This window comes from Tyto alba, unplaced genomic scaffold (assembly GCF_018691265.1).
Source record: "Tyto alba isolate M040663 unplaced genomic scaffold, T.alba_DEE_v4.0 Super-Scaffold_2, whole genome shotgun sequence".
NCBI lineage: Eukaryota > Metazoa > Chordata > Aves > Strigiformes > Tytonidae > Tyto > Tyto alba.
Window position 1 is genome coordinate 26,743,658 of NW_024881282.1, and position 63,597 is coordinate 26,807,254.

Below are 63,597 nucleotides of genomic sequence, written 5' to 3' on the forward strand. Positions count from 1 at the left end.
GGGACTTCTCTGCAGGAATGAGGAAAATCCTGTGGCTGTGACCCAGGAGGAAGTAGGAAGAAAACCGAAGGTAGGCATGATAGTTTCATTACAAGTAATATTTTTTTCTTGGAATAAAAGCTAAGACTTTTGCAGAAGAAAGGACTGGATTGAGGAGTGAAACAATGGCTAAAATCACAGATGCTGCATTCATTTACATTGCAGAATAAAGATGCTTACTGGGGAATAATTATTTGTAATGGTACGGATTGGGTGAAGATGGTCTTAGCTGCTTGGGTGAACCTTGTAATAGGGAGTGTCCAAAGGGCCACGTAGAAGTGAGCCAACGGGAGGATCAATACCCAAATGAAGGGCGAGGAACAGTGAGCTGAAAGCTGCAAGGGCAATAGCAGGCTGAAGGCAATAAAAAAGCTAAGTGGAAGAAGAAGCCAAACCGCACCCCAGCGTCCCCACTTTCCAGCAGACAGTGGCTGGAGAGCAAAGACACCAGCACAGCTCGGGGAAGGTGCCTGTGTGCCGCGATTGGGAGACGGAGACCCAGCTCGATGCAAGTCAGGATCTACTTTATTGAACACAACAACCGATTTTATATTCCAAACAGACAAAGAGAGACACGTGTTTTAAGCTGATTGGCACAATGGTTAATCACCTAATACATATTACAAAAGTTGAGCTCATGATTGGCTAACGTCTAAGGTCAGCTTGACTTTTTCTGCAGTTAATTTTCTGCTAGCTCACAGCATTCTTCTCCTTAACGACTTCTACTCCTGTTTCTATAGCACATGCTTATCTCTAGTTAAGAAACCAGCCCTCCTGGAAGAAATCGTCCTTAGCCCCAGGGGTGTAACAGTTTGCTTACAGAGTATGCAAATTACGAGACGCCAAGTTGAGCACGTCCTTGCTGCTAGAAGGAGAGACCAGGCTGCCCCCGGCACCTGTGAAGATCAGTGGCGGCACAGTTTTAGTCTCGACAGCCATGAGGGGAAAGGCAGTATGACAGGGGGGCTGAGCAGGCCGAGGGGGGGGCCAAACCGCACCGCTAACTCCGACGCCGCCACAAGGAGGTTCCCTGCGCTTGGGAAGGCGTGAGGGCTTCCACCTCACAACCGCGGGCCCAGCCACCCGCGCCGCCAGGACGGGGTCCCGCCCCCTTCCCCTCCGCCGCCAAAATGGCGCGGGCGCGCGCGGGCCGCCACCCCTCCAGCGGGGGCGCTGGGGCGCGTGCGCGGCCCCGCGGGCACACGCGCGGTTGAGCGCGGGGCGGCGGCGGCGCCTGCGCGCGGCGGGCGGGGCGGGAGCACGGTGGGCCTGGTGACCGGCCTCAGCTCGGCCGCCGTTCCGCCTCCTCCTCCTCCTCCTCCTCCTCCTCCTCCTCCTCCTCCTCCTCCTCCTCCTCCTCCTCCTCCTCCTCCTCCTCCTCCTCCTCGCCGCCGCAGCTGGCGCTGCTCGTGATGCAGCCGTGCGGCGGCGGCGAAGAGGCGGCGGCGGCGGCGGCGGGGGGGGTGGTGCTGCCGCCGCTTCCGGGCTCCGACCCGCCGCTGCCGCCCTCCGGTAGCGGCGGGATCATGTTATTCTACGAGTTGGGGGGCGACGGCGAGGCCGAGGCGGGGGAGGAGGCCGAGGCCGAGGCGGCGGGCGGCGAGAGCACAGCTAGCTTGGAGGAGCTGGAGGAGGAGGAGGCGGCGGCGGCGGTTTCGAGCGGCGAAGCGGCGGCGGCGGCGGGCGGCGGCTGCAAGAGCTGCACCTACCAGGGCTGCAGCGAGACCACCACGCAGGTGGTGAAGCAGCGCAAGCCCTGGATGTGCAAGCGCCACCGCAACAAGATTTACAAAGACAAGTACAAGCGCAAGAAGAGCGACCAGGCCCTGGGGGGCGGCGGCGGGGCGGCGGCCGCGGCGGGGGGCGGCCCGCGGGCCGAGGTGAGGCACCGGGGGGGGCGGGGGGCGCCTCAGCCGGGGCCTCCTCCCGTGGTGGAGTCGGTGGGCAGCCCGGCTGCCGCGGGCACCCCCCGGAGCGGGGGCTTCCCCGGGAAAATCGGTGTCTGTCAGGCGGAGTGGGACCGTTCTCCCCAGAGGAAGAGGGAGAAAACTTCGGACAGCCCGAGAGCTCGCTCTTCCATGGTGCCAGAGCGAGCCCCCTTTATTTTTCTCTTCTCTGATATAAATTGTACCGACTTACGACTATACCAGAAGATTCCAGGAACAAAATTCTTGCTGACAGATGGCTCGTTCTGTCGCGTGTGCTTATTGCACAGGAGGAAAGATGAAAGTATAGATCTAAGGGAGGTGTCGGTTGTCTTGCCCAGCTGATTTCAAAGTCAGAAAGGCTGTTGGTTACCAGATTATATTGTATATAGAAAACAGTTGTGTAGATTCTTCAGTGTTCTTGTTGATTCCTTCTTTTGATACTAAATGGCAGTTAAATATTTAGACCACTGATGGTTCCTACTTCCTTTCCTAAAATTAAATGCATTGTTTTGGTGGGGAAATATTGTCATTGGGAGAACTGATGCTGACATTCAACTTCTTAGACTTTTTTTTTTCTACAGTTTCTGACTCAGCCAAGGTAATACAGTTCCTGGTGGCTGCTTGTCCTGAGGTAGTGTTTCAGATCTTGTATTTAGAAGATCTAGAAAGAGCGAAATGGTTTTACTTTTGAAGGTGCTGCCTAGTTTGTGCTTGAAGGGACAAGTATAAAATAGTGATTGGCAGAAGAAAAAAGTCTTCACCTGGCACTCCTACTAAAAGCAGTTGCTTTTATTTTGTCAGCACAGCTGTCTCTGGAGTTGTGTGACTGGGAACTGATCTTACTGCAAACTAACCATCAAAAACTTATCCTTTTTCTGTTTTTCTTCATATAAATATAATAGTAAACAAACTGGGTGTTGCACCAAAGGACCTTTTTTTGTCTAGCTGTAAAAGCTGCCGTGAAGCAGGTGCATAAGAAAAAGGCACGTGCATGTGATGCTGCTAGGGAATATTCTCCCAGCTTCTTTCTCCCTCAACTCAGAGAACTTGCTGAGATAGGTGTGGGTTTTCTGATATATTTTGTAACTCTTAAGTGATACATGTTCTATCTACTTTTTTTGATTCTTGTTGGACGGTTGTAAACTCTCAGCATCCCTTGCATTGTGATAGTTTCTTCTGGCCTGCTACTTTGTTTGAATTATCTCCTTGTTTTCAAACTTGGCTGCTGTTAACTTAGTTTGCCAGTTAGTGTTTACATTAGAAGATACAGTGAACAACTAATTCCTGTTCAGTTTGGAGACAAGCCTACCAAGTTACTGTCAAAAGTTGTTTCCTTCCCACTGTGAAAAGGAGTAGTGTGCTTGTTTCAGAGTAAAAAGTTACCTACTTTTATCCTTGTTGCCATTCTGTGACCCTTCTCTAGTTCTAGTAGCTACTTCTCTTTTGGATGAAAGAACAGTAACTGCACACAGTATTCAAGATGTGGGTGAATTCTAGATTTATATACTGGCATGGTTTCCCCTCTCTTCCTTTTATAATAATTCATCATGCTCAGTTCAGGATGTGTCTACACAAATACTTGTGCTAGTTCAGAAAAGGGGACAGTATGGCAGAAGGGCAAAATTGCTGCATTTCATGTAGGGGTGGGTTAAAACTTTTTGAACTGTAACATGAAAAAGTGGTTATTGCGTGTTGGAAGAGAGTAGGCTTGCTTCTCCCATTTTTTTTTGCAAGTGCAGGTTGCTTTGAATGTTATGAAATTAAGGCCTGAATTTGCAGAAGAAAGCAGGATGTTTAGTGCTAAACTTAATGTGGGTTTTTTTTGCAGTGGTATCTATTGAGGCCCCTCAAGACACTGTTGTCACTGGGGTCAGAGTTAGATTTCTATTGGAAGTTTCATTTTTCACTCCTGTGGACAGGATTGAAGCAAAAGATACTGGGATACTTTGTTGTTGTTTCTTAAACCCTTTCAGGTAAATGGAAGTGTCAGTAAGTTGTGAATTTAATACATATAAGATTCAACATTAGTTGAAATTTTCCAAACCACGTATATTTTCTCTACAGCAGACTGTAGAGCCACATTGTTTAGAAGACAGTCTAATTCATATGACTGGTGATTGTACAAGGAACAGGATAAACTTACAAAGAAAAAAATAATGTAGATTTTACTGTCTCCTGCTTGTGGCTTTGACAAGTTCATAATAGTATTCTGATGTATGTTCTGTCTTGCTATTAAAAGTATTACTGTCATTCCTACTAAACTGCAAGTGTTAAATATCATTCACTTCCACAAGCTGGAGATTGAGCTGTTGTGAATGACTTGATTTTTAAGAAATGTGATCAAATAAATTCAAGCCATTGACTAACAAGAGTAACTGGGTGAGTTTTGCAATTTAGAAGACTAAGTCAGCTGCATTGTTTCACTGTAACTGATGAAAGAGTGAAAATAATGTGGAAAGGGGCCAATTCTTGAATAAATACGTTTCCATTTTTGTGCTGTTATTTTCCTTTGCAGATTAATGAGGCAAATATTCTTTACTCTTGGGACTTTCTGTGCTGAAAAGTAAATATCATTATATCAGGGTTTATAGTCTCACTTCTTAGTTATTTTTTACTTTCTTTCATGTGCAGGATAGTGTTGAAGGTTCAGTTTCAGTTACAAAACAGAGAACAGGATCCATTGGAGATCGCCCAGCAAGACCTACTCTTTTAGAACAAGTATTGAATAAAAAGAGGCTGGTAAGTTTTGTTTTCTTAGAGGTTTTGAACTCAAATAAATAAAGGCAGTGGAACAATCTTCAACTATCACCCTTGAGAAAGATGAAGATCAGTTTAATGATCATATACTACATGTGCATATATTCACAACTGAAATACGTGGCAGAGCAGATGTGTGTTTCAGACTCTGTGTGAAGCACATTAAGATGGCTGAATTTAATAATCGCTGCCACATTAACTGAAGTTGAGTATTTTGGTAGTACTAAATAGACCTGGTTATTTCTTTAGGGTAAATAGTGCTTGTAGTATAACTGAGATGTTTTTAATTTGTTGGACCAACTTTTCTGTAAAGCTTTAGATGCGTGGACTTTAGGCTTGATGTAAGCTTTAATTACTGTAGTCTTTTAAAAGTTGCAGACCTATCATATCACACTTAAAATTTCATATGTATTTGTTGATGAAGCAAACTGTAAGCGAACAGTATGACTTGTAATATTTGTAGACTGTGTGAATGGCATGTGTTGTAAGTTTTTAAACACTTCTGTTTCTCCTTTAAGTATATTTAAAGAATTAAGCCAAATGAAGGGAAATACTTCAGTACTTACTGTTCCTTCAGCTTCTTCATTACAGCTTTCTGTGTTACTGGTTTTTACAGTCTCCTTTCTCCAGAAGCTGATGGGATTGTTTGCCAGTTCTCTCTGTTAGCTGTGCAAAGCAATTCAACAGTCCTCATTAAAGTGGTGTTGTGCTTGTTCAGAAATTTGAAAAGACTTCAAAGAAATATTGTATCAATCTTAAGTATACAGCTATATAGATCTATTTAATTGAATTATTTTTCATTAGTATCACCTATTTAATGATTATGTCTAAAACTCAAAGGAGTATCTGCAGGTCTTCAGTTTTTACAAGAAAAAGTAATGAACTATGGAGTTTGTTTTTTACATTATCTGTTCTTCATGCCCCATTTACTGAATTGTTGTCCCCTTTTCTAGCTGTTGCTATTTATTTGGCTTTTAATTAAGTTTGAAAGGTATCTTATTGATGAAACATTATTTTTTTTTCTGGAAACACAGCAAACAGAAACTGTTTAAGTAGATGTTGAGAGCTTCTGCAGTGCTATGTCAAGCCTCTTGGAGAATTGACATTTCCTTGCAGTGTTCTGGCAAAGTGAGATTTAGAGTCTCCTTGATTTGGTTCTTGCTTTTCTCTTTCTCTCTGCTCTGACTCGGTTTCTCTCAGTCAGCATTATTTCTTCTAGAATTTCTTCTTTGTTTTTTGCCTATTTACACAACACAAGGACTGAGAGTTATGTGGTGAACCCAGAAAGATCTCTCATGGCCTGTTGCATCCGAGGTTGTTCCATACCTGACATTTCTGCACATGAAAGTGACTGCATGGCACTGGTAGCTGCCTGCAGGTTTATTGCTTAAAAGTGCCAAGTCATTTGTGCTTGCTCTTAAGTTTCTTGCATGTGGTTAGTCTCTGTGAGGAGAGGCTTTTGTGGTGGCCCCTGTGCGCCTGGATGTGCAGCTTCCACTAGATAAAGATGCAGAAAGCAGAGGTAAGGGCTGGGAAGCAGCAAGCTGTGTGTGGATGGAGAGCCTGAAGCACCTTTGTGTCATAAAACAGCAGGAGATAAAGAGCTACTTGCTGCAGAACTACCTTGTGCAGTGAAGTGACTTGATAAAGCTAATGTATGGTAAGGAAAAGGTGGCTGCACATCTGTTCAGTGAGCCTGTTTGTTATTAGTAACCGCTTCCAGTGGCTGATTAGCTAATTTTAGCTGTTCGGTGCTGCTGGAGGCGTGAGCTATATGCAGAATGGTTGTTTTTAAGTATAATCTCTGCAGAATTGCCCCTAATAGCATAAAGTTCTAGACCCTGCCCTGGAAGTTGCTGGACCTTTTGAATGTAAATCTGTATTAGGAGTTGCATTACCTCCTTGGTTGCATCGGTGAAGCGACCATGCATAATGAGCAAGCAGTCTAGGGAATTAATTCAGCTGAAAAAATAACCTTTTTCCTGCATTAATTTTTGGAAGGATCCATTCCTAGCCTGATTTGCCATTGGACTTTACAAACACTTTTGCTGCCATCATGCAAGAATGAGAGTGAACAACCAGGGTCGGATCACAGACTGCGACTGCTCAGGCCAGGAGCCAGATGCAGTTAGTTTTAGATACTTCTGTCTTTTGACTGGAGGCAGAGGGGTGTTTTTAACTCATTCCTTCTGTCTGGACTGCTGTTTTGAAATGTTGGGAAATTATTGAACACTCAGTGAGCATAGAATCATAGAGTATCTCGTGCTGGAAGGGACCCGTAAGGATCGTTGAGTCCAGCTCCCTGATCACAGGGCTTCCTAAAACTAAACCGTGTGACTAAGAGCATTGTCCAGATGTTTGAACTCTGTAGAGTAATTTTTGTAGAATTACAGTATTTTATTTATTTATTATAGTATTTTTGAGCTATCTGCAGTGGGAAATGTAAAAATTGGCTCAAAACTGAAGCACAGTTGAAAAGTGTTTGTTTTCAATACGTTGGTAGATTATTCCTGTTTGCTATCTTTATGTTTTTTTTTGCAATATTATATATTCTTTACATAATGAATCTGCTTTCAGGATATGTATTAATGCTGCTTCTGGTTACCTGCTGATGTCCTGAAACAGTTTCTATCTAGATGGTTTTTTGTAAGCACGTTTTGTACTTCTTCAGCATTTAGTTGAACTCTCATGTGGATGTACTGGTTTGTGCTGGTATACAGTTAATTTTCTTCACAGTAGCTTGTATGGGACTGCGTTTTGGGTTTATGATGGAAACAGTGGTGATAACGTAGCGATGTTTTAGTCATTGCTGCACAGTGCTTCATCCCACTGGTGGGGAAGTGATCAAGAGGCTGTGTGATGCTTAGTTGCCTGCTGGGGCTAAACCGCAAGAGTGGGTAATGTGCAAATTGATTTAATGGGAAAAATATTATAATATAATCAATCTGGTGGCTATTTAATGTATGTGAGCTCTTTAAAGTCTGCTTTCTCTTCTTGCAGTCCCTACTCCGAAGTCCAGAAGTAGTGCAGTTTCTACAGAAGCAACAGCAGCTGTTAAGTCAGCAGGCTTTGGAGCAAAGGCAGCAACAGTTTCAAGGAGCACCTGGGTAATCAGAACACATCAGTGACCTGCAGATGAATCTGGTGCTGGAGGAGGAATGGGATGTGTGTTTTATATAAATACAAAGAATCTCGATGTTTAAAGGAAAAGTAAAGTTGCTGCTGTTACGCGTTTTACTTGTTTGCACTTTTGAGGTTTTGAGCTGCTCGGGTGTCTGCAAACTTGTGAGCAAATCTGGAGGAGTCTATTTTTTTTATTATTTTAAAAATTTCATTTTAATGTTTAATTTTTTAATAGAAATGTGTTTATATTAGTATTGTTTAGCTGTACACCCTTTTCCTACCAAAGTCTTCCACTAAATTAACATTTTTCTATATAAGGATTTACTGTTAAACAAGTCACTCTTTGATGACAATCATTGAAGTCAGTCAGTTACTTTCTATGGAAGTTGTGAAATAAAGTCCTGAATTTGAGCCAGTCCAGTGTCATGACCTAATAGCAGTTGCTCAGGGATGTGAGAAACTTATGCGCAGTAGAATCTTGCACTAAAGGCAAAGACAACATGCTATCAAAAAGTTGGATCTAGTGGCTCAGAAAAAATGAAAATCAGGTGATTCTCCAGCTATATATTCATTATCTGCAAGTTGAGTAGGTTTGAAGTGCTTCATTGTGTGTGCAAACATGTAAAAGAATTTCTGTTTAAAAGTTCCAAAAGAGAAATGGCAGAAAGCTTTAGAGAAGAATTAGGTGAAACGTATGCAACTGAGAGTTGGACTTTGTTTTGTGAAGTTATTTGTAAGGACCAACGTCTTTTACATTAAATATAACTTAATTACAGATGACAATATCACTCATTTTTTAAGTGACTATATTAAATTTTAAAGCTTTTAACTCATAATAGCAAATACATCCAAAAACTAAGATGTAATTGTGCATTTTTTTTCCTTTGTGTAGTATTTTTCTTACAAAAAAAAAGGTATAGTTAGAATTCTTCTATTAAGACAACTGATATGTAATCAGCTCGAGTGCTAGACTTCTTAGGTTTTCAGCCAGTTCAGATGAGCTTGCAGTTGATTGGGTTAAGAATCCAAACACTGTATTATGTAGTGTTAAATCCCACGTATTGTTGTTAAAACAAAGTTTTGTATTAAAACATACTTCTGAATAGAGTTTATCTGAATGGCGTAGGTGCTTACCAAAAATACTACTTTGATATTGCAACAGTTTGATTTGCTAAATAGTCTCTCTTCGGAAGTATTTGTTAGTCTGGTGAATTTTTACAAGCTGTGCTTTGTGTATGTATAGAACTTGTTTGGTAAGAATTTATTGTATTTAGCATTGTCCAGGTTGTTCTTTCAAAAAGTAAATGAAAAGCTTTGTATCAACTGTTCTGGACCAGTGTTTGAGTAAAATCTTTTTATTTAAAAAACAAACCCAAAGCCTCTTCATTTTTGTTCTGTTGAATTTGTGTGTTTGTTTTTTTTTCTTTACTAAATTGGCTAGCTCTGACTAGGTGGCATTCAAACTCTTGTGTTCCAAGGCTCTTATTATAAGAAGCTATTTTAGCTTTAAGTACAATCGGACTACTCTTTTCAGTGTGTCAGAATATATGTGAAAGCATCATGCGCTGAAATTGTAGAATAAGGTATTTGCTTTTGTTTAAAACCGTCATCTTAGGAAAGCATTTAGGTGAGATGAGCTGATCAAACTTTTTTTAAAACCAAACCCTCATGGTAGAAAAAGGGCACAGGAAATGTTGAAGGCAGTGCTGGATGAGTCAGCTACCTCAAAACGAGCGATGCTTGCTGAGGACGTGCCCGGGGTGCAGCTCGCCTGCCCTCCGGTTGTGGTGGGCCGCGGTGCCGGTGCCCGGCAGGCTGGCGGGGAGCAGGAGGTGGCCCGGGGCCGGGGCGGGGTTCCCCGGCCACCCGTGCACACAGCGGGGTCTGCGTGACCCACCCCAAGGTGAGGATGTTCTCTCTTGCTTCTGTTCTTGCAGAACAAAATCTGAATTTTAAGAACATTAAAACCCGATTCTTGTAACGGCACCTTCTTACTGTATCTTTTTTCCTCGGGCAGCCTGAAACCTGCACAGTGGCAAATTTGTCTTCTCACTAATGTCAGTGTGGCCCACAGCGAGGGCTGCTGTCCTAGGGCAGCATCACTGCTCGTACACTGTCCGTCAGCTCAGGGCTGCCTCCTTCCAAAGAAAGCAGAACCATCTTCTCGAATCTTAAAATTGCCACAGGACGAAAAGGGTTGCATGTACTTTATAACATGCAGATTTTATGCCGGATTAATTTTCAATCCATTTTATAGTGTCTAGCATCCCATTCTGCTGGAAGTGTTGGTTCATCCCATTACCCAGTGAATTCACAGATTCCTCTTGCCTAAGACTGACTTCTGTAAATAAAGGCTTTCTAAATGCCCTGGTTCCCAAAGTTGCTGGTGATCAGACTGGGACCTTACAGCTTTCCAGGGCCAATCCCTTTCAAAGGGAAAAAGGGGAGATGACAAGGGCAAGAGCTCTTAAATCAGAAATATCTTTATTAACAGTAAAACACAAGACGTGAATAATCCCTTTTACAATAGAATAATTCCAGCCAAAGAAAATGGAGTGTGTTAAAAAGTGTATTGTTCAAACATCAGACTAAATATGTCGACTTCAGAATGCCTCAAATCAAATGCAGCAGGAGGAACACTTGTGAAAATGTCCACTTGATTAGCAGTTGTTACCTCTTTCTTGAGATGACAGGGCGTGGGATAGAATACTGGGGCTGATCAGAAGACCGAGCTGCCCTGATCTCAGGCTCCTGAAACCAAGCATGTCTGAGAGTTTTCATTCCTCAAGAGGCAAGAGTCCAAGTAATGCTCTTTATAGAGCGATCTGCACCGTTTTACAGAATAACACTGTGAATAATACTTTATTTTGGATAGTGCAGACGTTTTGCTTTGATTCTGATGGAAAACAGAGGGCAGAACTGTTCACAGACTGAAGTGACACTATTAAATCTGTGTATGACTCCTGGTGCTTTTCTGCACAAGACATAGCTTGTACTTAACACAAAAAACCCACCTTGCTTGAATCCACCATTTTGGCCCCTTGACTGCATAGAACTTTGCAACCTTATGGCTTCGTTGATCCACACAAAAAGGCTTGTTTTTTCACTTTCCTGTCTCACTTCTCAGCCCCGTTTATATCGCAAAGGTGATACTGAAATGAGGGATTAAATTGCTAACACTGATTCATCTGCAGAAAGTATGCTGTGGTACATTTTAACTTAAGAAGTAGTATAAATAATTAAACACTCCAATTGCTTCGGTAAGTGAAGAGATTTTATCTGAATGTGCATTATCTCTGCTCATCATTATGTTTGTTCCCTTGCTCTCTTGTTTGCAAAGCTTCTCATGGACATAACTGAATTAATAAGATTTAACACACACTTTAGCATCAAAAAAACACTTGGAAACATGATGTGCTCACTACGGTGAAAGTGCAAGGGGTCAGACTTCACCAAGTTTTTTCTAGCTTTTCTTTGCTGATGAGGTCTGTATTTAAAATTATTAACTGGTTGGTCTATTTCTTCCTATGCTATTCATATGCAATATTATTTGAATACTAACACGGAATATAAAATAGCAGCATCCATGGATAATAAAAACACTACGACTGAAGATCTAAAAACCGTTCACAATTAGCTGCAAATGTTCACATTGGCTATAATGGAAGAGTAGCTGACTGGAGGACGTAGTGGTTACGTTTATCTTGCATAAGAGACATGGCCTGCAAATGAGATTTGCTGTCTGTACAGGCACCACGTTTGCAAGCATGGCCCAGGTGCAAGTGGCAGCATCCTCTTGCTTGGACTCTCACACGCCTCACCTCCCTGGCAGGAAAGCGGGGCATCGGCACGGCAATACACCACAAGGCACGCCTGGGTGAGCTGCCTGGAGAGCCCGAGGGCGAGCAGGTGATTCTGGCTGCTCCTGGCCACTCCGGAGCTTCCTACGAGCAGGTGATCAGTACAAACCAGAGGCTGTGCTTTGTGCTGGTGCACAGCATGCAGAAGTGTCCGTCTGCACTACAGACACAAAGCAATTTCCCTCTGCTGAACAAACACTAAACGCCCCCTCGGGCTTTCTGTACCGGCAGAAAGGTACTCCCAGAGCTGTCATTAGGAAGAAGCCCTGTTCCAGTAACTGCAATGAAGCCTCCAGGTCGAGAAGCTTTTTATTCACGCATCTAAAGTCTCACATGATCTCTCTCCCCATTGCAAGATGGGACCAACTCTATCAGGCTTCTTTTTGATGGTGACCTGACCTACTCACTCTCAGGTAAGCACACTTGTCTATTACTGGCTCTTGTTAAAAATGTGATTTCATAGTCAGAAGTCCCTGTGAAGGCTCCTGCTGATTCCATCTTCCTTTGGGCACCGCAATTTCCCACCTACGCATGTAGTGAGTTGCTTTATTGCAATTCCCAGGTAGTCGCTCTATATAATCTGAGTCTTGCAGTTGTGCAGTTCCTGTTTCAGACTGTGTTTTTCTTCAAGGAGCACATACTGAGTGTGCTTATACTGTCCTTGAATAGTTGCCCCAAAGCTGAACTCCCCATTAGTCCTGCAGCAAGGCAGAGCATCATCTTGCAAGTGCAGTACCCCGGTGCAACCAGAGCCTACCCCCTGATCCCACAGGACACCACTTGCCCCAACATACCTAATGGATTAATCAGGAGGCCGGCACGCTCAGCCAGGCTGTGTGTATAGGAAGCACCGGATCAAGGACTGTGGTACTCCAAGCTGCTTCTGAAAGAGGTTTTGATGATTAGTTTAGATGTGAGTATAAAAAACTCTAGTGAACACCAGTGGCTGCCCAAGCACATACTGCCTTGATACCTCCAGCAATGCCCACTGAGCATGTCTGGTCATATGCTCCCTCCTCCCCAGTCCCTTCAACCTCTCAGTTCTTCAAAGCCAACCATAAACTGTAAGTCCTCTGCAAAAACCTTCTCAGCCCCTTCAGTGGGGTTTCCACCCACCTGGAAGGGCTTGAGTTCAGATGTTCAAGTTACATCCTGCTCCCCAGGCTTCTCCAGAGCCAGGAGCTCTTGCCTTTGGCTTGAAGAGCGCATGAGACATGTTATGGTTGGTACATTTCTGATTATATAAATCTACACTCTCAACTTTAAAAAATGGTATTTAATTACTCTACCCTATGACTCATTAATCTCTTTTTATTGTGTTTGGTTTGGTTTTACTAAGTTAGGTTATGGGGAGCCAAGGGAAGAGGTGAATAGTACAGAGGATGTAACGTTTCTTTCTTGTGCTGAGCACTGTTTAGTGCTCAAATGCTCCTGAAAGCTGCAGGTGCACCAGAGAAGCCTCTACTGAGCCACAAAAATTGGATTTATATTCGAGACCCCTTCCTAGTTATTAAATTCAATCAAGCTTCTTTATAAATTGTTTCCAGCCATCCAAGAAGCAAACAGGCTCTGCCTGAGCTGCCTCTGTAAATCCAGCTGCTTGTGCAACTCCTTGGCCACTGGTGAGACTTTCTGATTCTTAGAGCTTAAAGGCAAAGGTGAGTGTTAGCCAGGAAGAAAAGGGCAGAATAGATTAAGTTACAGTCAAAAATGCTTGATTTTCTCCATTTTAAGGGTTGTGCAGTGGAGATGATGTTTACAGCGAGAGATGTTTGCAGTGTTGATTTTATGCTGTGGGAACATTCATACCTTGTAACTGTGGTCTGCAGTGAACTCTTGCAGAACTAGCTGAGGATAAACATGCTTCATCCTGAAACTCTCTGCTAACAGAGAGGTCCTGCTTGTGGCAAGCAGTTACCACTGAATCTCTGCCCAGACCCACAGAATAACATAAATTGGAATGGTTCTCTGCAGGGCATCAAGCCTGCCACCCTGCTCAAGGCAGGGACCACTTGGAGAAGGCTGCTCAGGGTGGTAAATGTCTTGACAGAGTACCTGCTGGAGACACATGAGGAATTTCCTCAACTCCAGTTGACATTACCTGGAGCCCCAGTTCCCCTTCATGTTGTTGATACATTATCCTTCAGCCTGAGCACAGCAACACATGAAAGTCTCAAGAGGAGTAAACAGATGCTCGTGGCGTAGCCTCTGACGGGGAGGCAAAGCTACTGAACACTGCAGCCACTGCTACACCGTACCCAACCAGCAGCTACAGTGCAAGGTTATGGGACTGAGCCATCAGAGCAGCAGTGCCACTGTCTCCACGCAGTCAGTGTGCTGAATTTGCTTCCGTCACCCCTGGATGCAGATGGCACATTTTTACTGGTGCTGCTGAAGAACTGGCAGCAAGGAAGCAGTTGTCTTCTCCCGACCCCTTAATAGGAACACAAGTGGTCTACATACCATGAGGAATGTGCTTTATGCTTCTGCCTGATCCTGCAGCTCCTGCAGCTGCTTGCTGATGCACGGTACTTCTCCACAGAAAATTTCAAGAGGGTCTGAACTGCTGATGGCTCAAAAAACATTTTTAAAAGTCTGCCTTCAACTAAGTAGTCCCCCTGTAAGTGGTTTTAAATCTCTCAGGAAGCCCATCTCCAGAGCCTGAGTATTAATGAGTACATTTAAAGGCTTTAAATTGACTACAGGTTGATAGGTTCATGAAGACCTTTCAGCAGAAACTATCTCCTTCCAAAATGGGAAAACATTAGTGAGATACAAAGTTAATTGCTGTAAATTATGAGAAATCTGAATTTTTAACTGAGCTCAATTCACATAAACTAGGGAAGCCTATAAAAGAGGCCTTGTTCAAAAAGAAAGGAAAATAAATGGTTTATTAGCCTTACTTTTTATCATTGCATCTGGACAGGGGTCATCTTCCTATTTACTTGCTTGACTCGTCCACTGTTTCCACTTATACCTTATGATGTGAGCTCTCCCCTTCTCTTGGGAAGGAGCTTCTGTGCGTTTGCACAGCATCTACAGCCTGTAGAGGCCACCAAAATAGGAAATAGTTCACACAGTGATACCAGCCCTCCCAAAGGCTAACAACTCTGAGATGGCTGTTGGCTTTGATTGCCCAGATGCTTCAATCCAACTTTCAGAAAATAGTTACATTTGCTGAAATTCATCTCATGATAACAGCAGGCATTTTAAACGGGTCATAAGAATCATGCTCCAGAAATTCCTCTTTATTTACCAGTGAGGGAGTATTAAGGTGACTACCTTTAATAAGATGCACGTGTGGACTGCACTGAAGCCAAATCCTATTTGTATGAGGATTATTATAAAAGCAGACATATAGGGAAAGAAAAACTGCTCTGAGTTTACCAACTCCCATTTAAACAACACAGACACTTATTGAGCAAGACATCATTACTAGGCTGAGAAAGCCACCACATCTTCCCTAGGGCGCACCTCACCTCCTTTTGGGTACGTCCAATGTAGCAGTCCACATTTGATCTAGTGACCTCAAGTTTCCCTTTTACTCAATGTTCAGAGCACAGTGTATTTCACCTACTTGAAATACCTGCCTTATGGTGAAACAAATGATGCCCCAGAAGAACCTGCTTCTCTTCACTGGCCATCCAACTGTCCTCTGCAGCACTGGCAGGAAACTGGGTTCTGGAGCTGCCCAAGAGCAGATGCCCTTCAGAACGTCGCCCTTTGCTCTCTGCGAGGAAGGTGACAATGCTGGGGATGTCTAAAAGCAACCTCTAGCCTTCTCTGTACATTAGGAGGGAAGGAGGTTTCAGCCTAAAAGGTGAGGAAGAATCTAGGATAAAAGACAGAGCTAGATCCTGGGCAGGAGAGGTGATTTTCTCTGTTCTTAGCTGCTAAGAAAGCAAAGAGATGAGCAACATGAAAAGCACAGAGAAATTACAGAGAAAGGGTGCAATGAACATGCTAAAACCCACGTTACCAGTACCTTGATACAGTGACACTGATGACAGAGGGAGCTGAGGAAAATGTCTTTTTCCAAACTGATCTCTCCCAAATCTGCTAAACAGTAAATGGCACTCCTGGAATTTCTGTGTAGTATTACTATTGGATTTCATTGCTGCAGGAGACTGTAAAGCTTTTCCTATCTCACAGTGACACTGCCGACATCAAATGGTGACAAAATAGGGTTCTTTGCATTTACAAGTTTCCTATACAACTTGCTATTACTGCTGACAGTTATCAGTAATTTATCCTTCTGTGCCCTAAAAACTCTGCAGGCAGCTGAAGATGCATTCAAATGGAGTGACCCTGCTAGTTTACTGATTCTTCTGCTCTGTTCATAATTACCACCTGATAACAGGTATTACAAAGCTTCTAAAACACATGGAAAGGCTTTTCAGTGAATGTTATTTCCTTTGCACGTGTGATGTAGCTGAAGATTTCAGGCATCCTCTTCTAATTATGCAATTAAATGTGTAGCACCAGACACTGTGTGAGAAGAAAAAAGAAACTTTCTGTGAAACTTTTTTTTTTTTTCTCCCTCAGGATACTTCTGTTTTTTTCTAAGGAGGAATGAGATTGGAGAAATTATCACTCTTTCTGACCCTTAAAGCAGAACAATTTTCAGAGGACTGTTATGCCTGGAAAGAAACAATCCTCTACCCTTTCAGCAAGGTAATGGGGACAATCAAAATGCAGAAAGAGTTTCACCTGCCTGCTCAGAAAAAGCTACCAAGCGAACAGCATTTTGTGAGGCTGGGTCTGTGGTTAAGAGTACGGGCAGTACGTTTCCCTGCTTACAGAAGGACCGCGGACAAGGAGCTTTTAAAAAAGGTTCTGCACATATTCACTCTTTGCTTGTTCATGGGTTACTCTGCCTCACCATCCCACAGTGCCGGCAAGGCAAACGTGCTGCAAATGATGAAGCCTGTATCTAAGGTGAGAAACTACCCCCAGGGATGCACGAAGTGACTGGCAGGGAAGCTCTCACTGTCAGACCTGAGCGTTTCAGACAGGTCCTGAGGACAGGGGCTGGGCACGGCTGATTGCCCGCTCCCTCTCACTGGACCCTGTGAGCGTGGGGCTTCCTGTTGCCAGTACAGAGACTAGCCCAAGATAAAGCAGAAAGGAATTATTCAGTTCATCAATGCACACTTCATTTCCCTTTTCTGAATCACAGTTCAAGTCCCTTTTAGACGTACCCTCGATATCAGCACAGTAGTCTAACTACAGACAGTCCTAACTTTAAAACAAACTACATCAATACTGTATAATGGATAGGATTCAGTTTACATGCCGGATACATATGCAAGTATGTATGTACTTTGCAAAAAAGCACTGGAAGTTAATTAGTTTTTAAACTTATAGGCATATATTTCAAATTTTCTTTTTTTTTTTTTTTTTTTTTTTTGTCTTAGGAGCTTGTTGCATTTCAGTGCAGCAGTACCGTACACTACTGTGTTAACAGTATCAGACTACTCGGATGTGTCCCAGTCCCAAATGCTCTGACAGGGCTCCAGTGCTGAACGTGTCCTGAGGGCTCTTTCTTCCTGCCAAATCCTAGGGGAGACAGGGGTGCCTCAGCTCCTCAGAGGATCTGTTCTTCCATCGTGCTTTGCAGTAAGGAGACAGACTGGAATTGCAGTTTAGTCCTCCAGTTCACTGGATAAAAGTCACCTCTATGCATAAGTCCTGTGCACCACCTAAGGTCCTCTTTTAGACCTGAAATTAGGATGTGAAATGGATATAAATGGTGTAGAGATCTGACTTTGGTTGCCTGCAGAGGGGTGAATTTCACCTACTAGGAACAGCTACAGCCAGGTTTCTGAATCCACATGAAAGTGCTGAGAATTCGCACCATTTACTGGCTTGGCTGGGGAATGAAGATGCTCACAGGAAATGTTTGACACTTTTGCAGGAATTTGGCTTATTTTGTACTAGAGAACAGATACGCTATACCTGAATTTCTAAACTTATTGTACTGGCATCAGAGTAACTAGAAACCACAAAACGTAGCATGAAAAAAAAAAAAAAAGGCGAGTAGACCATGTATAGATATATTTACATCTACATACATCTACATATAGAAGCTTCTGTTCACTGGAAATCCTATAAGCCACTGCCTGCAATAGCATCCATCCTAAGGGAATTCTAGAGATGATTCTTAAGAGACTGAGGAGATGGGGTTATGAGGTGAACCCATCTGTGTCAGCACCTTATCCAGCCATTGCAATGGTCCATGCAGGTGGATCTCAATCCAGCAGGGTGTGCTTGTAACATCTTGGCGATGATACTCTGCTCCCCAGCCCTATAAAAGCATCAAAGGACCAAAAAGTGAGGGGTTTTTTTTTGAAAAAAAAAAAAAAAAACAAAACAAACATTAAATTACAACTCCAGTGCTGTCAGTCTAACACAACTACAGGTAGTCCATCACCCAAGTTCCCCAGATTTAATGCTTTATCCTAGGGATAATCTTGTCTAGAACCTTTGCTCCTTTTTAAGGTCATTGTTATCACAGTTCTCGGGGATTCTATGCTATTAAATTAAAAATGCTCAGTCACATTTCCAGGTGCTGAGACCAACTGGTATGGAAAGGTCTGTTTCCAAGCTTGGCTGCCTGCAAAAAGCCCATGGGGAACGGGCCCTGCTGTTCGCACCCCAGAGATGTGCCAAGGCAGGCCTGCCAGATTGCCGTCTGGCACGGAGGAAAAGCAGGCCAGGCCCTGTCATAACACTTTCACAGGAACTGGGAACGATCCTGGGCACTGCTTCATTAATTGGTAGAGATGCATCCTGTGAGTCTGAGACTCTAGAAGTTCTAGGTATTTATCTGATCCTCTGGAAACTTCCAGCAAGTTTCCTATGTACCACACCTAACCTACAGCTAGACATTTCTATAGGTTTTCTATCCTTGAACATGTCCTCGTTTCCCAAGGGAGTTCCCAGCTCTCTGCTGTGGGAAGTCCTGCAGTAACTTCTCCAGCTCTTCTGGGGACATAAGGGATATGGAACGTCTGACAAAAGATGGGGATGTGATGCTGGCAGGGAGAAAAGAGAAGCAGAAGTCCCCACGCCTCAAGCGGGCACAGTGTCTGCTTGTGAAGCAGGCAGCCTGATTTCACAGACACGCAAGACATCTAAGTCACAGCCCAAAGTCTCGCGGCTCACCGTCTGCCTTACTGCCAGAACTGAACTTGGATTTCCATAGGGCAATGTGCAAAATGCAGTCCCACGGCAGGATGAGGCGCTTCGCTTGCGGGCTGCTCGCCAGAGAAGCTGAGTCTCACCTATCACTATGCTAGTCGGGCGGGTTGGTATCCTCGTCATGAAAAAAGGACACAGAGGTGTATTAAGATTGATGCCTGCCAAAGGTACCTAAATTGTAGAGTGATGAAAAATTTGGACAACTGAGGCTGCTAGAACCTACCTCTGTAGACAATCAGCTGCAAAACTAGGATCAACACCAAAACTAGATGCCATAGTAAGCAGTCTGGATAAAATCCATTTCTACTTAATGAAGAAAGTGTGGAAGAGGGAAGAAGCCAAAGCCCAAGGAGTACTTGTTAAAAGGCAGCAGTTTTCTCACCTGCAGAGGATTTATCAGGCTAGAAAGGGCCTGTGTTCGCAGGCACCTCATCTACGTTCTGGAAATGTTCGCATAAAATGCCACTCTAAATCAGTGGTGTCAGACTTCTGAGCTTGTGAAGTCTTAAAGCACTCAGCTGCAGTGAAGATATACGGCCAGACGGGCGAGTGTCAGAGGAGTCGGTGCACCTCTGCTGACTGGCAGGACGGAAAATCCGGAGGAATAAGAATTACAGGTTGCAAGCACAGCGTGCCCGATGTGGAGGAGGCTGGCAGTGCGTGCCGGTGGCTGGCCATCTCCCTCTGCTGGCAACTGCCAAACGCTCAGAGCTGCTGTCTCGGGCTGCCAGCTGGAGATCCCAGCACGGGAAATCCCAGGAGGGCAGGACCCCCTGTGCCTCCCCTACATCACTCCCGGGCCACAAGTAGCCTCCTTCATCCCCGGGGCTTGAAGCGAACCCGGAGGTGGGGCTCTCTTAATGAAGGAATAAAATGAGCACAATTTGCAAAGCTGTGGTGGTGTTTGCACAGGCAGTGGGAAGAAGATACCGATACACTCACGGGGAGACCAGAAATAAGCCTTCTGGCATGGGGGAGATCAGCCAAGGGGTCCTGCTGCACCTGCCAGCCTTTCCCACCTCCTGTGGGCAAAAGCTCTCTCCAGCCCAGGCTCCAGCCACGTCCTGGAGCGCTGAGCTGCCTTGTGCAGTGGAGCGTGGCCAAGCCTGCTGGCTCACCCCCTTAGCCCCAAGACCTGGGGAAACGTGGGAGGAAGGGTGCTGGGTTCAGGCCTCACTTTGGAGAAACTCTCCATCTCCTCAGTTTGTGCTTCAGCCGTCTCATCTGTGGAGAGGGGACAACAGCCATCCTGCTTTGGTTACCAGCAGCGCTCAGTGGATGGTAACTGCGGTCTGCTCCCAGACGATACACTCACATTTGCCTGAGGTTTGAGCTCTGCTCAGCTGCTCCGTGGGCACATGAAGGGCATCAGGGGGGACAGCTCTTTCACCTCCCTTTGTCCCATGTCCTTCCTCCAGGAGATGACACAGTCCTGGCAAGTTTCTCATGTCTTGGTCCCTACCCATCCCTGCTTCCCAGCTCAAGCACTGGTGGGGTAGGAGACAGGGTCTCCAGATCTTTGGCTCTGCTTCCTCTATGGGCTGTAGGTGACCAGCAGCATCTGGACATGAACCAGGGGAGAAGCCACAGGACTGTCCTGCACCTGGGGACTCTTGGTGTGCTGCTCTGACAGACAGCATGCTCCGCTGTGCACTGCACACCCAACACCCTGGGGCATTCCTGTCCTCAAACCAAACACACCAGGGCTCACACCTTGGGAGAGAAATAATTTGAGAAGACTCGAGTACAGGAAAGGGTTCTTACAGGCCAGGATGGAAGAATCTACAAAGATTTGCATAGCTATTTTCTAAAGGTCACGGGAAAGGGTTCAAAATAACTCCTTGCACTGGTCTTGTGGTGCCTGAGGCACAATAGTAGCTGGTATTGTTTCAACAAAGCGAGGTGATAATATGGCAACAGCATTATTTAGTGCATCAACACCACCATTTCTGCTGCCATGCTGGGCATGGAGGCAGATAACACATCAAAGAGACTGCCCCTGAGTTATTGAGATAAAGAAAATATTGTGTAACTGGCTACAGTGCCTTTACAGACAACATGCCCATTCATGTCTTCCATTAAAGAAAATTCTGTTTGTTGGTTTTCTTGCTTTCTTTCTTTCCCCTAATGCTTGCGTGTGAACAAGGTGTCAGTTCCTTCCCAAGAACAAAGCAACAGCATGGTCACAGGCAGGGAGATTTGGCTCGGACTCCTGGGAGAAGTTACAGGGCACTCTTAATGCTCTCAGAGAGTTAAGGAGAGGGGTCCCCAAGGATGGCTGGAAAGAGTCAGACCAGAAAGTTGCGTGGGACTCAACTCATCTGCTTTGCAGAACACAGGGGAACTGGTCTTGAGCCTCAAGCAGTTTTGTAGTATCTTAGCTGTGAATTCAATCAGCTTGATTCAGCCATTTGTATAGAAACGAATCTGCAGGACAAAGGGACACACTCAAGACACTTCTTACGTTATCTAGCAGGACCAGCTGGCTTCTAATGGTGCGCCTTTCTGCAGGTTGAACACACTGCTGTCAGCTCTCCCCAGCAGCACTACAGGAAGTCATTCTAGCACATCTGTAAAGTCTTGAAATACTCACCATTCTCTGAGGTTTCAATGCTACAACAGGCACCTGAGTAAATCCTGTGCTAAAAGGAGTCAAGAGATCTAATTCTGGCGAGAAGGCCATTCAGAAGATTTAAGAAACTCCCACAAAGACTGATACATCACACAGAACTGTCAGACTGCAAAGTTCAGATACGGAAGATACGGAAACAATAATGGCTTTGGTGGCCCCCTGTCTCTTCCAAATAACAGGTGGAAGGTCAGATGTTCTTTTGGGTTTTGCATTCTGCTTGCAAGAAGCCCTTCAGGTTGTGTGGCTGGCCAGAGTGAATGTCATCAGAAATTAAGACAATCTCTTACCAGGGATCAGACAGGTGGCAAACAACAACAATGTCCAGCAAGTTCGGTGGGACCAGAAGGAGGACCCAGTGTTTCTTGACTGAGACCACCTATACCAGTCTACAGTAATGGTGAAACGGTAAATTAGTCCAGAGACATAAGGATATTCTTTTCAGATTTATGGCTCTACCGAGCTCTATTGCAAACCAGTAACGATAGGCAAGATCACAACTGCCTAAGATATGTGCTACGACATTTACATGTTGCTAAGCCCCGCTAAGTTGAGCTCTTCATGCAATCAATGGGGGAACATCTCCATGCAATCTCTGGTTATTTTCCACAGAAAGACTATGGAATACCTAAATTTTAGAACCTAAGTAATTTCTAGGTTGACTACAAAAGCTACCAATTTTAAGCACCTGTAGGTTTAAGGCAATACTGGACAACAGGTAGTCTGAATTTCTATTTGCAAGTTGGGTGTCTAAATCCCCACTTGGGAAGGATTTGATGGGGTCTAGTTTTGCACCAAAGCTAGCAAGGGATGGGATCTACCTTTTCAGAAATGCAAGAAAAACCCAAGAATCCTTACTTTAACAAAGCTCATTCGAATAGTACACATCTTGGTCAGCTCATACACCACTTCAAAACCATGATTGACTGACTGGGCAAGCAGCTGGGCGAAGAGTTGGTTGTTGAAGATCTTGAGGCTGCAGCCACTGGGGATCTTGCAGACAGTGGCTGGGTGGAAACCATGCTGGTAGTTACAGTTGCGGCTTTGCACAAAAATACTGCTGTCACTGACACATTCGGCATAAACCTCCCCACCGACGTAGTAAAGATGAACACCTTGAAAAAGGAAAAATAATGTGTATTATTTCTCCATTGTTCACAAGACACTTTATATCAGTAATTTTTTAACTATTTTACTGGTGTGGGCATAGAAGCCCAGGATCATTCCAGGCACCCAGTGCCTATACTGCCTTTTAAAAGAGAGTAAACTGTATGATGGACCCACCAACATTAAGAGGAAATTGTCATAAACACTGTTTTGAGGTCCTGGTCTAGGAGAAAAAAGGCTTGGTGCATGATGTTTTTCTTTGTTTCTCCGTGAAGGCTGGTTCACTTCTCTAACCCAACAGCATAGTACGTTATGACAAGACACACATACACATACATATACACAGACATTAATATCAAACATATGTCAACCATACACAAAGCATGGATCAAAACTGCCAGAGAACTGGCAAATCTGTTACTCATTACACATCTAAATGTATTTTCACTGCTGAGCACATTCACGCTGACCAAGACCCACTTCCCTGCACGCTATTTCTTTACTACAGGATCCTATCTCACGCAGTTCAAACACAGCATGGTGTGTGCTTAAAATAGCTTTTCTGTATTTTGCTTCATCCAACACATCAGTATCATGTATTTGCATTTACATGACAGGACTTACTCATCAGATCCTGTTCAAAGTGACCTTTAGCAAGAAAAGGACTGATCTCCTTCTGGACTTTTCAGTGACCAAGTGACATACCAACACTAACTCTCAAATTTTGACCGTGCCTCAGGGAAATGAAGATGGAAGCATTCCTATCCATTCAAAGACTTAGGTCCCCCCAGGAGGTCTGCTTGCATGAAAATATACCTAATTGGTGGGATAATTTATCTCAGCCCAATTCAGGAACCTTAAAGTTCGGGATCTTGTATAAACTAATTGTGTGGATGTCTCCTCTGGTTGACAGATGATGAGAGGCACTGTGACCAGATGATTCACTCCATCCACGACAGAGTACAGGCTCACAGCCAGCTTAAACTGATGGAAGTCTGTGCAGGTGCTGAAAAGGCTCTCTGGTTCCCTGCCTCTGCTGGTTCTTCCCACACCTGCTTCCATGCTGGCAGCAATGGCTGGGGATTGGGCTGCCATCCAGATTGGGGAACTGAACCAGCTAATAAACTTCAAAACAAACAAAACAAAGCAGAAGATTTATTTGCAGTGAGATCTTCATCAGTGCAAGCGTGGCAATGGGGACCCAGGCTGCTTAAACGTGAGCATGAAACCACACCCTGAAGGGGGCCAAGTCATCCTGTGAAGATGCCTAGACATTCACCCTTCCCATGGCTAGGTGAAATGAGCCCCTCCCATGGCCAAGAGAGATGGAGGAACTCAGTTCTTTGTTCTCATAAAAACCACCACTAAATAAAAATAAAATCCTCCTCTCTATTCCCAGGTACAGCATTCAGACTCTCAAATACAAATGCACATGTTCACAGAGTCTCAGTGGACTGTCTGAAAAGCTAGTGATAACTATGCTTTAATAATTCAGCTGTAATTAGTTTTATTCCTGTTGTCTTTCATACAAAATGACTGGTTACATATTCCCAGTCTGTTCGTCATTCTGTGGTCGTGACAGCAAGGGGCAGCAGCACATCCTTAGGACAAAAACAGCCTCTAAACAAAAGTGGGAAAGGCTCGGGGAAAAGCAGGTTGAGTGGGAAAGGAATCTGGGAAAAATACACTCTCCCATAGACTTCCAGGGTGACTCAGACGGGAACCTTAAAGTCTGTCTTCAAGCCATCACTTGACTTTTACTTCTATGCACCCACGAGATCTCAAATTAGATGTGAGTGGTGGGGGGTGTGGCTCAGAGCACACACTAGTATTGCACTGGGAACATGGGTGAGATGACAGCTTCATTAGACCAGTTGTCAGCTCCAGTCCAACTGCACCAGACATTATGAGGTGTTGCACATCGTGACTGCTATTACTTGACCTATGTCTCCTCTCCCTTCTGTGGAAGATGGATAAAAGGGAAGGACTGAAAACATAAAGGTCCTAGCTGAGCTTGATGGAGTCCATGTAACTTACTGAAATAGTTAAGAGTGAGAACACAGGGTAGGGAGAGAAGAATAAGGACATAAATGTTCACCACATTTCAAATCATCAGGTGTGGCTACTGATTTAGGGTGACCACACTTCTGGGTGCTAAGGTGAAAAATTTTAAAGGCTGGATTTTCGGAGTATACTGAGTGACCCAACTTCTGAAAAAAATGAATGCTTTCAAAGGCACTGCCCAAACTGTGTACTGTAACAACAAAACCACCAAAGTCACTTCTGAAAGCAAAGGCTACAGTTTTCTTTTTCCCTGTGGACTTTTTAAAAGCAATAAATACAGCAGTAGTGAAATGTCAGTGTGTATTTCCAGTCTGCTGGTATTCAATCACCAGAGACAAGCACCCTCAAGGTAGCCAAGCAGATAAACACATATTTGTAGAAGACCAAATCAAGGTCCATATGTTTTAGTGGTATTTCATTGCTCTCTGCAGACACTGGAAATTCAGCAGTCTCTAAGCGTCCACATCTTTCTGGCACTGACCAGAAGGGCCCTTTTTGTCCTTGAAGTCTGACTGCTGAAACAGGTCCAATTGCTAGTAGATGTCGCATTGTGTTCTGGATTGTTTTTAGCTTTGATGTGGTATTTCCAGGAAACCGTTTCACGCTGATACACTAGATGACAATTCAATCACATATCCTTATCCTACTGAGCTAATCTTGTTTACTCACTCTTTTTTCTCCTCTCTTAACATGTGACAATTGTATCCATTTCAGTAGCTTTCATCTGTCCAGCATGCCTTTGAACTACACACTTTTGGAGCTGCTCTGTGCTCTTCTGCAGGCCTGTACTGGTGCCACTTCTACTCCACTTGAATATGGTTTTTTAAGATTTGCATAAACAGGGAAGAGCAGTAAAATTAAGGATCTCTGATATATTAAGATCCTCTCTGGGCAACCTGCTCCCTTCCCTTGGGCAGATTCCTAGTGTAAGACTTTAAAGGACTTTTAATCAATGAAGACAGATCTTCAGATTTAAATGGATGAAGACCATTAGCATTTACCTCATTTTCTTTCTGTTCTGTCTCTTCCTCTTTTTGGGCAGAAAGTCACAGGATGTAACATCCTGAAACGACAGGTTTGACTGGGATCTTTTGTCATTCTTCTTTTAGAGCTGGGCTCTGCTTTGATCTACACCCCTCTGACAGCTTATGCTTATAGAGAAGCTCTGCTTTTTTTTTTTTTTTTAAGTTAGAACTAGATATACAACTCGTTTCCAGCCCTCACAACAAACTACTATGACAGACACTTGTAGCATCACCCTGGCTTCATACGGTGCATCTGCAGCACACGTGCTTTCCCTTCTGGAGGAAAGTGCAAGAGGTAAGTACAACATCTCCTGTGCCAGCCTTCAGATTCAGGGTTGTTTGTAAAAACGATGTCACGTTTTATCTCAGAGTTTCCTCATATTCAATCATTCAACACTAGACTATCAAGAGCCAATTAAAATACTGCTCTAGGCCTGGGAAATGAGGTGAGGTTGACAAGATAATAGGAGTGGAACAATTAGAGTTAATTAGCTCAGTGGGAAATCCATTCCCAGGCAGCTACAGGTGAGAGGCTGGGTTTGGCAAGATAATGAGTCTAGACTGGATATACCAGAATAGGTACGGGGCCTCTGACTCACTGCCACAAACGACAGTACGTTCCAGGAGAATATCAGGGGATATCACACAGCCCTAGTGAGCTGGGATGGAGTGTGTGTGGCCGTGCATGTCCAGGTGTGGTCCCCTCAGACTTGTCACCAGCAGCATATGATCCTGCATGCACAGGATAGACGTACACCAGAAGTGGAGCATACAAGGAGGACTGCTGGAGGGAGAATTCAAGAGTTCATTCGATTGGTGAGAAGTTGACAAGGCAGGGAATCAGACCCCAGACCCGTAGCTGCTGGAAAAAGCTACAAAGGCAACTCCGGTAAACTAACTCAACTGCTAAGTGTTGCATCCATCTCCCTTTGTTATTTGGTGGGAGGAGAACCAGCCCTGAGGCACCAGCAATTATCCTTTTAGTGGCATTTCAGTGGCAATATTCCCAGTTGCCAGAAGCTCTAATAAATAAAATGAAAATACATACTGCTAAATTAGAACACACAACTATAAACAACATTTTTCTCTTTGCTGGCCAAGTAAATAGCTTTTGTAAGGAGCTACTCTGCTGATTGTTATCCAGTCAGAAAAGAATCAGCTGCTTTTCTTCTATTTCAGAAGTAATCTCAGAGCTTTGGTTTTAAGACAAGCACATCTCACAAATCAAGTAGGTTTGTTAATGCAATGCATGGTTCTTTCAAGCTCTGAATATTGCTGAGGAGAAGGGATTTCCTCTTACCTTTTCCTATGTGTCTCCTAGTGTTTTCTATAGTAGAGTTGCGGTTTACATTTGAGAGCAGTCCCAGGCAGAATCTGTTTTTGTTATTTGAGGGATCTGTAAATCCATCTATAAGGATACTTCGAGAGGAAGCCTGGAAAGTCTCCCCTACTCGGTTGTTGAGTTCGTAGTAGGCAACTGAGCACCAATGTTGGGGTTCCTCATAGCAGACAGGCCGAAAGTCTATAGGAAATAAAATTAATCAGCTGCTCAGGTCTCAGGAACATTTTTTAAACAACCATTCTCTGTTTTCTTTCCTCCCTCCCACTCCCACTCCCCTCAGCTCTTCATCTAAACAGTCACTTAGGTCACACTTGATCTCAACAGCAGCTTCTGTTTCTTCTTAATTTTATGACTGAAGCCCCAAACACGCAAAGGGCTGGTACACCAGCCTAACTCTAAGCCTCTGAGGAGTCCCACTTGTTCTTAAAAGTGATAACTCCACTGCATTAAATTAAGCACATGCTGACATTCCTTGCTGAACCAGGGCCCAACCTCTACACTGAAAATAGTAAGGGATACATCTGCTCTGCATACCAGCAGGAGCTAGGGATGACAGATGGGCTCAAAGCAAGTCAAAACCGAGCCAAACCTTCAGCCTAATATCAAACTCGGAGGCTCAGAAGTAATCGATCACTGCCCCCAATTTTTTGCATGCTTTGGGGCTTTGCGCTTCCATGTGGAACCATAAGCAGAAATGTCAGCAAGGTCATTTCTTTTGGATTCACCCCTCCCCAGGTTTTCTAACTCAGAGACAGACTCAAAAATGTAACAGAATCTCTGATCCTCATTTGTCCTACAGGAATTAGTGGGAAACCTTATCCTGCCTGCCCACCACATGCATGTGACCCTCCCTGCCCCCAGAGCACCTCTGTGCATAATGTCTAATAAACTTCCTACTAATATTCAATAGGACAGTGATCAGGATATGGTGAAGAAATTAAAGTATCCTGACCATTTATTTAAAGGTATTCCTGTCTGATAACTAGTCATTATCTGGCCATTCTGTGTACTCATCTGTAATTAGCACTATCACCCTCCTCTTCCTTCTGCTCCAGTGCTGTGATACATACATGTACCTCACTGTTTCAGAAAGGTGTCATTATTTTATTAATGTGCATATGTGTGCACAGGGTTCAGACCTCATGCCATAAAGGACATTTGTTTAGGACTACAATATGCTGGACTGAAAGAACAATGGTGATTATTTCCTTTGCCATAGCAGGAAGCCAAAGGAAAACCAAGCAGAGGAACTTCATTTCCCCTTGCTGCTCTTCAGCAATGGACTCTGAATGGTGGAGGCATCTCCTGCCACTACTGGTCTGGAGGTAGCGGAGGCAATGCTGGAAAGGTCATGAAGTTGCTTTGAGGGGAGCAAGGAAGATCCCAGACCCTTCTGCTCCGACCACCCATGCCCTCTCCCACTAAAGCATTCTTACATGAGGACAAAGAGTTTGGTCTTCTGTAAAAATCTCTTTTTACTTCACTGGAATACATCCTTTTCTTTTCTAGCCAGCCAGTAATGTAACATTAATACAAAAATGGCAGTAAGAAAGGTCCCAACCACAAGTCTTTAAAGTACTTGAAACCCAGAACTGAAGGTGATAAAGAAATCAGTTCTGATAGTGTGTTATATTGCCTCACCATCCTTGATTTGATATCTTTGTCTTTACAACACAGATAATAGTGTTTGCTTCCATTAACAGCTTTCTAATTCTAATAGTCCATGGATGCAAATAAGGTTTAAACTCTGTAACTTCGCATATAACTGACCGAATTCTTAAGTCAACCTGTTCAGCTAGCTAATGGATGACTGTAGGACACAGTCCTACTGCAACTGTCCAAAACCTACTATTAAAGATCACTAAACCTTCTTGTTCAAATAACACTTTTTTTTTTTTTGCTTAACATTTTTTCTTTGAAGAATAGTACAAATGGTTATTTACTTTCAGCTTCTCCATCGGCAGATTTACCTCCATTGGGCAAAGACAGCACTAGTTGACTTTCAGCTATGGCATCCATTGACCGCCCATTGTGGGTCCCTGGAGGTTCTCTTGCATGGTAAGGCGGGGGTGGAGTTTCCACTATTAGAGAGAAGAAAAGAAAGAAAAGACACCTAAATCAATATATTGGTAATTTCCCCTTGGCGTTTCCTGGTGAATACTTAACTTCTTCATTGTTTAGCAAGAGAAGGGCTGGAAACAGAGCACAAATATGAACCTGACTGTCCTTCAGTCTCCAGATTAAGACCGTTACATGTTCAGGGAGGACACGAAGGAAGGGCTGCACTTGAAAGAGAGAGGGACAGTCATAACAGTGCCTCAAGCCTCGACCGGTGACCAGTCAAGCTCTCTGTTAACACCAGTTGTTATCCTAAGAAAGTAACACAGTTTGATCCTTCAGTTCTATACTTCTCTTGCAAATTTAAAACTTGAAGAGGATGATTTAAGAGCAGAAGCTAACTTTAACTGATCCTCTGGGAGAAAGCTCTATTTCTTCACAGGCTATAAAAAAAGCCTATGGGAAGCCTTTACACTCTAAAACCAGAGCTGGCAAAACCCCCTCTAGAACTGTCCTTTTTACCTCTGTGCTACAAGGGAAGGCTGACCCTCTTCTGGTTTGTTCAGTCTCCCATCAAAGAGCAATGGATGTGATGAAAAAATATGAAGAAAAAGTATTAACTCACAACCTGCCCAGCTCCTGATTTGTTTCATTTATGGTACAGTAAGCTAGAAAACAGAAGGTGACTCTATAGTGGGGATTCTCAAGAAAGACAGGAGGCTTTAGAAAGCCAAAGAAAAAGGGACTTCATTTCCATGTTAGAAAATGTCAAAATTCACTACCTAAGCACTAAAAGCATGTAGTTTTATTCATCTGAACAGAAACTCTGTGGGCTTATATGTAAATTAGAGCCGTATACAAGCTTGCAGAAGTAAGGGTCTCTTTAAGGAGACCAGGGTTTAACTTGTTTCCAGGCCGAAATTTCCTCTTGTTTGGGGTCTGCTGTCTGGCCCTCAAAACAGAAAAACTTCACCCAGAGTGGATAAATGTGGACTGTCTCATAAGACAACCACTGAATCTTCCAAGTAAGTACTGCACATGAATGTTAATCTATTTAAGCGTTGTTCAGGATTTAGGGATTTCATACACTATATGAACATATGATATTTCTAACATATAGATGACATAACCCTCCCACTGAAAATGCAACAAGCTACAGTCAAACAGTCAGACAAAATCAGGAAAGAGTGGAAGAGAATACAAGTCACAGAAAGGACTATAATGTATAATCTGTATAATGTGGTTATACAGATATTTTTGATGTCTACACCTAAACTAGTCACCATAAGATCTCCCTAGAGCCACTAAAGAAAAGTAGGCATCTGCAGATGTGGTGCATCTCAGCCACTTTAGACATATACCTTAAGATGCAATGAATCTTGTTCTAGGAGTGTCTGTTCTTCTCCACTGATTACAGAGAGAGTATATACAACTGTATGAGATGTAGAAATTTGCATTGTTGACATCTATATTTGGTCACACCAATCCCACTCAAGGTTCTTGATGTAACTCCAGTTTGCTTTAGATAATCTTCCATCCCTGATTGTTACACAGGCAAATTATGCTTATCAGCATGCTGTGTGCTGTGATATACTGAAGCTCAGGTTGAGCCACTTCCATTTTTAAGTAGCTTTGCAAGGTCCCAAGTTCAGTTAAATGCACGAGTCAAGAGTCATTATGTAGTTGGAATGGGCCTGATTTACCTGTCAAGACCAGCTCCACTGAATCCAGCTTGGTTACACAGAGGTGAAAGAAAAAGATGGGAGAAGACAAACAAGTCCTACAACTTGCTGAAATGTTTCGATGTTGCTAAATATGATTTAATCTGAAGTACAGATCTAGAGAAGAAATGAATGAAGGTCCATTCAATGAATAGAGAGGGAAGGAAAAACATCACACTACATTGAAAGTGTCCAGCTTAAAGAAAGTTCAAATACTACAAATACTTTGTAAAAATAAACACCTTTCTTGCACTTAAAATCAAAATAGGCACATCATTAAGGACATGAATTTAAATGTTTTGTAGTTGAGACATTAAAACATTAAAGTGCAAGATTCTGACCTGAGTTCATCTTTGTGAAAAAGCTGAGATCACTGAATCTATTTTAGTTACAACAAAGTGCAGAAGTGAATCTGAACCATGTTTTGATACTAAAGCTAGATCTCAACTGTGTTGTATGACATGCTCTTGGTATATTTAACAGCAAAAGCATAGTTAAATTCTCAGGTAATTAGAGCAGTACTAAGTAAAGAGTTCACAATGCAAATCAGAGTGACATAACCCTGACGACCTCAGAACTGTGGAACTGATGAAACACATTCCAAAGTCATAGGAATTTGCCTGGTGGCTTCAACCAAGTGTCGGGCCAGGTTGTTAAACACCTTACTTTCCTGAAGTTTATACAGTCTGTGGGATACATTAAAAAAACATTTCTGTGTACCAATGCCCCCAATTTTATCCTGTCTCTCTTGATGCAGTTTCTAAAGGTCCCTGCCCTGACCATGTCCATTAGAGGCGCCTAACTTAGGTGTTGTAGGAAAAGTGCTCTTTCCCATGGATTGTATCAGAAGCTTGTATGTACTTTAGGCAGAAGGTAGTCTAGCACACCTGCTCCTCTCCTCAACTTTGCCCTTACAGTAATCATGAAATCCAGGTACTTCTAGGAGTGGGATGACTACAACTCTTAGGCCCTTAAGCACCCAGAAGGACTGGGAGACAATACTAGGACAGTCACAAGAAATCATGTTCCAAATCCATTCTGTCCAACAGTTCAATCTGTGGCTACATCCTGAGGGAGCACACCAAACTGGCACCTGACCCCAGGCCCTGGCAAGAACCATGACTGCCTCGGGTGGGATGTCTGAAAGCTCATTCTTACCTGTGAGCTGATAGGGACTTCCAGGTCCAGAAGAGCTTCCTGGTGAGTTGGGGTAGCTGATGCTGTTAGGCGACTGGGAGAACATGTGGCTGGGTGATGATGGAAAAGGGGTGCATGGAGGATGCTGGAAAGACTCAGGATAGGTGGCATTGTGCGGCATCAGCGGCTCGCTGTGCAGAGAAGTGTTTCGAAACTTGGCGAGAAGGCTGAGGTGAGGGTTAAACTCGCTGTGTCTTGGAACAAGTACAGGAGGTAGGACTGAAAATAAAAACAAGAACAGAAAAAATCTGGTTAAAACTGCACTCTTGAAAGTGTATCTCTTTGTAAGTTAAAAAGAGGCATATTCCATGCTGCCCCAATACTGCTGTCTATATACAAGTCATTGAAGAGCAACAAACCTGTCCAAAAACAAGAATCAAAAACTGATTCTTAGACCTTTTTTTTTCAGATATGCTGCCCCAATACTGCTGTCTATATACAGGTCATTGAAGAGCAACAAACCTGTCCAAAAACAAGAATCAAAAACTGATTCTTAGACCTTTTTTTTTTTCAGATATGCAGCCAGTCGCAGCAATTCCATATGCAAAATATGGACTTATTCCTGACTTGAGCAAGGTACCATAAAATTCACAGGTGTGGCATAAGCACACAGCCCTTACAGAAATGCGAGCGACACATTTCTCCCTCTCAAAATTGCCTATTTCTTCCTTCCTTCAAGACTGAGCATGTCGGGAGTTTGCTAAATATTATCACCAGGATTTGCCAAAACCACAGCCAAGTCTAGTAACAATTAATAGTGCTCCACAAAACACTGTGTATTTTACTACCAACGTTTACAGATGGGCAAAAGGAAGCACAGACCTGAAGCTAGACACCAGATTTAAAATGTTTTCAGGTACTTGAAAATGCTGCCAGCCAGACAGTGGGATCTTTAAAAGAAAATGTAAATGGCAATTCAAATATTGCAGCAATATTAATTTAGCTCTTGCAATATAGTTAGAAAAGATCTAGCATGAGGAAGCAAATGTCAGTGGTTGGTAGTTAAGACATGAAAAACGCAGGTCAGAAAACTGAAATCCAAATTCATCCATGTAAAAACTGATCTACTAGAAGATACTGCCTCTCTTCACAAACTGTCTTCACTTACCTCTCATATTTTTAGTGCTGGTAACAGCACAGCTGCATTAAGAAATCTAAAGTTGACCCAAGTTATTTTGGATTCTGGCATATAAGGAGCGAGAGTAGAACTCGAGTCGAAACACTTTAAAAAACCTGAGTTACCCATGAAGAGGCAGCTCCTAGGCTGAAACACAGAGGCTTGCTAAATAGTTCTGCATATGGGAGTTCAACTGGAGGCTCTAACTGGGTCCCCGTAGTCTTTGGGGGGAGAAGAGCACCTACAATGGGCAATTCATGTACCCCAAGACTTCTCTAACAGTTACTAGCTCACATAGTGCCTAATTATCTTAGTTAAGGCCTTAAACACTGCTAGGGAGAATGAATCCCCAGTTGCTATCGTGCAGAGCTAAAAGCCACCAGAGAAGATAAGGAGGCAATTTGAGTTGTTGTGACAAGGATGAATTGTCCCAACACCAGGAGCAATTCAGCAGGCTTGCATTGATTGACCTAGTGCCCAGAGTTCCTCTGGACTAAAACCCAGCAGCACGTAATCTTTTAGCCTATCCTTACAAGCTTACGGAAACAAATAGCAATGTGCACTCTTGGTTATAAATGCTGACAGGAATATATGGTTTGAACGTGTTTTAACATATTGTTTGGGCCCAAAAGCTCTGCCTAGGTAAGGCCAATTCTTTTTAGGTAGGTTAGCTAACACCTTTTAATTACAGTGAACTCTCATTTATCCAGCTTAATGAAAGAGTGGAATAATTGCTATAAAGTAAATAATACATAGATAATTCAAAACATGTGCATGAGAAGAGGCTGTAGGAACACCTTTCCTGGAGTGCACCCTCCGTGCACATCGATTGCTTGGAGAGCTGGGGCAGTTTAAGCAAGAGGAGGAGGACGAGTGCCTGGTACCAACATCAGGTTTACAGCTTCTTGCTTGATGTAGCACTATACTGCAGCTAGGCCAGGGCTAAACTGTGCTCCTGTCTACCCACTGGCATATACCATTTGGGATTTTGCCAGTCACCCATGAAATGAAGAACTGAGCCCTAAAAACATGTAAAAGATTGGACTGATGACAAGGGGTTCACTGCAGAAGTTATCTTCTTACCTGCCTGGAAACACAGGCACTGGGATACCTGTTAAGAGACTGTATGTAATCCCTTCTCTGGCCCAGTGCATTTCTAATTAGTTTCTGTCCAGCAAAAGGATGGTGCTCTGGAAACTACTTTCTTTCCTTCTGCTTCTGATATGCCCCTACTCGTGGGATGAAGATTTTGTTACCACCCGCTTAAGTTCTTTGGCAGAGAAAGGTATTTCTGCTTCTTTACTACTTCTTTAGCTTTTTGGATTTCCTAGACTCTCCAGGTAGGACTCATACAGGCAATACAGGTATTCACATCTGAGATGCATTGCCCAGTCCCCCAAAAATCTCTTCATAGCCAGTGGGGAGAAACAGACTCTTTTATTGCTCAGTTCATCTGCTCCATATTGAGACAAGACCAGTACCACCACTGCAGATGTGGTTTTGGTGATCCCTCCGAAGAGGGCTGCTTCTGGAGAAGAGCTGCTGCTTCTGGAGCTTTCCTCTGCTGCTCCATGAAACTGCCATGATGCTTGCCAGGTCTGCTGCTGCTCAGACAGCTCTGACCAAGCAGCCTTAGAAAACAGGGAACTAGTGATCCCTTTGCACCCAGCAGAGGTGCCGAGCAAGGGACAGCTGTGCAACAGCAACACCGTGCAGTGTAGGGAGGCTGGCACCTCGCTGCGGGTACCACCGCGAAGGAAGCGGCTTTCTTCAGCCCTGTGAGAACTCAGTGCAGCTCCTTCTCTAAATGAAAGCTGAGAATCTCAATGTGTGAACAGCACTTGCCAGAGAAAGCCTTTGACTCGCCCGGAATGAGTCAGCAAGAGGAATTTTCAAGCCTTGAACTCCTTCCCAGCTCTGACCAGGGTATTCTTAATTTCTGCTCTGCTGTACAGTTTTTGCCACCTCGCTCAATCTTTCCACTGACTGCTCTGTGGCTGCCTAGAGGATAAAGCCTCTGTGGTGGTGAGAAATTCAGAGATTTTCTTGTTTGTGGCTAAAAATTCCCCAGAGGGCCTTGTTCTCCTCATTCTTTTAGTAACAGATGTCACTCTCCAGGGCTCAACCACTCTGAAGGAAGTATGACCAGAGGCATGAAACTGAGTGACTGAGTGCACTGGGACCTGTCTGTCCTCACAATCTGCCTGTCTCCACTTAGTGGGGTCCTTTTCTTCTACTTGCTATTCTCCACTGAGCCAGCGGTGGACACTTTCTTCTATGCATGCCAAAATGTTGATGATCTTTGTTCAACTGAATACAAATATCATCATGTCCCAAGTTCTGCCACTTGCCTTTCCTGCACTAGGCTTTCTCCTGTTCCCTTTAGCTGCAACACTTCTTCCTGGAAGCCTCACGGTGCTCAGAGCCTATGACTTCAGATGCCAGCAAGCAAACTATCTGCCTCACAGTTTAGTTCCAAGTACAACATCTCCACTACAATTTCTCACACATCAGTCCACCTTTGCAGTTTACTATCTTTGGAGACCTCCTCTCCAGTGAGATTCATCTGTTCCCCATATCCATGACCATTCACAAACACCAAATACATGGCCAACAGTGAGATCATCAGGTGGTCTTCCAACTGGGAAGCTACCACATCTTAGTCCCACTTGGGCTTGACAAAAGCAATCCGCTAGTCCAAGTCAAAAGCTCATTTAGGCACCAGCTGTTTACACCAGTGGTGCACACTAGAATTTGCAATAGCTACACATGAATGATCTAATTTAAAAATAACAGGGTACATGTTTACGCAGCTTCTGTATTTTTGAGACTGCTGCTTCTCCTAACAACAAACCATTCAGACTTTTGACCAGCTCTTCAAGGCAAAACAATGAAGGGGGAGGCAGAGCCTAACCACCATACCTATCTCCTTTAGGCTGGGTGGCCTATCCCCTCAGGAAACATTTGCTGCTTTTTTCTAAATGGCACCTGCTGCTCAGCAGACCCGAGAAGAAATCTGCTGGCGACACTGGTAGCAGGAATAAAAGCCATGTGTCATCTGTGCAGTATTGGCCAGCATAGACTAGGATGTGGCTGGGAAGTCTGAGGACACGACAGAGGCAATGAAACCCCTGAATCTCAAATCAGAGCTTAAAGATGCTCCCTAAGTAACAGAGGTTTAAGGATCTGCCAGGCCATTACAGAAAGGGTGAGTCCCATCTTTGACAAAACTCATTCATTCTGAATAAAAGTTAACAGGTCTTGTCACAGAGTGGTTAACTCAGCAAGAGAGACTGCAGTTATAGAAAGTGAGCCCCAAAAGGATGGACATTCGTATGAAAATAATACTGGCTTGTGGATTACAAAAAAAGGCACTGCTGACTAATTTAATGGGCGGATTCTTTAGCTCCAGAGGATGAGACTCACAAAATCTCACATGAGCTTAAAATCATCAACAGCCAAGATGCAGAAGATTTCCTGTAGTTAAGAGAGGACTGCTGTTTAAACACACTAGCAACTATATCAATCGCTCCCAGCCTTTTCTGTGGTGATCTCACGGCTACCACTTTCTCCTGAAGCTCATTTCTTCTCTTGCCTCACCACCTTGCAGCACTGCTTGCTAACTGCTTCTGGCCTGGAGCTGCACTGCTGCCACTTGCAGTAGTGTAAGCTCTCTCTTGTCACTGCCCCAGCACACCTGAGTAGGTTGTACTCCTTGCTGCACCCCATCTTTAGTAGGGAGATAACTCGCTTGTGAGCTTCAGCTTCTAAGCTGTCCCCATAAGAAGGGCGGTAGGGGTGAATACAACAGCCCAAGAACAATTCCTGGGTCCTGTGAAGAATGGGCACAGCACAACTTGCATTGTTGCAGTTGCACTCTCTTCCACCTCAAAAACAAGGTGGTCACATCCAAACTTCCCCAAGTCCCTGCTGTGGGCTAACCCCTGCACCCTGAGAACTGCTAGTCCATGCAAGTCCACATGGGTCAAAGCTGTGCCTGGGAGCACGCTACCAATTCAGCTGTACTGACTCACTGACTAGCAGAGATGTAGCCAGTTTGGTGCACAGACAAACGACAGAGACGTGTTCGCAGCTGAAACCTTCTGAGTTTCAGGGTCAGAACAACAAGCTCTGGTAGCTGCTGGAATATCCCAGTACTAGTGTTTGCTAGCTGGTACTGCACAGATCAGAAGACTGGGGCTGAAAACAGCACTGTGCAGTGCTGTCAGTTACCACGCTGAGGAGACGCCATTAGCTACACCAGAGTTACACCAGAAGAAATGAGAAGATGCTAAAGACTGCAGCTTTCAAAGAGAAAGATACACAAATTTAGATATTTTATGATCATCTTGTCTTAGATTCTTGAAGAGTTTACTTTAGCAAGGCAGGAGATCAGCTCTTTCCACTAAAAACCGCTGACAACAAGCACCACTCACTGCAGCTGTAAAATTTTAGTTGTGACAATGTTTACAGCAGTTGAAATACAACTTCAAACTGACAGCTCTGCTGCAGTTGAAGGACTATCAGAAAAGGGAGCAGCCCCTGTTGTTTAACAAATGTTAACAAATGTCTTTCGCTTATTTCATCTGTGTGAAAAGAAACATCCCATAGTTCACTTATCTGATCCTAATGTCACCTCAGAGTAAAGTTCATGCCAGACAAAGAGCAATCACAGAATAATAAGTATATACTTACCAACCATATCCATTAGTAAATTAAATTACTGTGATTTTTGGCAGCAAGGGAGAGCTAGGTTAGACATTAGAAATCATTTTGAGCTGTAAGGATAGCAAAGGAATAGATTCACTTGCCTGGGGAGGTTGCGGAGCCTCTATCACATGGGATTTTTAGAGCTCATTAGAAAAAGATCTGTCAGGAATGTACCTGGTAATTTGTTTTGGTTTGGGAGTGGGGGCAGAGGAGAACAGGATGACTCCTCAACATCTCTGCCAGCCCTGCTTTCTAAGATCCCTATAGAAGTCAGTATTGAACACTATCATTTTTTAACAGCTGTTTCGTTGACAAAAGGCCCAATTAAACGACCCTTCAGTGAGATCATAAGTTTTCAGTGCTGACCAAATCCAGTCTAAAGAGGATCATCACTGGAAAAATTCAAAGTTTTATGGGAACTTGTGGGATTTATTTCACATAAACTATCCATTTAGTTATGTAAATCCCACCCAAGGCAGGCCACCAGGCACTTCAGGAAGAATCAGCTGCCTGGGTTTCATATCCACAGCAAAATAAACTTACTGCAACTCTAATCTTTAGACAGAGAGGTAGTGACACACACTGTTCCTGTGGATTAATGAGCCGATCGTTGGTTTTCAGACAATGAAACATAAATCTAGCCAGAGTGGTAAGTCTAGGATGGTGCTTTGACTTCATGCAAATGGACATGAGTTTGCACGGGGAGGGTTGGGAGGGTGGCCAGCACCCAGGCCCGTGGAGACCAGGCTCGCTTTCAGCACCCTGGACAAGACCCGGGTGCCCCTGGGGGTCCGATGGGTGCAGACCCCACGCAGGCCCCACGGGGCCTTACTCCCTTCTTACTGCTGGCTGCCGGAGCCGTGAAACCACCAGGCAGGGAAAGACCCAGGGTCCCCCCCGTCAAACAGAGCCTGCCTTTTCAGATTTCAGAGCACAACTCGGTAGGATGCACCAAGCCTAGACCTGCCGGTGGGAGAGCTAACAGAGAGATGTGAAACATTTGTAGATGATATAATTACCTGGGGTTTCCACCCGCCGGTAATGGTAGGGGTTAATGCACACTTCTTTCTGTTTTGAGCCAAACGGGAACTCACAGCATTCCAGTGGTTTCAACTCATGGTGAGACTGTAAATCAGGCCAGCGCCACACTCTGCAGTATATGACATGGGGAAGCCCCTTGCGGTGAGAGACCTGCAGCCTCCCATCCAAGGAACGTGGGATCGTGACACATTTACTGGGCTGACCCGGACAGCTCAGAGCCCTTTCCAGTTCTTCCATGGCACCTTTTTTCTTCTTTAACTTCTTCACCAAGGAATCAACAGCTTTTTCTGCCCACTTTTCCTCTTCATCTCCTTGTTTCCAGCCCAGCAGCCTTTTCACTGCAGGGCTGGTGAAGGAGAACAGAGAACTGATAGGGGTGCTGGAGTGCATAAGAAGCAGAGATTACACACGAGCGTCAACGGAAGCACAAACTGCTCTCCTGCCTTGCAAGGCTTCCACGGAATTTCCACAATATTGAGTCGGACACTTCCTTCAAGAAAAGGTTCTTCCACACATACGTTTTTGTAGTCTTAGGCACTGGTTACAAGTAGTCCAACAGGGTGGGCCTCAGAACTTTCCAAACATCAAGAAACTGCTGATGAAGCCTGGAATAACAACACAATACTTAGTTAGGCTTCACACACTCCCTTCATTGTTCCTTTAATAAAATCTTCTGAAAGATAAATGATTCAAAATGTGCATTTAATTTTCAATGGTTTTCTGTTTGTTTTTTGCTGTTTATTTTGGGTCCAAGCCTCTTCTCCCCACTACCCTCCACACATTTTAGATTTGGACCTCAGAAAGCATTAAGTGTCCAGTCACTTCAACTTGTGCTTAGAGTTTAATGCACTAGGCAAATAGTTTCAGGGTTGGGGTTATATTTACTACAAAAGAAAATGTACCTTTTTTTTTATGGTGATAGCTGTAGGGTCAGTTCAAGCATCTCCTACAAAATTAAATCTGTAATGTTAACTTTTATGGAAGCAATTAGTAGAATATTTCTCTGATTTCAACGCCCTCTCTGCCCCTCCAATCTCACTCTACTGTCAGGAGTTGTACAGTATTAACTGCAAAATTAATTTAAAATTCAACTTCTCCCAGACTTCATTTGGTATCTTTAAAAGATCTATCACTATTCTCTAAGCTTATTTACATTTTCTGACATGCAAGAAAAATACCTTGCTTGCCTAACCAGTCTGCTTTGCTCTAACAGTTCACAGTTCTTTGAACGAAAATCACAGACTTCTGCACACAGTTTATGCTGGATGGATCCTGAGTTATTTCTGCTAGGAGTTGCTACATCTGACAAAGTCCAACAGAGTTTAGTTCCTGAGGGTTTTTTTTTTTTGTTGTTGTTGTTGTTTTTTTTTTTTTTTTTTTTTTAATGTAGCTGAAGCCAGTCTAATTTTAGCTGAAAATGACGTATTTCCACAGACTACAACTCTGAGAAAAAAGGTCCCTGTACGTCAAGCTATTTACTGCTTTAAATATACGTCATGGCCCCCCTATGCATACCAAGTCCAAAGGTCTGGATTATACAGATGGCACATAAAGCAGGAGGTGGGGGCAGCTTCTAAACCGATGCCTCCAGAGAAGCCGCTCCATGACTGCCCTACTCCACCCCTGTGGGATGACTTGGGTCCTTCTTGCCCCCCACCAGTAAAGACCTGGACATAGTCCTCAGCACTGCTTATATGCAGCCACTGAGGAGGCAGACATATACCGCCTGGTGTCGGGAGCAGCAGGGCTTCATAAACCGTATTATTCTGCAGTTTCCTTAAATGTACAGCTCTTGTAAGAGTTCAAAGGGCATCTGGGGACACAGAGTACAGGCACAGGCACAACATACTGAGACAGGAGGCCAATCCTTAAGACTGGTTCCTCAGCATAGTCTGATACCACACAGCTCTGGAGCATGCTACAAGGTAAGCACACCTGGTCCAGGGCATCAGAGCCGCTTAGACAACGTTCAGTGTTTGCTGAGGACCAATGACCGCTTAGAGATGTTTTCCTCCTAGCCCTCTGTTTTGTTCTCGTGCCCATTCCTCTGCCCTACAGCATTACCCTTTAAGATGCCCAGCACCCTGAGAAGTGCAGATACATGTAAACATAAGGCACTTTTTCCCTTCTTCCATGAGAGCAGCAGTGATGAGGGCAGCGGCTCAAATTTCCAAAACGCATTCCACAGAGCTAGGGAGATGGAAGTACTTGGCCCCACAGAAGAGAATGTATAAAAGTGACTCTTTGGCATGTCACAAGCCCCAGCAGCAGCTGCTATTCCTCCATGAGATTCATATTCCAAGCACCAGTGAACAGGAGGCTGCATGAAAATATGAGCAGAGGGACTACAAAACTGGAAGGAAGGGCAGGCACACCTTGCTTCAGGCAGCCACCACAGCATTGGGCTCTGGCCTATGCCATTTCTACATTATCAATCTGTGTCTATGTCCAGTTGTCCTCAGCTGTCAAGCTCTTGACAGAGCATAGCAGAAATCCCCTCACTCGAGCCATTCAGTGATCAATGGATGATCGATTCCACAGAACGCTCGAACTTGTCCCACCAGGCCAAGAGAAACTTCAGATTCCAGATGTTTTCCCCACTCTTAGTAACAATCCAATGACCTGGAGCATTTAACTGGAGAGTTACTAATGCCTCCTAGTCAAAACCGAAGTCTATTCCAAACGCGTAGAGGGTACATGTGAGAATGAAGTAAGTTCAGAATGATTTATCACAGGAAAAAACCCTCAAGCTGCTTGTAAAACATAATGTGGATAACATTTAGCCAGGCAGTCTCCAGTCTTTGTGGGAGCAGGCTCAACCTACAGAGCCCAGCACCAGCCCCATCTAGGCATCCCGTGCAGTGGAGGTGTCTGTCCCTCACTATCCTGGTGAGAACATGTGGAGGATCCATCGCCACACTGCTGTTATTTCTTGGCAGCACCAAACCCCATCCTCGTGTGAGAAAATGAAACAATGCCAGGATCCCTGTGGATCAGCCCTGAAAGCAGCAACAGGAAGCGAGAAGAGCCTGGGATGAAAGCCCACAGGACCAGTAGCAGTGCAAACTTCTCTGCTCCAGGCTGAGAGGGAAAATGGCTCATGCTTCTTATCTGAGGGGGTCTCCCGGGTGTTAGCATGTGTAAACAACTGCTCCTGATAAGTTAATGCAACGTTACAATCATCAGATATGAAAACATACATGTTCACGTAAAAGTATTGTCCCGAGATTTTCTTTTCCATTTTGACCAAGGTTTTAAATAAACACATTAATCTCGTTCAGTCAAATTAAATAACTCAACAGTGACATCAGTATGAGTCTGAGCACTATTGTTGCTAGTGGGAGAGTCGCCAAGACTGTGTGTATAAAAGCAAAAGCCGTGCTTTGCAGACCATGTGATGTGGTCTCAGATAAGTACATTGCACAATTTCCTACCACGGTCTCCCCAGTTTCTTCTAAAATATTTTTTTCCCCAAATTCAACTGACATACAAAATATAAATGGTATTAAATAAACTAAACAGCTTTCAAATAATATTATTATCAGAACATCTTAGTTTAATGTTATTAAATCACATATTACTGCGTACTATTCAGCAGACTAAGCCTTGTGTTGCTAGGCTTAGATACTCCACTATGAAATACGTAGGCAGCCACTCTCCTCCATGGCTGCAGTGATAGAGATGGCAATTCACAATTTAATTTTAACAGCCTTTCAGGACAGCAGTTTCTTAAGCTGTATGCCTTTTGTAACAGGCAACTTGCCTACCCAGCTGGAAACTTCCAACATTGAAATGTTTCCAAACCCTGTTTGATGTATTTTCTGTGCTGATGATCCATCATGTTTCTCAATGCTTATTGCTTTAGAGTGGCAGTGGGGAGGGAAGCGTTAACAGTTTTGATCCATATGCAGATCACACGTATCAAGCACTGGGCCGTACCATAATAGAAGTTCTGGTCTGGTCACTTCTGTCTCCCTCAGCAACAGTATGATGTGCTATCGTGAGTATGAGTCAGGCATCATTCAGGATACATTCCTAACATGATTCCCTCCTCTGGGACTACAAGGAAAGCTTTGTCTATCTGTCAGGTAAGTGACTGGTCAACACCAAACACGGTCAGTCTCGCATGCTATAAACCTTTATTCCATCACTGAGTTTAGCCTAAGGTCTGAAGCTTGCTTTAAGGAAGAGGCAGAAGACATACGGCACATGAGCATGGACCCACCCTTCCATTTCTGTGGTCTGCAGGAGAAGGTGGGACTGGAAATGCTTCAGCCCAGTTCACTGGCTTCATTCTCCTTAAACATAGGGTGCCTACCTTAGCTATGGCTAAACTAGCACTGGGGAACATTTATCAGTACGAGAACTTGATTATCTACAGCATAAATTATTACCACTGTATCTGGAATGGCTTTGGTCTGTGCCAGTAGCACTCTCCCATATAACTCTAGTGCACAGTTCAAGAGTTAGCAGGGACCAGGAGTCACTCCCAATAAGAAGTCTGCACAGAGCCACCCTGTTTTGGAGGGTGAGATGGACATTGCATGGAAGTAAGCCTCTCCATCCCAGTTGGCCTCAAGGCCAAGAACAGTACCAGGCATGTTTATTATTAGTACAGAAGTAGCCTTTCAGTAGAGTTGGCCACATAAACATGCCCAAATTGCTGACACTCATATCTGACCTACTCACACTCAAGTCCCTAAATACCTACTTGAGAAAAACACATGTGTACATGGCATAGACCATTTCACCTCAAAGTAAACATCTAGAAGAAAATTAGCAAAATCAGGCACTGCATACAGCTAATGCTGAGTGAGATGAGTCTCACCTCAAGTCTAAATGACTGCTAGGCTAAAACCCAGCAACATGGACACAAAGTGTAAGGGACTAGGATACTTTCTCCTACTCCTAAACCCATTTTTCACCCTCCAGTGTAGAATTAGCCTGTGGGTCCTCAGGTCAGCAGGAGAAATGTGTTCCTCCAGGAACTTCAGTGCAGTAATTTCCACTGTGCTACTAAAGAGCCTGACACACCAAAAGCAGAGAAAAGCAGATGAAACACCAACATTGTGGGCTTACGGTTTCCTAACTGGAGACAGCTCCTGCTGAAGTCATTAAGAGAGGTTCCAGAGCTCATGGAAATTAAACGTGCCCTCTTCTGTGTCTCACATGGCAGCATGCTGACACCTCCATTATGGAAAGATTTTGGGAAATTTTCGTTTAATTTAATGCAAAAAGGATCCACTGTGTTGGGAAAGACTCGCATCACCCCTCAGCAGAATGTCTGTGCAGGCCAACACGGCAATGAAGTTCCCTCTAATTCCATTCCCACGGGCGCAGCAAGGGAACTGTACCAGTCCTCGTTACATTTCGCTCTAAGCTTTACGCAGAAGTCAAAAAGGAAAACTTTAGCATGGATTCTCATGGAGACAGGCTTAAAACACAACTGTGTAAAGAAACTGCGTCCAGCCTCCCTCAAAAGCACATGTGTGACGGTGGGTGTAAGCACAGGTGTATGCAAATGTGTGTATGTGTCTGGTCTCGGAATAAAGCCCCAAGACGCTGCCTCCCCTCAGAGCGCCTGCCTTGGGAACGGGGCCGTGAGAGGAGTGGCTATCTGTCTCAAAAACGGCTGACATCACCAGTCTCGGTGTCACTGCAGCAGCTAAGTAAGGCCACAGAGGGAGATTTCTCAGAGAGTCGTCTAGACATAAGCTGTGCAGTTCTTGGAGACGCATGCAGCGAGAAAATGGGAGTAGTGAGACAATTATAGCTGGAAGTCTGCCGCTTGGTGACTAAATCACAACAGAGTTGGAAAGGATAAAATTATTTCAGTCAAACAATGTAAAGAGGAACGCCGTGAACATGCACTTGGTTAGTTATTTTTATCTAGCGCTGATTCGGTTACTTCTACCTGCAACAGAAGGGAGAAGCACGTGAGTTTTCTCAGGGTAATCAAGTCTTGATTTGGTTTCAAATGGGCCGAGCTGGCAGCAGCCAGTGTGCACCCAGGGTGGGCAAAGAACTTCCCAGATTTCAGTCAGCACCGCCACTCACTATGGGGATCTTCCGCACTTTAGCAGGTGAAAGAATCTTAAAATACATAAATACCTAAACAAACAAAAGCGTGTTTACAAATTCTTGGGCCTCAAATGAGCAAGGAACCTCACCAACCTTGCCCTGAGCCTGCTCCCACACTCTAAGCCTGAAGCACCAATCCTGGCAGCAGGGTTTTGCAGGCAGAGCTGGGCAGGAGAGGTTTCACACACGCATTCACTTCGGAAGAGCGGCGTGGAAGCTCACACCTGAGCTGCACAGCTACTGCTGCTGCCGCTCCAGTAACCAGCTCACAGCTTGGGAACCGTTGCCACATGTTACTCTTGATGCATGTAAATCACTTGAAAAGACTCATGTTCCACTCGTGGCACCCACGATATCATTTGAGATCCCCCAAGGCTTCCTTTGCTCAGGACCTGCCAGACAAGGGTACTGTTATGAACCTATCTGAAACCACTGTCTTTTGCACCCAACAAAATACAGTGAATGAATTATTCATTACAATGTTACCAAGTTTTTTTCACAACCACAGAACCTGACACCCAAGGTTTTAATTAAATGGGATGTAAAGAAGGTTGTTCTTTTTTTTTTTTTTTTTTTTAATTAAGAAACTAAATTTCTTCCTGGTTTGACCCTGGACTGCTCCAATTGAAAACAGCTGCAATGATAGAAGGCAGAGTACTTGAGACTCAAATTTATCCATGTTTCACACAGCCCTGGCAACAGCTCATTGTTTATTCCTATAAGCTTAAATGAATAATGCAAACTTCTGAAACTCATCTTCTTCCTTTTTGTCCAAGTTTGTTCTGAAAGCCCTTCTACATTGAACTTTATGTGGAGCCATCAATATCAAAGAGCAAATCTCACAATGCTTCATGCCTCTCCAACCACTCGTCCACACTGTGGAGTCTTCACTGAACTCACTGCCTCCCAGATTAAATAAGGATAACATTTGATGCCAGTGCCTAAAAATCTATGACATTCAAATAGTTTCGCTGAGCTTGTGGAATCACTCAAATCTTACCTCATCTATTCAGCGTCATTCAGCTACTCTTGACAGGAATAACACCTCATTTGATATAAAGACAGAAAGGTTCAAGTATATAAATTGCATGCCTAAACACAGCTACACACATTTCCACAGGCCAAAAACTTGCGAATGTGTTTAAGGGGCATAAATTCCATCACAAAAGAAAATTAAGTACCCAGTTCACTTCTGGTATGCCCATGATGCCTGACTGGGAAGGGATGAACCAATTCCTACAGTGGGACTGCTCTGGGTAAGCACATAAATAGATGCTTCAGCAAAGCTTCATTAGTGTGACTTAAGATGGGGAGAACAGAGGGGCACGGACACGGTAACAGCACACTAAAGTGCAAAAGGCTGTTGCAAGTAGAATAGAGGCAATCTGTCTTTCATGTCCACTTGAAGAATCAGGGAGAACATATAAATAGGATAGCTGTGTGTTGGGATAGTTACTGCCCCTGGAGGTCTCTGAGCGCAGATTACAGAGCTTTCTGCAGCAGTAACTCTGCTGGCCTTGGGGAGGAAGGAAGGACTAGAAAACCCCTTGAGATGAGCCCTTCTGAGCCTATGTCCCCTACTATGACCAAACAAAACAGCCCCTCTCTTCAGGTGCAGCACTAGGCTAACACGGCTACGCTGGCTTTGGCTCCTGGGTTACTCACATCCTGCTGCTCAGGTTAAGCCCAAGCCAGAGGGTTAGATGTTCTCACCAATTTTTGCCTTTAAGAATCTCCCAAAATATCTGAAGGCACCCCACAAAATTACCGCAACCAAAGTTTGTGCAAAAATAAGAAAGCGGACCAATTTATAGCTATGATCTCTCTTTGACTGCACTTCCTTCCTCGGTATTAATTTTTAAAGGAAACCAGTGACTGTGATGTTTATACAGAGTGAACTGCACTGTGTTCCCTGGCTGGGCCACACCGAAGTTTCAGAGATGAAATCCCACAGGGACACATCCTCTCCTCCGCCCCACGCCCTGCTCCCTGCAGGCAGAAGGAAGAGCAATTCACCCAGCCCCTGCCTCATCCCTTCCTGCGGCTGCCTTGCTCAGGCTCAGACCAGCAGCTCTGAGGAAGAGCCCCTCTCTCAGCTGCCTTCCTCCCGCAGAGCCAGAGGCTGAGGAGCACACGTGCCATGGGGGAGCTCCAAAGACATTACTTGTGGTAGAAGGCAGGAGGCAGTGGGACATGACGGGGAGGCACATCAACCTGCCCCGGGGAGCCAAAATGTCTTCTCACGGCTCTGGTTATCCCCATTTTATAGACAGTCGGTCCTGCATTCCTCACATACCCACCATTCCCAGAGAAACTGTAGCAAAGCCCATCCGTGTTTCTAAAAATGGAACAGTTGGAAATACTCAAAAAATAGAATTCCTGATTTTAAAATAAACGCTGACTTGTCTCTAATACAAAGCATGCAGCCAAGTGCCTCCAGAACAAACTCTTTGCAAAGGAAGAAGGGGACTAGAAAAGAATTTCAGTTTCATTGCTGGCCTGAAGTTTATATCCACGCTAATCAGATCCTATAATCCTCGTTATCAATCACTGGCATTCTTGGAGCCATTCCCAAATACCCATTTTAGGAAAAGGATTTGCTTAGAGTTAGACATTAAGAATGTTGTGAATAAGGATACATCTGAAGAACAATTACTTCACCAAGGATGTGGCACTCAAGTCTGATGGGAACCTATCCTTAAAGTTCAGTGTCTTAAAGCTGTTTAGAAAGGTATGCACTTTCGGAGTGCTGGTTGTACATTTACAGTGTACACAGGGGAAAAGGATAAGGCAAATGTTCTCATGTTGTATGGCAGCACATCCCATCAACCTAACAGGAGACCTGAGGGCCAGCTGGGTGAGGTTCAGCACCTCCGTTTCCCGGGGGAACACACAGAACCCACGGGAGGCTGGCTCCCACGAGCAGATCTACGAGGCCTGATCCTGGCGATGGAAACTCTGCTGCCTGGTTCTCCCCATGCAAGGACTGCATCTCATGCTTTTGACATCTGCTGCCTAGTTGTGCCAGGTATCTAATGCCCCGAAGTCAGAGATAACCTGTGACAGAGGGCGTTTGCTGGGGAGTCTGTTGCCCCTAAGCACCCCAGTGCTGCCTGGGCACCCCCAGTCACGCTCCCAGCTGCAGCCTGGCACAGAGGCTCCCTGCTTAACACCCACGGTCCCAGACAGACAGAGACATCTGAGAGGTCTGCCTGAAGGGCTACTTACTCCGTTACGGTGTTAACACAGTAGGCATATTTTGCAGAAGATTTAGCATCACACAGCTTGGCAAGTGAAATATAGGTCAATAGACCATCGAGATCATCAATAAAATGCTCAAAAGGAAGAACTTCCAGAAGTGCTTCCTCTCTGACTGACAGCAGGCCTGGAGAGGCAGCAGCACTACTGCCCGCTACCTCTCCTTCCTCCCAGGTGAGAAAGCCTGGACAAGTGCATATGGGGGGGATACGTTTCACACACAAAAGGCTTTCCATATACATTATGTTAGCAGTTTTCCATGGAATCACATTAGCATTTCATTGTGTTCAAACCATATCACATTCAAATCTGTTTTTCCTAAAAGGCTTTCATTGTGCATCAATGTGGGAAATTGCTAATGCAATAAGATTGACATATAGGTTCTCCTGCATGAACATCCGCAGTAATCTGTGCTAATTGAGCCCTCGGTGGCTTGTGAAACCCTGCAGGGGGGAGGAAGGGTGGAACATCCAGAGGGCCTACGTCTTGGAGAACTGCAGAAAACAAGAGTGTGGAAGACAGGTAAGCACTAATATTAGTGTGTTTTATCCATTTAAAGATCTGATTCAGTGGCAGGAATTGTTTTGAACAATGGGCCAATGCTCCCAAGCAACACCACTGAGGCATTTTCCATCAAAAATACCTGGATATGTTTGGACTCCCTATGGAAGTTATTTCACAACAACAGGACTAAGAACAAAAGGAGTGAGAACTTGTCTATCTAGTTCTCTCCTGTGGGGGGGAAAGGAGGAGATGGCTGGCCATTCCCAGTGACTTCAGCTGAAGATGTGGGTGCTCAGCTTCTCTGTAAACCAGAACACTTGCTTACGAGATTAAACAGGCTTCCTATGCCTACATTTGAGCCTAGGAATATAAAACAAGGGCTGGATTCTCTTTAGCATGTAAGATGACATGCTATGCTAACAACCAGCTTCAGGAAACACTGAGCAAAAGGCAGAACTAGGGCCCTGAATCTTTAAAAGAAAGATATCTCTCTTCTGCAAAACCACCCTAGGAGTCCAAAGAATACAACATCTTTCCAGGGATGATTCTCCCCTTCCTCTCCCCTCCTAGCACTCGGCTCTGCCCCACGCAGCCCCTGCAGCCCAAGAGTCCCAAGCAGGTTACCACCAAGAAGCCTTGGTCCCAGCATCAGTCTCGTAGGACACGCAGCAGGGCAGGCATGGGAGCCGTGGGCTGCTGCCTCGCACAGGAATGAATTTTGGTTTCTCTACTCTAGATGTCCCTGTGGAGGCCTCATGCCCTTCATGAAGTAATTCAAGATCTGTTGATGAGAGAGAGATAAATTAGCTACCTCATATGTGCTGCAGGGTAAGAAACTGCACGTTGGCAGCTGGGTAAGAGTAATCTGACAGAGACAAGTAGGTTTGGATAGGCCAGGCCAGCAAGTAACCATAAGGGAGTCTTGAAAAGCGACATGAACTGCTTCTGCCTCCAGTCACTTCTGTACCTACTGGGCAGTGTGTGGGACCGCATGGTGCCACTGGCCTCTGGGTAAATGGCTTTCCCTCAGGTGCCTCGATTTCTGCATCTGTCATACAGGTACTGGGATGGGGATGACTTTGTAAAGCACTATGAATTCTCCTGATGAAAAACGCTGCACAGAAACGCTTAAAAAAAAAAAAAAAAAAAAAAAGGATTTTTTGTTAAGGAAAGGCAAGGCAAGAAAACACACCAGAAAAAAGATTAGGTATTGTTGAAATGTATTGACCTCAGTAGCAGGGTTGTTTGCATTATAAAGGATTCTTCATTACACAGAGCTTTGCGATTAGCAGACGCCACTTTCTGGAAAGGGTACTTCCACCGCCAGCTCCCTGCCTGCTGTTCTTCCCAGCATAGCTGCATGACCGAGTACACCACCAGACCAAACAAACACAGAATAACCGTTACCAAGAAATGGCCGATCCGGCTCCTACTGTAGCCAGGTAATGAGGGTAAAAGGAAGACTGAAGCAGAACAAACTGTAATGACCCAAGGGTCTGTTAATCTTCTTTCCTCCTTATTTCTCTTTTCAGTGAAGGACGAATTTGAGGCCAATAGTTCTGGGGAACTCTGTAAGTGGGGAACATTTTCAAAGCCTAAACAAAGACCAGGCGTACAGAGAGACTCCAGAACAGGAGTCTGCATGGAGACGTTCCAGAAAGAAAAGCAAAAGACGCAGGATTTTGGCAGGGGTCGTGCTGACTGGGAGCACAACGTAGGTGGGAGAAAAGAGCTTGTTGGGAAACGGGAGGTTGCAGTATGAAGCTGGAAGATTGCCACAATGTGGACTAATGCTTTGGCAGCTGCAAACAAAAGGAAGGAGGAATGTAAGACGTAACATGAAGAAAAAGTGTCAAGAGATATCTGGGAGTACCAAGACCTCTGAGGAAACAGAATAGGCAAAGATGATGCTAAGTTTGGCAGAGGGAAGGATGGTGATGCTACTGACAAGGAAAGAGGGGGAAGGAAACAAGTTCTGGAGAGAAGGATGTGGGAAAGATAAGGCATTCCTCCTCCCGGTCAGAAACACGCCTTGATCTTAATGCTGTCTCAGAAAAACATAAATCAATTATCAGATTTTCCTCTTCTGTTTTGTTTTGTGTTTCCATGTAGGGGCGACTGCATAAACTGGGAAATCGACTCCACTCCGCTCCACCGCGTCCTTGCTGTGCCCTTGTCCAGAGGACCTGAACCTCAAAACAAACTGCTCAACCTTACATCTGTCTAAGATGTTGCAATAGTTCTTGCAGAAACCTGCAAGTGGTCCTATGGAATGATCTGTCAAAAAATCACAGGTATCTGCACAAAACTTGGGCAGATAACGTTTCACCTGCTTCGATTTAAACACATACATGTATTAGTCAGGCTCTCAGTCTGGGCTCTGATCCCGCAGTCTATTAGATCCGCTCATCTGCAAAAGCACAGCAAGGTTTTCAGCTGCTGTAACAGAGGGCCCTTGACTATTTAATTCACCTCTTCATCTGTAAAATTCCCACAGTATTAACCATTCAAACATTATAGACAAAATATAAAATGGGAAATAATCTGGGATATTTTTCAAAAATTAATTTTATTATAATGTATTCAGAGTCTAATGCTGCCTTACAACAAATGTCCTCAAAGACAGTAATAGGACAGCAATGATTCTCTCAAATTGTCATTGTTATTGCTATCTTTTGCTGTTAATGTACAATAACACTAATGATTCTTTATACCTGCCTGCAGCAGGAAACCAGGCAGTCTACCAGAACAACCTTTCCTATGTATGTTTTTGCTGTGCTGTTTTCAGTTCAAATATTTATGATTTTTTTTTTTTTTTATTTCTTCCCCATCCCTGTACTTCATATTTGTAAGGGGTATATCGCACAGCAAACGGAATCTCTGCAACCTTTCACTATATTTTTTGCAGCAGACAAATTATATATATATTTTATATATATGCAGAGCATATATATTATTCCCTTCTGGCTCCTCTTATTCTGTTAAGTTTCTTTGAAACGGGGTGCCTGCTCCTGCTCATGCTGGAATTACTGTTAGCCAGTATCAGAACCCGTGATAAACTCTACCTAGTGTTTTGGTTAGAGGTCACTTGTAATTAGTAGTCATTGTCCTTTGAATTTAACAATGGAAAAATAAAACTTTATAGAGACAGATTAGCCTGGCCATCAAAATTACTGCACTTTAGCATTCAGGAGGGAGGATTACATGACACACTATCTCCCGGGCTGATAACAGCAGATAGCCAGGGATTCAAATGTGAGATGCAGAAAGTCTGTTAAAGAATAAAAGGAGAGAAAGGAGGATTAACTGTCCAGATGTTACGCAATACATTATACTGACACTTCTACGCTCCTGTTTTAGAAAGGCCTCATCTTGTACCCACTGAAAACAACATGGGGCACTACTACCAGTTTCTGTGAGAGCAGCTTCCAAACCTCAGGTGCTACCCAGTTCCTCTACACACCCCCCCACCTTTTACAGATATTTGGCACGTGTGTGCATGCCTCTTAGCCTTGGGCAAGTGTGTTAATAAAATATTAATACTCAACTTCTTCAGAAAGTTGTGCAGTTGACAGCTTTGTGCGTATTCATTTCAGTTGCTGCACACAAATAAAAGCTTCTATCTCAAACTCATATCAATTTACAAATCCTGACTACGATAAGGATTCATGATAAAATACACTTGACCCTTATTCCAGACATTTTTGCAGAATTACTGCTTATCAGCTTCTGTGCAAGTTAACAAAGTGAAAAAAAAATGTTTTTAACTCCATCACAAAGGACAGACAAGAATGGGAATTACTGCCAAACTCAGTAAATATAATACAAGATATTCTTGATACAACTCACTTCAAATATATTTTGGGGCACATTTATTTTAGCTATTATGTCAAATTAACTCAATATTAAAAAAAAAAAAAAAACAAACCACCAACAACAAAACCAAACCAAAACAAACAAACAAACAACCACCAAAAAAAAAACAAAAACAAAAACAAAAAAAACCCACAAACATCTCCAGCCTCTGCTTTAAAATCTAACAGGAAGCAAACACGATCCAGCCAGACACTGGTACTTATCAAATCCGAAAGAAGGGAGTTGTCTGGCTGGATTAAAACAGATGAGGTTGGTTTGAGTGATGACATTTGTCCTACCACTGCTGAGGGGAAGAATTTTGCAGCGATTTCTTCAGCTTATACTCCTGAAGATGAGATTACTCCTACTGCACAAATACATGCACATAGAAAGACACACATTTCCACACACTGGAGATACAAAGTACTGAAACTTGTGTTATCTGCAGGGTCTTTCCCAAACCACCACAAACTCGAATACATTCCCAAGCTATGCGTATCATTTCCCACTTCTGCCAAGGGACAGCTCATTCACCGAAAAGCTGACCATTCTGGGCTGAAAATTCTTTTCACTAATTTATAAATGCAAGTGATTAACAGTGCACGTGTGTGTGTGCATGTGCGCATGCAGCTCCATGTACGTGTCATTTATTCCCACTAATGCCTCTTTCAAGGCAGACCTGGCCAGCATCAAATAAATTTACCCATAAAATCAAAGTACAACAACACAAAGTTACTGCACAATATCTGAATTGTTACAGATGAGCTGAACTTTGAATTCCCTCCACTTAGAGCTGCCTGAGCATGGAGATAAAATTACAATAAACCATAATTTGCCATATCGAGGGCTATTGTTTTTGGAAATGTTGGTTACTTGCTAGCAAGTAACGTTTTAACTCCAGAACCAAAAAAAAAAAAAAGATAGTCCCCGTTTGTAGCTGGAATACAAACCCAAATGCCAGCGATTCTGCTCCGTTTTGCTAGGGAGCGTGTCCAGGAGTGAGATTTCTTGAACAGAAAATAAACTCTGAAAGAAAAAGCATTTCCAAACGTGTCATGTGGGGTTTTGTTGGGTGTTTTTTTTTTATTTTTTTTCTCCTACTTAAACGAGAAGGAAAGAAATCCTAACAGCGGGAAGACTTGTCAGCGTCTAGCCATCCATAAAAATGTTTTGGGTTTTGTTGGGTTTTTTTTTGTTTTTTTGTTTTTTCTTTTTCCCTCCCCGCGCTCCTCCTTTCGCTTGCAGTCCTGGCGTCGGTTTGTCTCATCTCGCTGCCGCCCCGGCCGCCGCCGCAGCCGCAGCCCCCCCCGCCCGCCCCCCGCCCCAGCGCAGCGGGGCCCGGGCCGGCAGCCGCGGGGACACCGGCCGAGGAGCGGGGGGGGGGGGGGGTGGGTCGCTGCCCGGCCCGGGGAGCGGGGGGGGGGGTGTCGCTGCGGCCCACCGCCGCCGCTCCGCGACGCGGGGAAGGATGCGGAGCAAACCCGGGCGGGAAGTTTCGAGGGGCGGTGGCGGGACTGTCCCTCCTGGCTCCCCCCCCCCCCCCCCCACCGCCGCCGCCACCCCTCCTTTTCCCGGGACGCGGCTCTTACCTGCCACCGGGTGCGGGGGTCTCCGCGCGCGTCGGGCGGGAGCGGGGCTGCAGCTGCGGGGCGGCGGCGAGGCCAGGGCGCAGCGGCAGCGGCGGCGGCGGCGGCGGCAGCAGCAGCAGCCCCGGCCGGCGTCAGTCAGGCGGGAGCCGCCAGGCTGTATTAGTGCGCCGGGCTGGACCGCGGCCAGCAGCACCGCTGCCGCTGGCCCGCCCCTGCGCCCCCCCCCCCCCCCCCCCCCCCCCCCCACCCCACGCCGCGCCGCCCCGCGCTCACACCCCCCCACCCCCACGCACCCACAGGGCGAGCACCGGCACCGCGCGCCCCGCCGCGCGCTGCCCGCCTCTCCCGAGCTCAGCCCCAGCGCAGGCGGCTGAGTTCAACACCACCACCCCCCCTCCGCCCCCAGCCGCTTCACCCCGCGGCACGGACACGCGCGCCCACGCACGGACAATCCACGCTTCGCGCGTCCCCGCCTCACGCACGCACACCTCTTCCCCCCCCCCCCGCCCCGTCACGCAGACACACGGCCGCGCTCGCCTCCCCCCCCCCCCCCCCCCCAGCCCCCGCGTCCCGCGGGAGAGCGGCCGCCTCAGGCGCCGCCATTTCCCCGCCCCGCGGCTCCCCGCTGAGGGGGCGCCCCGACCGCAGCCCCACGCGAGGCCGGCGGCAGAGGCCGGGGCTGGGGCCGCGTGGGGTGGACGAAGCTTTTTTGTGTGGGTCCTCCGGGGCAGAGCCCGTTGCCCGGCGCCTTCGCAGCCAGCCCTCCGCTTGTGGCCGCTCACACGAACACCCGCGGGTGCCCACAGTGGCCAAGCGGGGCGCGGGGGGCGGCTTCTCCTCCGTCCTGCACCGCTCCCGATGGTGCTGACCCGGCTTCTGGGACAAACTCCAGGTGTGAGGAGGGACTGAGAAGGTGTCCCTCAGGGGCGGCCGGATTTGGGGATTCGGGAGACGGGCTGTGCCTTCCTACAGCGGGCTGTGCTGAGGCCACCAGCTCTCCCCACTCGTGCCCTCGGTTTCTCCTCCTGGACCCCATACCAGAGCTGTCACCTGCGTGGGGTGTCCTACAGAAACCCCCTTCGCCTGGTGTTCGCTCTAGCGCCTGGGGCCATGGCAGCCAGCTGCTGGGCTCCCGCTGACTGCAGAGTCGGCGTCTTGAATTTGCTGTCCCGAAAATCTTCCTGGTGATTTCATGAGGCAGGCTTGTGGGACCTCCATTTAGCTTCTAACTGCAGTGCAAGAAAAAATAAATAAAAAATATATTAAAAAAAAAAAAGTAGGATTAATGATACCTGCACATAGTAATACCTGCACAGGATTTTTGAATGGTCCCATCAGTTCATGGGGACCATGAGAACAGCAAACTGCAGATGTTATTGGAGAGCAGATGTATTTTCTGTTCTAGGTATTACCTATTAAACCCTCATATTAGCTATGAGTAACCATTTCTAGCTACGTAGCATATTGTATTAGCTGTAATAAGGAGGGGCTGAAAGAGAAGTATCAGGGAAGTCAAGTGGTTTCAAGGACATGAGAAAAAAAAAGGTACTCTGAAACTGGGGCTCTGAGCAGTGCTAGGAATAGGTACTGACTGAACCTGACCCTGGTTGCATTGAGGGGTTCCAGTTAAATTGCACTGAGCCTTTTGAGGTCAATCAATAAATATGATTAAAGATACCATCCTGCTGACATTTTCGCCAAAATTTTTACATTGTAAAACATGACAGAAAAGCTAATGTTGTTTGAGTAGACATTAAAAAGTCACATTGGAACTATAGCTCCACAGCACAAATTTATCAAGCTATGTGCGTGTGAGGGTTGTGGTGGCACAGGGAGATGCAAAGTAACACCCCAAATACCTCTGTTACCCACTTTGGCCCGTCTTAAACTACCAGCAGCTTCCCTACTGCTGTGTCACCTCTCCTACAGGAGACTTCTCACCAGATAAGTGGCAGGAGAGATGCTATTATTTATAAGTCACTGTAGAGCTTTATAAAGTGCCAATCATGCATTCTAAATCAGCATGACTTGAGATTTTATATCCATAATGCTGTTTATTTTTAACTCAAGCACTTAAGACATAACACTGCAAATGCTATACACGTGGACAGTTGGGGTGGCTCGGCTGAGGTGTGGGGTGTAGCTTATGGAGGCACAGCTCTTGATCATGAATCAGGGCTCTCATACTCAAGTTCTGCTGGGTCTCACTGCATCTCTTTCAGGTGTTGAAACCTCCAGGTTCTCATGCCTCCGCTCAGAGTTGCTGCTGCCAGCGAAGAGGTGGTGGGACAAGGTGGGTCTGCACTCTCGCCTCCCTGGTGCACAGCCTGCTGTGCTACGGGCAGCCCATCTTCATTGGCAGGATGAATTAAAGTGCCAGTTCTGCTACTGGCGCATTCCCAACCAGTGGGGGACAGCAGCAGAACCACTGCCTAGATTTATCGGTCGTTTCCTAAATCTCTGATAGTAGCTTCAAGTTAAATAAGCAGAAACTATTTGTTAAATGACTAAATTACACTCATAGCTGTGTGGTGCCAATTTTAACCTCACCATTTTGAAAAAGTCTAGCTAAAAGAGATCACATGGGTATTATATATTACTAGAGTTTTGTATACTACAGATTATGTGGCAGGGAACACTTATTTTTGCACACAGTTGTATTTCAGATCATGTGGCACGTGCACGTAGCTGTTTTATTACAGTGGCTGAATATATGCAGGCATTACCTGTGATCTGCTAAACCTACTGAACGATATATCTTCTCAGGATCAGAGCTCATATATCCCACCTCTCCTTTCCCCTCTCTCCACCCACACTTTCAGACCCATCCCCGAGTCCGAATTCTCATCCGCACGGCTTTTGAAGCCCGTGTCCTCATTGTAAGGCTCTGCTCTCCGCTCCTCCTGCCGGTGTGACTCATCACCTGTCACTCTTCTGCACCGCCTGGGCTCTGCTAATTCCATTTCTCATTTGCCATTATCCCTCTCGAGTGCCTCAGTTCCCATCCTGACCCTTATAAGTGCAAATGCCCTCCTTTAACCCGCACACGGTGTAACTTTCCTTCTCGAAACCCATCCCATAAAACACAGACCAGCCTTCTTTCCTCATAAAATAAAACGTGATTTGAGAGTATTCTCCTTTTTTTTTTTTTTTTTGGTCTTTTTATGCTGGATAGCTCTGTAAAGAAAATCATCAGTAAAAGGATACATATAAAATAGTAAAGACTTGATGTAGCTGTAAAAGGGAAGGAAGGGTTCTAATTTCTTTCAGCATTGAAACCGTGTAAAACACACAGAATAACATGAATTTTCCACTTGCAGGGAACTGCGAGTTCCTAAGAGCTGTAAATACATCAACTCTGTATGTTCTGCTCCAGGGCCTCGTTGAAGTACTGGCACTGTCCACCGCTGAACAAGAAATAGCTGTTACAACAGCAGTGTCATGTGCTGTGAGATGGACATACCTCAGACGGCTCCAAGTGTGCTGGCACGGGCACTAGAAGACTTCTAGCCCCAGTATCATGGATTTACTGTGTGAGTTACATTTTCCTCGTGGGCTTTCTCTAGGCGAAAACACAGCAGGCACTTGCTTCTGGCAGCAGATTCTTGGGAACAGCAATATAGCTGTGGTTCCACTGCCCACTTTGCCAGTGACAGAGCCCCGGAAAGGAAGGGCTGTCCCTGTGTCACGGGTGCAGTCAGATGTGCAGGGCAGCACTGCCAAGAAGGAGATGCTGACTATTCAAGCAGCAGCAATCACCATCTCACTCCCTCAGTGAGTTTGTGAACAAGGAGCTCAAACCCTGCCAGGATGCCTAGCTCCTCACCTTTTGCTCCCCCTCCCAGGTGTGCTGGGTTTCTGTGGTGGGGTTTTTGGTGCTCCGTATCGGACCCACCTCTGGCCAGGGCTGAGCCCATCAGTGATGGTGGCTGCACCTCTGTGATAACGTATTTAAGAAGAGGAACCTGAGAGTGGGGTTGGGACTTGCGAGGAGGAGTTGGGACAAGGACGAACACCACAGTCAGCGGAAGGAAGGAGAAGGATGTGGGGGAGATGTGCCGGAGCAGAGATGCCTGTATCCCGTGGGGAGATGGCAGGGCGCCCCCCCTCCCCCCCCCCCCCCAGCTACCCATGGAGGTCCACGGTGAAGCAGAGGCCAATCTGAAACCTGTAGAGGAGCCCACTCTAGGACAGGCATCTGAGCTTAAAGTAGGCCGGGACTCTGAGGGAAGAAGCAGCCCCCACTGTTGCAGTTTGGCGCTGGGAGGACTGGAACACGCAGGGGGGACCCACGCCAGAGCCGCATGGGAATGGCTGTAGTCCATGGGGAGGACTCACCGTGGAGAAGGTTCCTGGAGGCCTGTCTGCAGTGAGAGGGGAGCCCCGGGGAGCAGGGGAGGGATGTGCGGTGCTCACCCCACCTCCCGAGAAGGAAGGAGCAGGAGCTGGCTGCGACCCCCATCCCCTGCCCCTGCGCTGCTGGGGGAGGAGGGGGAGAGATGGGGAGCAGAGCTGAGCCCGGGGAGAAGGGAGGGGTGGGGGGAGGTGTTTGGATGTGGTTGGCACTTCTCACTGTCCCACCTTTTCTGTTAAGTGTTGTCTTGTTAGAGTTTGAATTCAAGTGATGTTTTATTTTCTTCCCCTAAGGAGTCTGTCTCACCTAATGGGTGAGACAGACTCCTTAGGGGAAGAAAATAAAACCTAATGGGTGAGACACCCCTCCCTGTCCTTATCTGGATTCCTGAGCCATTTTTGCTTCATTTTCTCCTTCTCATACCTGAGAGGGGAAGCCTCTGGGCTCAAACTGGGACACCAGGGTAGGACTGGGCCAGCCCCAGCCCCTCACCCTCTGGTGTGGCTGAGTTTGTCATTGGTTGTGCTGTCTAGAAGCTTGGAGCTTGCTCAGTTTAACCTGCTTTGAGTGTCTCAGTATCCTAACTATAGTCTGAACAGTTTGGACACATCTGTATCAGGTTTAACAATAAACACTTGAACCATCCGGGAGTCTTCTGTCACGCATCTTTTCCAGCACAAGCAGGGTAAAACATTTGTTCTGTACAAACATGCTTCATGCTACTCACATCCATTTCCTGCATGTTTGTGGCTTAGGATGCTAATTCCCAGAAGAAAAACAGGTGGAAAAAGCAGCTGCAATCTTGTGCAACATGTTGGTGAATGCGGCATTGCAGAGAGAGTGCTGGGCAGCTGGATCTGTGTTCCCTCACAGCAAAAGCATTAGAATTGCTCATCTCACTATTCTGTGCTTCAGACTCTAAAAGTGAAGCTATAAATTCAGAGAGGCAGAAGAAGGTGATAGACAGGCAGGTTTGTAAATGCACGCCTAAAGGGAGAGAAGGAAAAAAGGGAATTGGCAGTAGAGTGGACATGTAACAAGGAGCACCTGAGAAAACTGTAAAGCAATAGTTCAGAAATACTGAGGGACACAGAGGTGAACAGGCTGAGTGGCTTCATGTACTGCCACCAGAATGTGGATTCTGTCTCTTTTGGGTCAGAAGACTAGTAAGAGCTAAAATTTATCATTTAGCTTCATGACACTTTTCATCCAGAGTTGAAAGAGGTGTCAAGAAGTGAATGAGCATACTGTAATATGGAAAAATGAACTTAAAGCATTCTTGGTAGCTTTCAATTACCAACCAAAAAAGACAGGAAAATATTTGAACTGGCCACATTACTACAGTTTTTAGCATTGGAAAGAATAATTTTCTACCTGGCACTGTAACTGAACTAAAGATTTTTGTTATTGTGTATATGTAAGTACCTGCTGAAGCAGCTGCACAAGAATGAAGTCATATTATTTGTGATTAAAGATTCTGGGGGCAAATCCTGCTCCGAGCTACAAGAACATAAATTTTAACTAATTCCAATGAAATTTGTCATCAATTTATTATACCAAAACTCCATAGACTTCCTTGTTTTTTTTCCTATCCTTTGATCCACATACAAAGACCTTAATTAAATCCACCAAATTTTTTCATGCACTGAGATTCAGTTGCCTGTCTTGTTACTGGTGATGAGTTTGTTCCCTGCTGCAGAGAATAAGACTCAGAGATGCTCAGAACAGTATGACTGTTGGGATGTCTTTTTATCTTAAGAGACATGGATTTCCCCCCAGACTAGCTGAGATTATTTTAATGTGCAAGATATTCCAGTTGACAGAGTCTATTACTTCCTCCTCAAAACTATGAGACCATGGGGAGGAAGAGGACAGAAACAACCTAGTTTTGTACTTGTTCCTTTTGCATAATGATGTTGATGACTTAGTAAAACGTAGAAGATAAGCTCTAGAAGGATTCTGTTTCCATTCTTTTTAGCCAGCACTGGCTGAAATGTGTAATAAGAAATCACTACCCTGCTGTTTGCTTGACCTGGCTGAAATATTTATGTGCCTCAGTCTCATCTGGCATTGGTTCAAGAACCGCTGTAATCCCTTGCCTTCACTTCACCTTCTGAACTTCATGCCTAAACTTGGGAAGAATCAGATGAACTGTCAGACATTTCATCTGAGTCCGGTCTTTATCTTACTAGCCTGAACAGTTTTCTTGAGGATTTGCTTGGATGAAAAGGAACAGAATGGAAAAGAAACAATGCGCAAAGATTCATAAACAGTAAGAATGAACCACTGTCCTCTGACTTCACACATGCCCAGAGGTCCCAGGATTTCCATGAATTTTGGCATCAAAGCCAATAGCTGTGGTTGAGCTAGAGCAAATCTTCTAGAAAAACATAGATTTTGAAATCTTTAGTGATGGAAAATCCATCACAAGTCTTGCTGTGTTGTTCCGTGGTTACATTTATCCTTGCTGTAAAAAAAAAAAAAAAAAAAGGTTTTCTCTGCTCTGAATTTTTCTAACTTCAGATTCTAGCAATTTGATCTTACATCTTCATATACGAGGCTAAAAGCTCATTATTACTACATGTCTGTTCCTTTACAGCCTGTGCTTATGCTCCCTGTCGTAGTTTGAGCCCAAAGGGCAACTGAGAGCCACGAAGCCATTCGCTCACTCCTTCCCCCATCAGGGATGGGAGAAGAATGTGAAGCAGAAATAACTCAAAAAGTCTGTCTAAGGAGTAGCTCACCCGTTATGGTCACAGGCAAAAGACTGACTCGTTAGGGGAAGAAAAGAAAATGTCACTTGTCGTTGTTAGAGCCTGGTCAGCAGACAAACACCACGTAGCCACTCGCTCTCCCTTCTCTTCCAGCAATGAGAAGGGACAAATGAGCCAGGCTTGGGGTTTGAGATAGGACCAGGATGGGCAGATCACCCATTATGGTCACAAGCAAAAGGCAGACTTGTTAGGGGAAGGAAAAAACCCATACATTTATTACAGACACTAACAACACTTAACATAGCAGGACAGTGAGAAGCATTGCCACATCTTGAGAACACCTTCCCCCCACCCCTGAGAGGCTCAGCTCTGCTCCCGATATCTCTACCTCCTCCCCCAGCGGCGCAGGGGCAGGGAATAGGGGGTGCAGGCAGCGCTGCCACTTCTGCCATCTGCGGTGGGGGGAGCTTCTGGAACATGCTCCCCCTGCTCCATCGTGAAGCATTCAAACTCTAACAAGACAACACTTAACAGAAAAGGTGGGACAGTGAGAAGTGCCAACTACATCCAAACACCTCCCCCCACCCCTCCCTTCTCCCCGGGCTCAGCTCTGCTCCCCATCTCTCCCCCTCCTCCCCCAGCAGCGCAGGGGCAGGGGATGGGGGTCGCAGCCAGCTCCTGCTCCTTCCTTCTCGGGAGGTGGGGTGAGCACCGCACATCCCTCCCCTGCTCCCCGGGGCTCCCCTCTCACTGCAGACAGGCCTCCAGGAACCTTCTCCACGGTGAGTCCTCCCCATGGACTACAGCCATTCCCATGCGGCTCTGGCGTGGGTCCCCCCTGCGTGTTCCAGTCCTCCCAGCGCCGAACTGCAACAGTGGGGGCTGCTTCTTCCCTCAGAGTCCCGGCCTACTTTAAGCTCAGATGCCTGTCCTAGAGTGGGCTCCTCTACAGGTTTCAGATTGGCCTCTGCTTCACCGTGGACCTCCATGGGTAGCTGGGGGGGGGGGGGGGGGGAGGGGGGGCGCCCTGCCATCTCCCCACGGGATACAGGCATCTCTGCTCCGGCACATCTCCCCCACATCCTTCTTCTTCCTTCCGCTGACTGTGGTGTTCGTCCTTGTCCCAACTCCTCCTCGCAAGTCCCAACCCCACTCTCAGGTTCCTCTTCTTAAATACGTTATCACAGAGGTGCAGCCACCATCACTGATGGGCTCAGCCCTGGCCAGAGCCCGGTCCAACTTGGAGCTGGGGAATCTTCGAGAAACTTCTCACAGGAGCCACCGCTGTAGCCCCCTCCCCTGCTACCAAAAAACTGGCCATAGAAACCCAGTGCTCTCCCTTTTCCTTCACACACTTGAGAATGTCCCTTAAATATCAGGTGACTATATGATTTTAAGAGTTTCTGGGTTTTCCTTGAAGTCCTTTCCAAATTGTCAACATCTTTTTGAACTGTGGACATCAAGAACCCAGGGTATTCCAGCTGTACCAGACATCAGGGGACGTACACGGTGCTCAGCCTACTTTGTTAGCCTTCTTTATTATGTCTGTATTTCAACCTATAGAGATCACTTTAGTATTTTAATAACTTTAGCTCTTGCTGAGATGATCCCCAAGATCTCTTTAGATTCCAGGTTAGACTCCCCATCTTCTCATACCTCTGCCTGCAAACGTTCTTCACTCCTGCATGTTACCTTACTTTTGAATGTGCAGAAACATTCACTGTCTTCTTGCACCATGCTTACAGGCAAGTACTGGAAAAACTTTCCTGTGGATGGGGGGACAGGAGGGGAGGAGGGAATCTTTCTGCCTGAAGAGGAGATTAGACAAAAATCTGTCAGAACAGCTGGTCCTTCCTTGAAAATGGGCATGGGTGGAGTGATCTTGAGGTTCTCACCTGCCCTATTGACGATCCAACTACATTAGTCCCTTGATTTTTTTCTCTCTCCTTTTCAACAATGCCATAATTTGTGTCATTGGTAAAGTTCTCAGTAACAACTTCATAGTTTGTTCTGCATCATTGTTAAAAACATAGTTAAATACTGTAAGGTCAAGAAATGATGTCTTTGAGCCCTCATTAAAAACCCATCAAGTTGATAAAATTTTCCCCATTTATGGTGACATTTTCAGACCTAGGAACTAATCAGTTTTTAATCAATTTAGAATAATACAAATTCAATACAGCTTGCATTAATTTCCTAATTAAAATGTCAGCTAGCATGAAGCTGAGTACCTCTACAAAGTCTGTAATATCAAACCCATTTCCTTTACCAGCTAGACTTTTAATTCAGTTTTAATTTCACCAGATATTTTTGTTGACTGG

At 45.1% G+C, this 63,597-nt stretch overlaps 2 protein-coding genes across 5 annotated transcripts; one reads left to right on the top strand and one right to left on the bottom strand.

Annotated features, from left to right (window-relative positions):
* The first annotated feature begins 1,286 nt into the window (after positions 1-1,286).
* LOC116959130 (regulatory factor X associated protein) lies at positions 1,287-9,218 on the top strand. The gene is made up of 4 exons (XM_042793165.1): positions 1,287-1,337; positions 1,380-1,919; positions 4,599-4,706; positions 7,725-9,218. Exons 2-4 carry the CDS (start codon positions 1,452-1,454, stop codon positions 7,833-7,835), a joined length of 687 nt encoding a protein of 228 aa, XP_042649099.1. The 5' UTR covers positions 1,287-1,337; positions 1,380-1,451; the 3' UTR covers positions 7,836-9,218.
* Positions 9,219-16,185: 6,967 nt separating this feature from the next.
* SMAD9 (SMAD family member 9) lies at positions 16,186-54,301 on the bottom strand. 4 transcript variants are annotated; one of them, XM_042793001.1, is made up of 9 exons: positions 54,209-54,253; positions 53,570-53,645; positions 38,900-39,526; positions 32,015-32,272; positions 29,021-29,158; positions 27,036-27,257; positions 22,398-22,654; positions 17,922-18,014; positions 16,186-17,428 (listed from the first exon to the last, which is right to left on the bottom strand). In XM_042793001.1, exons 3-9 carry the CDS (start codon positions 39,309-39,311, stop codon positions 17,423-17,425), a joined length of 1,386 nt encoding a protein of 461 aa, XP_042648935.1. In that variant the 5' UTR covers positions 39,312-39,526; positions 53,570-53,645; positions 54,209-54,253; the 3' UTR covers positions 16,186-17,422. The 4 variants fall into 4 exon arrangements, with proteins under 4 accessions (XP_042648935.1, XP_042648934.1, XP_042648932.1 ...); XM_042793000.1 differs by having other exon boundaries at positions 16,186-18,014; positions 29,048-29,158; XM_042792998.1 differs by having other exon boundaries at positions 16,186-18,014.
* Positions 54,302-63,597: the final 9,296 nt, after the last annotated feature.

Bases quoted from the DNA above. Each gene is read 5' to 3' on its own strand.
- SMAD9 (XM_042792999.1), bottom strand. From the start codon at position 39,311: ATGCACTCCAGCACCCCTATCAGTTCTCTGTTCTCCTTCACCAGCCCT. The intron at 32,273-38,899 runs GTAATTATATCA...TTTTATTTTCAG, and splicing joins CCGGCGGGTGGAAACCCCAG to TCCTACCTCCTGTACTTGTT. The intron at 27,258-29,020 runs GTAAATAACCAT...TATTTCCTATAG, and splicing joins TGCCGATGGAGAAGCTGAAA to ACTTTCGGCCTGTCTGCTAT.
- LOC116959130 (XM_042793165.1), top strand. From the start codon at position 1,452: ATGCAGCCGTGCGGCGGCGGCGAAGAGGCGGCGGCGGCGGCGGCGGGG. The intron at 1,920-4,598 runs GTGAGGCACCGG...TTTCATGTGCAG, and splicing joins GGGGCGGCCCGCGGGCCGAG to GATAGTGTTGAAGGTTCAGT. The intron at 4,707-7,724 runs GTAAGTTTTGTT...CTCTTCTTGCAG, and splicing joins TATTGAATAAAAAGAGGCTG to TCCCTACTCCGAAGTCCAGA.